At 44.8% G+C, this 72,089-nt stretch overlaps 1 protein-coding gene across 1 annotated transcript; it reads left to right on the top strand.

The window, feature by feature from the left end:
* Positions 1-4,533: 4,533 nt before the first annotated feature.
* Positions 4,534-36,405, top strand: LOC132379834 (interferon-induced protein with tetratricopeptide repeats 5-like). Its single transcript, XM_059948112.1, has 5 exons — positions 4,534-4,556; positions 11,193-11,322; positions 17,671-18,367; positions 35,409-35,535; positions 35,850-36,405. Exons 1-5 carry the CDS (start codon positions 4,534-4,536, stop codon positions 36,403-36,405), a joined length of 1,533 nt encoding a protein of 510 aa, XP_059804095.1.
* The last annotated feature ends 35,684 nt before the right edge of the window (positions 36,406-72,089 follow it).

Below are 72,089 nucleotides of genomic sequence, written 5' to 3' on the forward strand. Positions count from 1 at the left end.
TAAAAACAAGAGTGAAATTGTGCAGAAAATCAGGGATATGCCCCTCTCTGCAAAGACTGTCAAAGACAGAACCATAAAAATGGCAGAAGACATCACAAGACAGCAAATTAAAGACATCAATTCAGCTGTGGCCTACTCGATTGCCTGTGACGAGTCTAAAGACAAAGGTGATATTGAACAAATAGCGTTGTTCTGCCGGTATGTAAACTCTGCCGGGCCACAGGAAGAACTGATTGAGTTGATACCTCTAAAAGACCAAACACGGGGGGAGGACATCTGTGAGGCTGTCTTGAATTGTTTAAGAGCCAAAGGAATAAAGACCACCCATCTGGTGTCAGTAGCTACTGATGGGGCACCTGCTGCACAACAAAGTCCAGTGGCTGTCCAAAGGGGAGGTGCTGAAACGCTTTGTCGCATGTCTGGAAGATGTGAAAACTTTCCTGGGCAGCAAAGGGCTCAACTTTCCTGAGCTGGAACAGCCAGAGTGGCTGGAAAAGCTACACTTCATGGTAGACATGACAGCGCACCTTAACACGCTGAACACAGCTCTTCAACGGGGTAAGGACGTACAGCCCTGCACATGTTGGAGGATGTTTTGGCATTCGAGCGCAAGTTGACGTTGCTTGCCAGAGATTTACAGAAAGGCACATTGTCTCACTTCCCCAATTTGAGAGAGTTCAAACAAGGTCACGACATGATAAATTCGGAGTATTTACATTCTGCAATCATCGCAATGCAAACATCGTTTGGGAAACGCTTCTGTGAGTTCAGAGAGGAAAAAAACACATTATCCTTCCCGGTCACTCCCCTAAGCATCGATCCATCCCTACTAAATACGACTGCATTGTCAGGTGTGAGTCAACCTGAACAAGTATGATAACTATTTTAATTGCCTATTATTTTACGTATATTCATATGTTTTCATTGTTCAGTGAAATAGTCCTTTTATTTTTCAGGTTGACAGCTGGCTGACGTTATTTTTGGTTTGCTGCTGGCGGCAAATTTAAGTTTGGCGTTTTTCATAAATACAAGAAGGACTCAAATAGACGTTGAGTATTTTACTTAAAAGTAACCTTCAACCCAACGTCTTTTTTTCGGAGTTCAAAATGTTTTTGTTGCATGCAGAAATGTAATTTCATTTTCTCTACAGGAGTTCATCAATTTCATAAATGCAACACATTATAGTTTGTTTATACATAGCATAAAGGCAAAACAAAACGTTGTATGCAGTGTTATTTCATTTTAAATGTCAAGCGGGTTTTGCGGCTCCCAGTGTTTTCTTTTCTGTGGGAAACGGGTCCAAGTGGCTCTTTCAGTGGTAAAGGTTGCTGACTCCTGTCCTAGGTGGTGTGTGGCTGCCTGAGACTGTTGAGCTTTCCCCTGCCCAGGCTTAACCTTACCCTTTATGCTCCTGCACTTTTTAACTAAATGTCCCTTCTTGTTACAAGCATGGCAGACAGTAGCTTTGAATTTACAAACATTTGCATAGTGCATTCCTCCACACCAAAAACATTTCACCCGCTTTCCTGTCTACCAGTCTCCCTCCTGACTTGGAGAACTGCTGCCGACTGCGACCCCCCATATCCTTGGCATTATTAGCAGCCACCTCCATGCCTTGAGCAATCTCTAGGGCTGTCTTGAAAATCAACGGTGGGGTTTCCCCCAACAAGCAGCATTGTACGGCGGCATTATTAATGCCGCATACTAATCTGTCACGGAGTATGTCATCCAACATGGCTCCGAAATCGCAATGCTCTGACAGCTGCTGAAGCTCGGCCACAAAAGCACCCACAGACTGACTTGGCTTCCGGACATGACCGTGAAACTTGAACCGTTGAACTATCACCGAAGGCTTCGGATTGTGGTGGTTCCCCACGAGCTTGACCAGTTTGTCATATGGAACTTCTCCCAGTTTCTGCAGCGTAGCTAAGTTCCGTATCAGCTTGTGCATCCTTGCCCCACACACACTCAGGAGAATAGAGCGCTTCTTAGCCTCCTCAGTAATTCCATTAGCACAGAAAAAGTGGCCCAACCTTTCCTCATATTCCGGCCACCCCTCGATTTGCTTGTTGAACACACTGACTGTTCCAAACACAGCCATCCGAACACGAGGCTCCTTGCCCGTTCATAGTAAGACCCCACCAACACCAGATCCCGCCTCTTGCTACCACAGCTTCCGGATAAGTATTAACTTACCTTTAATAATACTCACATTACAACATACTCCTTTAACACTTCTGTTAAATTCTTACCTCATAGTCTGTGACAATGGCATCTGGTCCAAGACTTTTCCACTAGGTCCACGTTATATGAGCCTTTCAATATTCCGTTGTTTTCAATGTGATTCTCTCTTCATCCAAACTCCAGCAAGTACAGACCCAGCTCCATCAAAAACTTCTCATATTAACCCTTTCATTCCCTATACCCTTCTCATAAATGCCCTCGGAACACACTCCAATTCCATCTATTCTTAGACATGGGGTCCAAAACCACTCACAATACTCCAAGTACATTCTGACCGTTGCCCTAGAAAGACTCAGCATCACATCATTGCTTTTATATCCGAACTAGGAATCCCAAGCCACTTTGCATCTGATTTCTGAAGTTGCTCTCCATTTAGAAAATAGCCAGACTAAACGGGTCAACCAAGATTTGGAACAAACTCTGAGATGCCTGGCATCAGAAAAACCTGACGAGTGGTGAGACCATTTGATGTGGGCAGAGGTCACCCAAACTCCTTACAGCATTCAGGGCAGGGGATGTCACTGTTCGACTGCTGGTTTGGTTATACTCCGCCACCCTTTCTAGAATAAGTGCTGTCAGGATAATCAAGGACCCACCCAGCCAACACACTTTTTGTCCCTCTTCTCTCTGGGAGAAGGTTCAGGAGCATGAAGATTCATACGGACAGATTTGGGAACAGCTTCTTTCCAACTGTGATAAGACTGCTGAACAGATCCTGACCTGGATCTGGGCCGTACCTTCCAAATATCCGAACCTGACTTGTACTACCTTACTTTCCCTTTTCTGTTTTCTAATTATAACTTATAATTTAAATTGTTATTATATTTAATTCGATTTTTATTTCAGGGAGCGTGAAGCGCAGAATCAAATATCACTGTGATGATTGTACGCTCTAGTATCAGTTGTTTGGCGACAATAAACTAAAGTTAAGTAAGTAAAGTAAGAGGCCGAGGTTGGGGATCCTGGGGCCAAAGATCTCATCCAACACTGCAAGCAGAAATGGACCAGGGCAAGAGAGACTTGGCTGGTCTCTACCCGGAAGGTGGAATCCAAGGCAAACTGTAAGAGAAGACGGTCCTGCTTTGCAGTGTGGGCAAAATGTCTGGCTGTCCACGGAGGACTTGTTTCTCCAGTAGGAATCTAGAAATTTGGCACCCAAGTTCACTGCACCTTTCAAAGTCCCCAAGGAAGTAAACCTGCTGCTATACAGCTCCCTAAGACCATGAAGATCAAACCCACTTTCCACATCTCTAAATTAAAACCTGTCTACACCAGCCCCAGAGGGGTAGATTTAAAAGTTGCGGGGAGGGGAGAGAAAGCCACTGGGTGAGAGGTGAAACCTGGAAGGGGAGGGATGAAGTAAAGAGCTGGGAAGCTGATTGGTGAGATGAGGTAAAAGAGGGAATAAGGGTAAGGAAATGGAGAAGAAGGTGGGGTGGGGGGTTGTTGGGGGGCATTACCAGAAGTTTGAGAAATCGATGTTCACATCATCAGAATGGAGACTACCCAAACTCAATACAATGTGTCATTCCTCCATCCTAAGTGTGGCCTTATCATGACAGTGGAGGAGGCCATGGATGGACATACGGGAATTGGAATGGGAGGTGGCCGCTGGGAGAACCCACTTGTTCTGGCAGACATGTCACAACAGTGCAGATATGTTCCAAGTGCAGAGTGAGAGACACTGAAGCACGCTGATAGATCACAGACGTTAATGCAGTGTTAAAGGTAAAGAAAACAATAAACACTAGGCCAAACAGGGCCATTAGCTAAAAGAGCAAACATGAGGAAATCTGCAGATGCTGGAAATTCAAACAACACACACAAAATGCTGGTGGAACACAGCAGGCCAGGCAGCATCTATAGGGAGAAGCACTGTCGACGTTTCGGGCCAAGAACCTTCGTCAGGACTAACTGAAAGGAGAGATACTAAACATTAACTAAAACTCTGAAATGGAAAATGAAGCCTACACTGCGGCTGAAAAGAACAACTAAGAATTAAGTGATTCAGTTGACTCAACAGTCCAATTTCTCGGGCAAGGCAGAACGCAGGCAGGGAAGTGTTGCTGTGCCCTGGGTTCCAATCTTGGCAGACACTACAACGGAATCAATGGAGTTAAACTATCACAATGAAATAATAATTAGCTGGCACATGCATATTTAGGACCGCAATTGCCGAATCTGCTGCGCTGCTGAATCCATGGTTGTGACAGGGTTTCTCTAGGCACAGCCCCCGAGGCACCACAGAACTGTGTCTGCTGGAAGTCCCAAATGAGAGACTTGTCCAAGATGTCCTTCAGTGATGCTGTTAGGTAAGTGCCACGGTGTGCACTTGCAAAATTGGAGCAAAAGACTTCCATTTAGAGACAGAATCAGGAGCTTAGACAGAGGTAGTCGACCAAGCAACACGGTGAGACAAATCATTTTCAAGATTTGGATCCTTCAGTTGGAGTTAATCCAACATCTGCTTCAAGAATAAAACTAACACAGAATCTAAACTTATCAAAATAAACTTAAATAGAAAGCACCAGGATACTGCATTACAAAGAGCGAGACGCTTGAGAAAAACACAAGATACTCTAAAACCATTAATAACTGTTAAGCAACAATTAACCAATTCAGGTGCTCCCAAAAGCTCTGATGCCCTGCCGGAAGAAGTCACTATGGGATCCTCCTCCTAAGGGCTTGCATTTGGCCCTGGAAGACCTGAAAACAAGATTAAAGGAAGACTTGAGAGACCTGGGGAACGAGAGAGGCATCAGAATCCCAACAGACTGAGAGACCGGGGAATCTAAGGGGCCGGGGAACCCTAAAAGACAGATCAAGAAACCTTGGGAGGGAGGCTTGGGAGTCTGAGATGATGAGGACATTGAAAAGCCATTACACATTAAGCCTTGGAAAGGTTTGGAAAAAGAAAACCCTGGGAACATAGATTAAAGTGCTTGGGAAACCTTGAAACCTAGAGAAGGAACTTTTTCAAATCTTGTTCACAGTGTTTTATCATTCACAATTTTTTTCCCCTGGAGAATTAGGATATACTCTCAACTTCTCAGATCAAGACAGCATAGACAGGTTTCTTTCACCGCTAAGCTAGGTGGTTCTCTGTCAATCTGTTTAGTTTGTTGCATGAAAGTTCAATTATCCCAGTCTGTACCATGACTTTCATCAAGGGGTTAAAATACTCCTTGGTAAGGTTACTTTACTCGTGTAGTTGCACACTCCAGCCAGAAATCAGACTTCGGATGAGGGCTCTACCAGAATTTACACTATTGACTTGAATGATGATTTGTTGAATCAATTGATAAGCTTACTTGAAGCGCTCATTTGTTATGCAGACCTGAGTCACGGGACCACAAAGCTCGGAACCTGGGTTCCTGTGATTTGAAAAGCTTGGAATGCATACCAGAGAAACTCGATGTAGACTAGAGAAGCTCGGTATGCAGACTCGGAGCTCTCGGAACGTAGAGTCAGGACATGCACTGAGTATAAAGGCAGCCTCTCCTTAAGCCCACATGTCAAAATGTCACTGTTCAATCTTTGCTGGGTTCATTACTTGGCAAGATCCTTGTGTAATACTGGAGACAGAAACAAGAGATCAATACATAGGAATTCCAATGGAATATCGTGGCCATGAATCTCATGGCCAAGGTCAGCTGCTCTCTCCCCCTGCTGGGTTCATGTTTGCGCAGTCGAGACGTTGACACAACTGTGCAGACATGGCCCAAGTGCGGAGCGAGAGACACTGACTTTAATGCGAACAGTGTTAAAGGGAAAGAAAACAATTAACGCTAGGCCAAAACAGGGCTGTTTTCTAAAACTCTCAAATAGAAAACAAAGCCCACCTGCAGCTGAAAAGAACAAATAGGAATTGAACGAATACCCTGTGGTGAACTACATATATCTGTCTGGACACACCCCTCTGCTGACTGCTCCCGTGGCTCCTCCCACAGACCCCCGTATAAAGGCGATTGGAGGCACTGCTCCTCCCTCAGTCTCCAGGATGTTGTGTGATGGTCTCTTGCTGCTGACAGTGCTTTCTTCCAGCTAATAAAAGCCTATCTCGCCTCACGTCTCTGAGAGTTATTGATGGTGCATCATACCCCTAGCCTTCGGAGTCAGTTAACTCAATAGTCCAATTTCTCAGGCAAGGCGAAATGCAGGCAGTGAATTGTTGATGCGTCCTGAGTTCCAGTCTCGACAAATGCCACGACAGAACGAATGGAGTTAAATACTAACACAATGAAATAATAATTAGCTGACATGAGCATATTCATGAGCGCAATTACCGAATCTGCTGCGCTGCCAAATCTGTGCTTGTGGCAAGACAAAGCGTAGGTGCTCGATGAAGCTTTCTTCCAGCCCTTTGAGTTGCGGGTCAGTCGGAGAAGCAGATGTCGACGGATAGTGGAAGTGAGTTAGTGATGGCGGTTGGCAGGAAAGAGAAGTGGAGTGGAAAGAGTAAGAAAAGAAAACAGGCATGAGATGTCAAATTCTGAGGAGTCAGGGGACAATCAAAATAGGACAGCAAAACAACAGAAAGAAGATGAGATTAAAGCAATTATAAAACTGAGTGAAGACTTTTGGAGATTGGAACCTGATTCATTTGGCGAAGATAATCAACAAACTTATTGGCGAGGTCAAAATAGCAAAGGTTTCAAGAATTGGATCTCTATTAGTGATTTGTCGGGATAGTGCTCAGCAAGGCAAAGTGATAAGATTGAATAAAATAGATGGCAAAAAAGTACAATGCTCAATTCCCAACAATAGAAAGTGGACAAGAGGAGTTATTTCGGGGATACCAACGAAAGTTACTACGGATGAGATTAAACAGAACGTAAAAGGAGCAAAAATTATTGAGGCCAAACGTTTGAAAGTTAAAAGAAATGGGAAAAAGTGTGATAGTTTATTGATTATGATTAACTTTGATGAAGAGAAATTGTTGACTAAAGTTTATTTAGTGTATATGTTTTATGAGGTCAGAATATATATTCCACTGCCTGTAAGATGTTTTAAATGTCAGAAATTTGGGCATGTTGCATTGGTCTGCAGAGGGAAACAAAGATGTGGGAGATGCGCTGGAGAACATGAATATGGGAAATGTGAGGCGGGCGCTAGGCTGAAATGCTGCAATTGTGGTGAGGAACACAGTGCAGCTGATCGAGGGTGCATTAATAGCAAGAAGGCAGCTGAGAGACAACATGTAAAAGTAACTCAAGTTCCGCAGAGGCAGTGAAAGGACTGGCTGAAAAGGAGAGGACTACCAAGCAGACAAATGCAGGGAGTATAAAACCGGTGAATTGTGAGGGCTGTGAGATGATAAATAAGGATACACTTATAATGAGTAGAAAGGATTTCATACTGTTTATGGTAGATGCAATTAACTGTTCAGTGCAAACAAACAGAAGAACTGAAAAAGTTAAAATTATAGTCAAGTCTGCAGGAAAGTATCTTGGTATTACAGGGCTTAGGTGGGAAGTAGTCGAAGAAACGCTGAATGGAGGATCAAACAGTTCACAGGCGGGGAAGCGGGATATTAATGGCAGTGTTACAATGGAATGCAAGGTGTCTTATTGCTAATGGTCAAGAATTTAAGAAATGTGTATCAGAATTTAAGGAAAACTACAGATTTTATGTATACAAGAAACGTGGTTGAAACCCAGGGTAACTGTGCAGAACTCCAACAACAAATAGAAGTACTCAATAAGAACAGCCATGAGTTGGAAAAGAGATCGGATGAAACAGCACTGCATTTAAAAGAACAACACACACAAAATGATGGTGGAACACAGCAGGCCAGGCAGCATCTATAGGGAGAATCGCTGTTGACGTTTCGGGCCGAGACCCTTCGTCAGGACTAACTGAAAGGAAAGATAGTAAGAGATTTGAAAGTAGTGGGGGAAGAGGGAAATGCGACATGATAGGAGAAGACTGGAAGGGGTGGGATGGAGCTAAGAGCTGGAAAGGTGATTGGTGAAAGTGATACAGAGCTGGAGAAGGGAAAGGATCATGGGACGGGAGGCCTCAGGAGAAAGAAAGTGGGGGGGGAGCACCAGAGGGAGATGGAGAACAGGCAAACAACTAGATATGTCAGGGATGGGGTAAGAAGGGGAGGAATTCTCCTATCATTTCGCTTTTCCCCCTCCTCCCACTACTTTCAAATCTCTTACTATCTTTCCTTTCGGTTAGTCCTGATGAAGGGTCTCGGCCCAAAACGTCGGCAGCGCTTCTCCCTATAGATGCTGCCTGGCCTGCTGTGTTCCACCAGCACTTTGTGTGTGTTGTTGTTTGAATTTCCAGCATCTGCAGATTTCCTCGTGTTTGCATTTAAAAGAGACAGTTTCTGGAAAAAGATGCTTCTTGTCAAAGATTCAGTGACATGGAAAACAGACTAAAAATGGAGGAACTTTTTACAAAGGGAAAAGGAATTGTTGCAAAGTGAATTGTCTACTTTCAGGTTATAAAATGAAAACATGGAAACCAATGAAGAACGCCCAAGGTCTCAGTAAACAGCTACGGGCTTTGATTCAAGAAAGGGAAAACTTAGAACTAGCCGATAGACTTGAAAAGCAACAATTTTTAAACGTTAAGCAGGCAATAATTAATATCCTCAAACAAGAAGCTTTTAGTTTCACAAATTATGCAGGTGAAATCAACCTAATTGAGGCAATGCAATTACTTGAAAATTGTGTGACAAAAATTTGGGAAGAAAAGCGATCTGTGGCACTGCAGTCTAATGAGCGCACACAGTATTTGCAAGAGGAATTGCAATTACAGAGTAATGCAAATAGAGATCTACAGGTTGAACTAGCTTGTTTAAAGCAGAGTACTCCAGGACATACTTGGTTGAGAACAGAACACCACAAGTCTAGCAGGTGACGGTAATGCACCTTAAAGCTGGTTTGCCAACCGCCATAAAACAACACAAGAAGAAGAAACGGTCTCCTGATCTAGGTCTGGTCTCACCGATGTACAAGAGGCCACACTGGGAGCACCGAACACAGGAAACGACCTCAACAGACTCACCAGGTGGAGTGTCAGCTCACCTGCACTGACTGTTTCGGGCCCTGAATGGTAGTGAGTGAGGAGGTGTAGGGGCAGCTTTAGCACTTGTTCCATTTGCACGGATAAGTGCCAGGAGGGAGGTCAGTGGGGAGGGACGAATGGACAAGGGAGTCGCGTAGGGAGTGATCCCTGCAGAAAGAGGAAGGTGGGTGGAGGGAAAGATATGCTAGGTGGTGGGATCACGTTGGAGGTGGCAAATCTCTGGTGGGGTGGTGGGACGATGGGGTAAGAGCAGATGTGCTGCTTGACCTCACAAACAAGTCTCCGGATCCAGAAGGTTCTGCGTCAGCCCATACTGTAGTCCCTGGCCCCCAAAGGCAACAAAATTCAGCTGCACTGTGCCATTGTGCGTGCATGCAGTGGAATGTTATGAATAGAACTATTTGAGGACAAATATGATTTATTCCAGGTTAAAACAATTTTGTTTCATATCCTGGAAAACTATTGTGCTATGCAATGGAATTTCTAGGCACATGAACAATAGAGACAAGCCATTTTTTTTTTCAGAACTGCTGTCTGTCACACATAAGTTATGCTCATGATGTCACTGTAGGTCTTACTGCACTGTGTTGAGGTACTATGGACTGCCTCTGTCACTTCACTACATCGTCCTCTAGGGGTCACTACACTACCCTCTGGGGTGATGGGGTGTGTGCGGTTTAATGTAGAACAATCTCGTTCATCCATTCCAGATTTCAAATTAGAGACCTGAAAAGCTGTATCTAAGAAACCAGGCGCCCTTGCTGGCTCTGAGAACATCACTGCTACCAGTGTCTCTGTCTTCCTTCCACAGAACTCCGGGAAGGGGAAAAGCAGGGAAACACAAATAGTTAAAAGACTGTCTGAGATGCTGCCAGGTATGAAGAGTGGACAGATAGAAGATCAGCCAATCAGGTTGGGTCTGATGGGCCAAGTTATTTATTACTGTTGCTATCCCAGCATGCCTTTGTACGGTAATTGGATACTGAGAACTCTGCATCAGCCTGCATTGTTGTTTCAGTGGCATCATTTCTTGGAGAAAGCTGGTTTCCTTTCTAGGATAAGTTTGTATTCACCATCAGGAAATTGCTGTCAATCTGTTAGAGCAGGAAATCAGAACACAGGACACACTTCTCCATCGACTCAACATTAGAAGTCCATCTGAAGCTGTGAAAGAAATTCAAAGAATGTTATTTCAAATGAACATGAGTTACAGAACACTGTAAATTCTCCCATATTTATATTTTATTTCTTAACCAAGCACAGAAGCTTGATTACATAAGTATGCCGAATGCATTGCTGTAACTGTACCTGGAGCACAGTGTTGGTGTTGTGCATTCATAGGCACATCATTAAAGGCAGATCAGGCTGCTTGTGTCGAAGGAAAAGCAGAGTTATTATTTCAGGCCAGTAAGCTTTCATTAAAAGAAATTATTTCCTAATTGAACAGGTTACAGCCCAGTCACTTGTTTCAGCAACTTCAGGCAAATAAACATACCCGGTATTATTTACACATTTAGTATCTTCAACACTTTCTGTACCATTTTGGATGCTTAGCAGTACCAAGACTGGTGAGAGTCAGACATCAGACAATCTCAGCGCCACACAGACAAAAATAGGCCTTTGGCTCATCACTGAGTTGCTGCCACGTGATTGGCTGATCAGCGATTTACATTAACGAGCAGGTGTACAGGGGTACATAATAGAGTGTACAACTTGATGAATAAGGTAATAATGTACATATAAAATAAAAGTAACTTCCATTTCAGCTCAATATATGCACAAATTGAAATTTATTCATGTGTTGTTTAAAGTTTGGTGGACTCTCGGCTGTACTACAAATAATAATGTGAAGAAAAATTATCATGTATGAAGTGACAAATTTCATGAATTTTCTTCACTTGCAGCAACACACAAAGAGATTTGTTGAAAGAGAAGCTCGATCAGCTTCAGTGTCACTTCACGTGGGGCCCTCAGAAGGGAACCATTGACTTGAAAGATGAGATGTCCAGATTGCAAGATGCTAGAAATCTCATTGTGAAATATCAAGCCACGTGTCACAACCCAACTCACTTTAGTAAATTATCTGCAGGGAAGCAATAAACAAGCCATTCAGAACTTCAATGAATCTCTCGCTATCCTGCATTTTGCCAGAAAGGAAAGTTGTTTAATTAATGCAAGTATCACTTTGGAAAACCATCAGCTATTGAACCACAACTGGATTTTGCAGTTATAAGTATAAGAAAAGGAGAGTATTCCAAAGCGAAGGAGATCTACAGTAAGTTTCTGAAATTAGATAATATTCATCCAGTAATTTTTTCCTACTAACTGTTAATAAAGCACAAATTTGTAAATACACTTTCTTTACAATATACGTTAGTACGATCTGTTATTTCTTGCTGATGGTGAAGTGCACGGGGACAGTATTTACACTCAGATTGGGATGCAGGTGTTCGAGACATCCTGGCTCTCCCAGTCTGGTGGGACCCAAGTCCTGGATGTGCGGAGTTCGAGAGAGGTGGTTTTCTCACCGCTGAATATATTGGCTTGTCAGTGAAAGGCTAACCAGCCGTGTATCTGGAGATGTCTGCTCAAACAGGGTTTCATTTTTTCAAGACACAGTGCAGAACGGGTCCTTCCAGGAAATGATCCACACTGCCCAGCAAACACTTATTTCACACAGGCCAAATCACAGAGCAATTTAAAATGACCAATTAACCCATGAACTGTGCGTCTTTGGACAGTGGGAGAAAACTGGAGCACCATGAGGAAACTCGGAGAGAATATACAAACATTCCTTACAGGTGGTGCCAGAATTGAATCCGAACTCCAAACGGCCCAAACTGTAATAGTGTCACACACACTGTGTCACTACCATAGCAACCATTTATGAATGTCTGATTTTGAAATAGAAACTTTGTTATTATGATTCCTGGTCCCTGTGCTTCATTGAAGATTACTCACTCCAGTATTCAGAAACAAAAGCGGGTTTCAGGGATTTAAGTCTAAAGAAACCTGTTGCATGGGAGGACTGAGGAGAACCCAAGTGCAGGACACCGGCACGTCGACTGAATTGGGGATGCTGGTGGAGGCGTGAATGTAGAACAGCAAACTAGAGGAATCTTGACAAATAGACCGGATTTACAGGGACTATCTTGAAACTGGAGCTGAACTTAGAACTAACGGTTCTACTCGGACAAGGGAACAGAGTATCACACGAGAATAGACCAACAAACTGGCAACACGTGATACTGATGCCACCGTACTTATTTCACAGTCTCTGATGAAAACTAGGTGTACTGTAATTAAGTAAACCAGCAGCAAATGGAAATCTAATCACTGAAATTAGGGCATAATCAGGGAGAAAGGAGCATTGAAGGGGAACCGCCAACCGGAACCATGACAAAACCAACTCTGAAAATCATGAAGTCTTCTTATGAGATTCCTTCACTGCAGATGACATGAAGGTCAGTGGTGTTAAGGAGAGCGCAGAAGCGAAAGGCGCTTACTGACCATTCAGGATACAAGAGGATACATGTGTATTTGTTTGAGAGAATGTATAGTGTTTGTAAGTGTGCTTATGTTCTTTAAGATTAAGTTTGAAATTTTGATGTAACTCACTTTCATACAACAGGCATCGTAATTTCAGTGGCACAGAAGTGGAAGATTGCAGAGTACATGCCATGTGAATTTAAATATGTACCATTTAATTTTTATCCATCCCGCATATTCTGATTCATATGGGAATTAGTTTGGAGATTTTTGAGGGAGAGGTTACACCCAGGTTGGGATGGCACATATTGAAATCAGACAATGACAGGTTGAGAATCCTGATGACATGAGTCAGACCTTGACCCTGGTTACTATCATTCACAAGTCTTTCATCAAGGGGAATAACAGAGCATTTTGTATGCACTAACCTCACTTCAAATTGCTTGTAAAAATTCAGAATTTTCTCGCACAAGCTTGAGAAATGATTGAGGTTCACCAGGTCACCCAAAAGATATATAGGTGTGGTAAAAGTGAAATGGCTGAGGAATCAGTGGGACAGAATAGCCCAGGGAGAGCGAGATGGTACACAGACAACTCGTGGGAATAACAGTAACGAGGAGAGATATTGATACTTTAAGGTTGAAGTGAGGCAGTGACAGTGGGGAGGTGAGAGTAACTGGGGAATGATAATGCCCGTGGTTCAGAGAGCTGATGAGCCTGCCATGGATTATGCAGAGCGTAAATATCAAGCATATGAGGAACACTCCGGTTGGAAAATCCAAGAATGGCTGATCCAGCCAACATGAAAATGCAGAATGAAGGCCTGAACTCAACCCACCAGGAAATTTTAGTTTTGGGGACAGTTGAGGGATCAAACTATTCCTCCAGGGAAATCGATCAGAGGAGGAGGAAGAGAGGTCATAAAGTGGCTGTAGAGGATGTTGCTACTATGAAGACACAGTGGACATGCTTTCTGTGCCAGTAAATAGGGCACCTGGCAAGGGAGTCCCCAAATAGACATAGATTGGTAATGGTGATGGCACAGTATGTTACAGCTAAGGTCTACCAGGGCATAGTTAGATAACATATCTAACAAAACAGAGAATCTTGTGAAAATCACCCATCGAAACAGGCAGGAATGACAAAAGCGCTTTCTTTGTCTGACCAAATTATTAAGTTGGTGAAGTCAGCATCGAGGACAGACAAATAGCTGGTGGTAGCAACCATTGTTAATACTGGTCACTGACAGATGCACACAAGCGATTTCCTTATAGGCTAGCAATGTGATATACCTGCGCACACAGGGTTACCCTTGAATTTCTGATCCAGCTTTGGTAGTCACTGGAGAGATGATTTACATTACGAGTGTGGAGGTGAATGAATGAGGGCAGGGAGAAGGGAGCCTCACCTACTTGAGATTGAGGGATCGCAGTGATGCGAGCACAGATAACTGGATCCATTAAATTGAATGTGATCTGTTTCGGAAATTTAGACAACTGGAAAAGGCAACTGTGACCATTTGGCATACAGATTTTGGATCTGATCCTAGGTTTGTGATCTGGGAACTTTAGCTTGATCCTGGGATCAGAGACCACTGGAGTGGGATGATCCCACAGTATGTGAGCACTCAGTTCGATATCCCAGGATGTGATAATAATTTGAATCAAATCCTGTGATGCTCAGACTTTTGAGAATAGGGAGCTGATTGGGAGTGAGGAAAGCAAGAATTACATGAAGGAGTTTGACCTCCGAACAGATGACATGATTTCTGAGTTCTCCAATGGAGAATTGACTTTTCCCAGTCATTTGCAGTCAGTGAACAGTGACTGATATAATAAAGTTTACAGCTGTTGCTGAGGGGTTTCATAAACTGAGCCGATAAGACCGTAAGACCATAAAACAAAGGAACAGAATTAGACCATCTGACCCATCGAGTCTGCTCCATCATTGACTTATGATTGAACCTTTTTCCCCTCCTCAGTCCCACTCCCCGACCTTATCCCTGTAACCCTTGATGCCAGGGTAAGATGAGAGTAAACTGGCGGGGGACAATGACTGATAGTAAATATGCAGAAGTGAAAAAAGATAGTGAAACCCCCTGGTTTCCTTGGCTGCATAAGTCTAGGAAAGACAGTCTCCGGTCCTGCCCAACACCTGAGATCGAGACAGCTTCTCCCATCCCAAACACCAGTTTGTGTGGATGGTGTGTAAATTGCTACGCTGTTACAAATTAGTGCCATGAAATTATAGGCAGTACACTGCATATGATTAACCGAATTATGCTTATGAATCTTAACTAAAGGGATTGGAATGAATAACAAAAAGAAAAGGGCCCATTCTAATTAAACAGGCAAATGTGCACAAGGTGCAACTCTTCCTGAACTTCTCTGTCACTCACACACTGGGCCTTCGGTCAGTGTGAAATCACACAGCACTTACCGAGCGTCACTCACAATCCATCTCGAACGAGTTGGTCTACCACTGGATCATTTGCTATGACCGGTTCTCCCCAGCATCTTCTCTCTCCATCTCCCACCGAACACCAGCCCAAAACCAACCTTATTGTCCTTCACCAAGAAAACCTCCCACTAATTGGATGGCACACATTCCACAACATCACTTATCTTCATCAATAACCCAAACAGACTGAAAGCAGAACAAACTGCTCTTACAGAAATGATAAATGAAATACCTACAGTAAAGATGTCCACCAGGGCACTACAATTGTGACCAGAATTGCAGATTGCTTATATTTAGAAAAAAGGAGAATTATAATTAATTCAAAAAGAATGTTCAGAACAACCCATTACACTGGCATTTTGCTAACACATGGGTTATTTCTATGCCTAAGCCATGCTTATGCAGAAAATGCTTCCAAATTATTTTTCATTGCCTCAGTGTTATCAACAGACTTTGAATTTGAGTTTCTAGTGATAATCAGGAAGCAATGGATAGTATAAAGGGTTGTCAGGTCGAACATCAGAGGCAACAACGGAGACTCAGCAGAAGAGGAACCGCACAAACTGAGAAAGAGCACAAATTGCTTTCCATCCAACGAACATCATGAGGTAAAGGACGTTTCCTTGCAGTTTATCTTTATGTACAGATTATTATAGAGGAGGTGGTTTACAAAAATTAGTGGATCGAAGTGCAATAACTTTGAAATACCCAGAGTGGACACACAGGCTAACATGATAGTTGAATGACAAGACTGTAGGTTGATCCCTACGTTACTCTTCTGGGGTGTGAACACTGCAGGGAACTGCAGTGTTTTACTATTAATTTTTGTTATTTACATCCAATAAAGCGGCTGTAAACACAAGATTTGCAGCTGATTCCTGACTTCTGAAGAGCCTTCTGTTCTGACTGATCTCCAGATCCAAGAGCAAGTTCAAGTGATCATAAATAATCCTCACTCACGGCAGGAGAGGCAAGAGGAGTAGGAGAGTAGGAGTCTGATCAAGTCAGTTTATCTGCACTTGTCTTCCTCAAACAGGGGGCTTCGGTGGAATACGACTCAGAACAATGACATTATTTGAAAAGCTTAGCAGTCAGCGCAATCACTTTACCACAGATTGATTTCCACGGTAATTTGTAAGGAATGTGGACATTCTCTCTGTGACTGTGTGTGTTTCCTCTGGGTACTCGACTGTCATCCTATATTCCAATGATATACGGGTTAGGGTTAGTGAGTATTTGGTGTCAGAAATGAGCTGACACACTTGCCGACTGTCCTGCACAATTTTTTTGATCCGATATGATGCCAAACGATGCATTTCACTGTATGTTTTAATGTATGTGTGACAAAGACAGCTAATTTTTAATCTTCAGTCTTTAAAAGTAGGAGGTGATTCAACTCTGCCATACACAATATCTATGTAGATTTGAGCACGTTGGAGCCTATGGGCTGCATTCAGTACTGAGGTAATACACCAGAGGAACATGTTACTCTAAACTGTCATAATTTCCAGCCCCTAGCGGCTTTCAGGACAGAATGGAGGAGCTGCATCCACAGTGCGGCAAATTCATCTCCTTTGGGAGGAAGCAGGAAGCAGAGTTGATCTCAGAGTAGGGTTAAAGGTAGGGCGCAACATGTTCTATGTTCAATGCTGGTCTATGTTCTTTCAGAAATGTGCAGCATGATCGGGGACGTTGCTCATGCAATTGTTCTGTGATCTTGTCTGGTAACTCGTAAATTGCCAGACTTCAGTGGGCTTCACTAAACAGCTTTATCTCACTAATGTTATTGAAGTTCTCAATCTTCTAGACATTGAGTCTGAGTACTGGTGGCTGTCTGGGGAAAAGCACCACTTCTCTGTACCGAGATCTGGAGCTACGCTCAGGCTGCTGGCAAAAAAACGAAAGTCTGCAATAGTGGGAGAGCTCAACGTCTGGTAATAAAACCAAGTCCACCGTCAGTGTAACAAAGCAACAGATCAGCTGCCTTGGCTGTTCAGGAGACACATTTCCATCTTCATCACATGAATCAATTCTTCTTATTGGGTTACTGATCTGAAACATTTTCCTTCCTCAGGTGCAGACTGAAGGCTGAGCATTTCCAGGTTTTCAATACCATAATTATATAAAAAAAATCTTTAAACGGCAGCTTTCATACAGCTGGTAAATCTACGTTTTATGTGATTGCAGGTCAGACCTGCATCAAGTGATCTGAGATGGAATTCACGATTACATTTTTTCTCTCGTGCAGCAACACACCGGGAGATTTATTGAAAGAGAAGCTCAATCAGCTGCAGTGTCACATCACATGGAGGCCACAGAAGGAAATTATTGACTTGGAAGTTGTGGTGTTCAGATTGAAAGATTCTCTGTCATTAGGTGTAAAATTTAAAGCTGCATTCTACAACCAACTTTCTTTTTCTAAACTGTCTGCAGGGTCATTTTGAAGAAGCCATTCAAAATTTAAAGGAAGCGGATAAGATTCTGAGGGAGGACTACAAAGATAGATTTAAAAGAATAAGCATCATCACCTATGGAAACTTTGCCTGGGTGCATTACCACATGGGACAACTGACCGAGGCCCAGTCCTATCTCGACAAGCTGGAGATGATCTGTAAACTGCTCAGTGATGGCCCTCGCTATACAGCAATGATACCCGAGGTGTACGGGGAGAAGGGATGGTCATTGATGAGCTCTGCTGCTGAATACTATGAGGAGGCAAAGGAATGCTTTTCAAAGGCTCTGGAGCAAGACCCTGACAACACTGAGTGGATAATGGGATATGCAACTGCACTGTCTCGGCTGGAAGCATTTTCTGGAACCCCAGAGAGTCGTGATCAGAGTCAGTCAGTGAAGTATTTCAGACGAGTACTGGAGCTTGATCCAGATGATACTGTGGCCATGGTGCTGTTGGCTCTAAAACTGCAGAGGTTAGGGCAAAATGAGGAAGCAAATGAATTAGTTGAACAAGCATTGCTAAAGACCTCTGATCTTCCATATGTGCTTTGCTATGCTGCAAAATATTATAGACCAAGGGGATATGTGGAGAAAGCAATCGAGCCCTTGAAACCAGCATTAGAATTAACTCCACAGCCTTGTTTCTTACACCACCAACTTGGATTGTACAACAGAAGTAAGCTGAAATACCTTCATAGCAGATATCCTCACAATCCTGAATTTCAGCAGATTGCTGAGTTGATCAGTAATCAACTTCGAAAGTATCAAGTGCAAGTGCAAGTATCACTTCGAAAATGTTTTTCAGTACTCTCAAAGGTCAGCTATTAAACCACAACTGGACTTTGCATTCATCTGCATAACAAGTGGGGAATATTCCACAGCAGAGGAGATTTATCATAGACTGGTGGAGTTAGTGGACATTCAAGGTCGTGGTACATATAGGTACCAACAGCATAGGTAGAAAAAGCGAGGGAGTTAGGAAAGGTGCTGAGAAGTGGGATCACAAAGATAGTAATCTCAGGATGACTGGCTGTGCCAGGGTGTAGCAATAGAGTGAAGTGGAGGATAAATGCGTGGCTGAGGGATTGAGGCAGGGGGCAGTGATTCAGATTTCTTGATCACTGGGATCTCTTTTAGGGTAAGCGTAACCTTGAATCCAAGGGGATCAATATCCTGGCAGAGAGGTTTGCAAAGGTCCTTAGGAAGATTTTATCTTGAACCACTGGGAGTGGGAACCAAACTGAAGAGATGGAGAAAGAGGCGGTTAGCTCACAAATAGAGAAAGCTTGGAAACAGTGTGAGAGAGAGGAGAGTCAGGTGACAGGGAAGGGATACGCTCAGACTGATGCTTTGAGATGTGTCTATTTTAATGCAAGGAGTATCATGAACAAAGCCGATGAGCTTAGAGTGCAGATCAGTACTTGGAGCTGTGATGTTGTGGCCATTACAGAGACTTGGATGCCTCTGGGGCAGGGGATGGTTATTTCGAGTGCCAGGCTTTAGATCTTTCAGAAGGGACTGGGAGGGAGGCAAAAGGGGTGGAGGTATGGCATTGCTGATCAGAGATAGTGTCATGGCTGCAGAAAAGGAAGAAGTCATGGAGGGATTGTCTACCGAGTCTCTGTGGGTGGATGTTAGAAACAGGAAGGGGTCAATCACTCTACTGGGTGTTTTTAAAGACCACTGAATATTAATAGGTACATCGAGGGCCAGATAAGGAGACAGGTTTTGGAACGGTGCAATAATAACGGTGTTGTCATGATCGAAGATTTTAATTTCTCCAGTATTGATTGGCATCTCCCTGGAGCAAGGGGTTTAGCTGGAGTGGAGTTTGTTAGGTGTGTTCAGGAAGGTTTCTTGACACTATATGCATGTAAGCCAACAACAGGAGAGGCTGTACTTGGTCTGGTATTGGGAACTGAATCTGGTCAGGTGTCAGGTCTCTCGGTGGGAGATTATTTAGGAGATAGTGATCACAATTCTATCTCCTTTACCATAGTATTGGATATGAGCAGACAAGTTAGGGAAGCGTTTAATTGGAGTAAGGGGAAATATGAAGCTATCAGACAGGAACTTGGAAGCATAGATTGGAAACAGATGTACTGTGGATACTTGCGTGGAGTTCTGCAGTGGTACATTCCAATGAGACAGGGAAAGGATGGTCTGGTACAGGAACCATGTTATACAAAGGCTGTTGAAAATCTCATGAAGAAGAAAAGAAAAGCAGGATTAAGGAAAACCCCAAGGCATTCTACAAGTATGTGAAGAGCAAGAGGATAAGATGTGAGAGAATAAGAGCATTCAAGTGTGACAGTGGAAAATGTGGAACTGGAGGAGAAAGCAGAGGTAATTAATGAATACTTTGCTTCAGCATTCACTATGGAAAAGGAACTTGGTGATTGTAGGGATGACTTACAGTGAACTGAAAAGCTTGAGCATATAACCGTTAAGAAAAAGGATGTGATGAAGCTTTTGGAAAGCATCAAGTTGGGTAAGTCACCGGGACCGGATGAGATACACCCCAGGCCACTGTGGGAGGCGAGGGAGGTGTTTGCTGAGCCTGTGGCAATGATCTTTGCATCAACAATGGGGACGGGAGATGTTTCAGGAGATTGAAGGGTTGTGGATGTTCTTCCCTTATTCAAGAGAGAGACATTGCTGTGTGGATCCAGAACTGGCTTGTACACAGAAGGCAAAGAGTGATGGTAGATAGGTCATATTCTGCATGGAGGTCAGTGATCACTGATGTGCCTCAGGGATCTGTTCTGACACCCCTTCTCTTTGTGATTTTTATAAATGACCTGGATGAGGAAGTAGAGGGATGAGTCAGTAAAGTTACTGATGACACAAAAGTTGGGGGTGTTGTCACAAACAGGTTACAGAGGGACATCGATAGGTTGCAAAACAGGACTGAGAAGTGTGAGGTGGTTCATTTTGGTAGGTCAATTATGATGGCAGAATATAGCATTAATGGTAAGACTCTTTCATTGTGAAGGATCAGAGGGAACTTAGTGTCACAGTCTGGACCGTTGACTACTCATTTTCTTTTAATTCCCTTTTCCCCATGTTCTATTGGGCTCCTTGATTAAGGCACCTGATTCTCATCTGAACCTGCAGCTTAAAAACTCCTGTTCACATCTGCTCAGGGCTGGACTGTCACCTCAGCCAGTGTGGCAATGCATGTTCTGGGCTGCCAGGAATAGTGGATTCTAAGTTGCATCGGTGCCTGGGGTTGCTTCGGGAATTCTGTCTCTTCGTGTCCAGCTAAGTGATCGCTGGCCGTTTGCCACTTCATTTGCTACTCCAAGTCAAGATAAGAAGGGTCTGTCATTGTTTTGTTTTGTCGTTTTGTCTCCAGCTGAGTATTGACAGCCATTTGCCTCTTCAGATACTACTTTGTGTCCAGATAAGACTTGCCTGCTGTTTGTCTACGCTATTGTATATCGAGATAAGGATTGCCAGACATTTACCTTTCCAGTTAATGCTCCATGGCAAGAGGAGAGTTGCCTGCTGCCTGTCTCCAGTTTGAAGTCCAACTCCACCAATACCCGGGGTCATTGCCTACTACTCCTCCTCTGCCTGCCTACTGCTCCCCATCCACCCTCGCTGTTTGCCTGTGTTTACTCTCTCTCTTGAATGCTGAGTGCTCTATATTCTAAGTTCTGTTCCCACGCCGGTTGCCTGTGTTAATTTCCCCCCGTGTTCGTTGGAGCAGGGCATGCTGCTCTCTGTTCGTTCCCGGCCACACTCATCCCCTGGTCCACACCCCTGCTCTGCCTAAGTCCCAGCACTAAACGTCAGAGTCTTTCTGTCATGACCCGGCTTCGACCCACGGTCCAGCTTCGCTCACTCCTCACCTCCCCTCAGCCTAATCCTCGCTCTCTGGACTTCCTTGCAACTAATAATAAAAACACTTCTGTTTATGCTACCTACGTGTCGGTGTCCTGCACTTGGGTTCACCTCCTTCACTGAGGGTCTGAGTCCATAGGACACTCAAAGCTGCTGTGCAGGTTGACTGCATTTGTTAACAAGGCAGATGGTGTATTGGCCTTCAGCAACTGTGGGATTGAGTTTAAAAGCTGAGAGGTAATGTTACAACTGTATAGGACCCTGGTCAGACCCCACTTGGAGTATTGTATTCAGTTCCGATCATCTCACTCTAGGAATGATATGGAAACTATAGAAGGGGTGCAGAGGAGATTTACAAGGATATTGCCTAGATTGGGGAGCATGGCTTATGAGAATAGGTTGAGTGAAATCAGCCTCTTCTGCTCCGAGTGACAGAAGAGGAGAGGTGGCCTGATAGAGGTGTGTAAGATGATGTGAGGCACTGATCATGTGGATAGACAGAGGCTTTTTCCCAGAGCTGAAATGGCTAACAGGAGAGGGCACAGTTGCAAGGTGTTTGGAAGTAGGTACAGAGGAGATGTCAGGGGTAAGTTTTTTACACAGAGAGTGGTTAGTGCGTGGAATGGGCTGCTGGCAATGATGGTGGAGGCGGATACAATAGGGTCTTTTAAGAGACTCCTGGATCGGTACATGGAGCTTAGAAAAATAGAGGGCTATGGGTAACAGTAGGTAATTTCTAAAGTAAGGAAACATATGGCACAGCACTGTGGGCCAAAGGGCCTGTATTATACTGTAGAATTCTGACATTTCTGTGTGCCAATGGACTCATAATAGAACAAGAAGATGGAAGGGTATAGTGCAAGGATCATGCCTTTGACCTGACCAACGGTGTTGGTATAGTGATAGCCAAAAGACATTCCTGTGATGTGCATGGGCTTGGCTGCTGATCAGGTGATAATCCTGTAAACAGACTGTTGAAATCAGATATGGTTATAGATTAAATAAGGTATTGTCCTATAAAATTTTCAGGGGTGGGGAAGAATGAGAAGGGAGATGCAGAAAAGAGAAAAGAGAGCATATGACCACCAGCTCGGGATCAATCATCTGAAATCTCAAACAGAGAAGGTGTCGTTGCCAATTAACTGGACACTTGTTCCTCAGTCACCACGGTAGCATAGTGGTTAGCACAGCTGGGGCATCAGAGTTCAGAGTTTCATTCTGATGCTGTGTATCAGCAGTTTTTCCATTCCTCCTCGTGAATACGTGAGTTTCCTCTGGATGCTCCGCTTTTCCTTCCACATTCCAAAGCCAAACCTGTCAGCAGGCTGATTTGTCATTATAAACTGTCCTGATATCACACTAGGGTTGTATAGGTGTGTTGTTGGGTGGTGAGTCTCATTGGGCCAGTAGGGGCTGTTCCATGCTGTCTGTCTAAATAAAATATAATTAAACTTCATTGACTTGTGCACAAGGAGAAGAGTGTGTCTCCTGTCACCACACTGTTCTGAAGTCTGAACAGAGGAATGTGATTTTCATACAGAATTGTCTAGCAGGTACAGATGTTGACCATTCCCGGTTGCAAAACATTTAAATTCTGATTCTGACTCCCATTCATGCAGGAATGACAACAGCGCTTTCTTGGTCTGACCAGATTATTAAGTTGGTGAAGTCAGCATCCAGGTCAGACAAATAGCTGGTGGTAGCATCCATTGTCAATACTGGTCACCCAATGATGTACACAAGCGGTTTCTTTGTATACTAGCAATGTGATATGCCTGTGGACATGGGGTTACCAGTGAATAACTGATCCAGCTTTGTCAGTGGCTGGAGAGATGATTTACATTACGAGTGTAGAGGTGAATGAATGAGGGCAGAGAGAAGGGAGCCTCACTTAGTTGAGATTGAGGGATCGCAGTGATGCGAGCACGGATAACTGGATCCGTTAAATTGAATGTGATCTGTTTCCAGACTTTCAGACAACTGGAAAAGGCAACTGGTTTCCTTGGCTGCGTAAGTCTAGGGGAGACACTCTCCAGTCCTGCCCAGCTCGTGAGATTGAGACTGCTTCTCCCACCCCAAACCCCAGTGGGGCTGCTGTTTAATTTGCTACCCTGTTACAAATTGGTGCCAAGAAATTATAGACAGTACACTGTATATGATTAATGGAATTATGATTATGTATCTTAACTAAAGGGTTAGGAAAGAATAACAAAAAGAAAGCACATTTTAATGAAACAGTCAAATGTGCACAAGTTGGAACTCATCTTGAACTTCTCTGCTGACACTTGCTGGGCCTTCAGTCAGTCTGAAACCATCCTTCAAACGTCACTCGCAATCTGTCTCATACAAACGAGTCCAAGACTGGATTGTACACGATGACCGGATCTCCCCAGCATCTTCTCTCTCCATCTCCCACCGAACACAAGCCCAAAACCAACCTTATTGTCCCTCACCAAGAAAACCTCCCTTTAATTGGATGGCACACATTCCACAACATCACTTATCTTCATCAATAACCCAAACAGACTGAAAGCAGAACAAACTGCTCTTATAGAACTGATAAATGAAATACCTACAGTAAAGGTGTCAACCAGGGCACTACAATTGTGACCAGAATTGCAGATTGCTGATAATTAAATAACCGTAAAAATTATGATCTCCTCCCCCCACCACAAAAACTCATGTCCTCATGACTTTGAGGTGAGGTGACATACCTCACTACAGGGGATAGTTTCAACCCTCTGTTTCCCTGTGTTAGAGTGAGTTTTTGTTTTAGGATACATACCTTTAACAATTGACTTTGGCTATCAGTCTTCACAACTGAAACTGTATTGTCCATTTAATTTGGAGTGCAGCTCTGAGCAATGTGTTCCTAAAAGCTGTGAATCCCAGTCCCAGCAATGCTGATTAAAATTCATTTCAGTCTCTGTGGTGTGGATGTGAATCAGAGGGTGTGAAGGTTGTGTGTAGTTTCAAAGAAAGCATTGTCCATATGTTGAAAATATGGAGTTGTCTGCTGACGTTTGACACATAAAATATCGAGTCCCTCATTGGGCCAGCAGACCTTTCCACCGAAGACATCTCTACATGACGCCTGCTGTACCTTGTTTTGTCTAATAAAGAAACTGTTTTGTATCTACCACTGTTTTCCTTGGTGATTTCATTCACACAACAACACCCTGGTGCTACATAGATCAGCCTATCTGGGGGACTCCTGACTCTTTGAACCTCCTTATCTCATCATCTACATCTTCAGTTTCAGACACTCCTTGAGATACTTCTCAGGCAGAACCACCTGGGGACACTGAGGCCAGTCCGGAGGCGATGTGACCCGGTGTAGGATCCCACATGGACACTGGACATTACCATCACTGGGAAGAGGTGCGCCATTGGCATCCCCGCCTGAGGGTGACCTCTCGCTCCAAAGGGTTCCTGACACTCACTGTCATCCTGTTCACCTGTACAACTGAGGGCTTCCGCAATTTGGGCCTCACCAGTACCCCAGCAGGGAAGCCTGGCTCCGCGTCGAGGTTTCCTGGAGCATCCACCATACCTCAGCCTCAGGCATTCCAGGAAATTTGGGCTTTCCCATCACTCTCGCTGCATTCCCAGGTGAACCACGCAGTCCCTCATTCATGCTCATCATCCAGCCCAGTGCGGCCACACACTTCCTCAGAAGCAGCTCGGAACACGGGCGAATAGACAACGTTTTCAGAAAGCTTTCTCCAACTTTCTCCTTGCAGGCTCCCACTAGCTTCCTCACAATAGGAATACAGCCGGCCCTCCTCATCTGTGAGGGATTGGTTCCGGGAACCCTCGTAGATACCAAAATTCGCAGATGCTCAAGTGCCTTATTCAACCTGTCATAATAAGGTTCAGTTTAGGACCCGGCGGAACCCCAGACCTTACTTAACCTGTCTCAGTGCCGTGGACATTTGGGCCTCGCGGCAGAGTTCTGAATCCGCAGTGTTTCTGTTCACGAAAATATCACGATCACCATTGAAAGTAAAGTGGAAATCATAAAGCGGTCGGACAGAGGTGAAACGCCATCCGTCATTGGAAAAGCGTTAGGCTACATCGGTCAACGATCAGAACAATTTTAAAGGATGAAGTGAGAAAGGCTCCGCCCCGATGAAAGCTACAATTATTACTAAGCAACACAATGGTTTAATTATTGGGTTTTGGGGTTTGGGGTTTTTGATCGTCCACATCAACTTGGCACGGTGGAGAGTGCACTCGGGAGCGGTCTGTCACTGGATCAACTCGGAAACTTCCGTTCCCGAGCCCGGCGCTGAAACATACGTTCTTAAGTGTTTTATATGCATGGAAAGGTAAAATATATACTAAGACAAACAGTTGACTAACTGACGCTAAAAAATACCCATGTACCTGTACCGACTTACTTAGTAAGAGAACTTCCGATTTTTTACCATCCCAATCCACGGTAACCTACGCGCATCCACTCGTGTAATTTAAATAATCTCTAGATTACTTATAATACCTAATAATGTAAATGCTACGTAAAATAGGTGTTATACTGCATTGTTTAGGGAATAATGACAAGAGAAAAAGTCTGTACGTGCTCAAACAACAAATGCTGGACGAGCACTTCCAGGTTTTCGCGATTCGCGGTTGGTTGAATCGGCACATGCGGAATTTGCGGATAAGGAGGGCCGACTGTATTCGTCCCCACAAGCATTGAAGCTTCATCCTTCTCGATCGGTCCGGACAAACCAACATTAATGGATCAGGGACCTCAGCTACTCCCATATCTGCCTCTGAAAACTCCAGCTTCAATGACAAGTGACCATCATATGGATAGACCCCAGATCTCTGGCGTCAATGGTCAATGTGTCAAATACCGGAACAGCAGATTAACCTGAGAGCCGGTGTCAAGTATGACTCCAGTATAAATACCTTCAATCTGTAGCGATACACTGAAGCTATGCCCCACTAAGCCTTCAGTAATAGGGTGTTTTGTTTTAGGGTGTTCCTTGATGTATTACTGGGAATGTGTTCCCCCCCAAAATGCCAGGCCATTCCCTCACTGGCTCTCTTCTTTTAGGTACCCATGGGGGTGCTCACTCTTTGAGGGTTTTCCGATCCTTCACACTCCTTCCCAACGCGTCTCTATTCACCACAGTTATAATAGACAATACCGGTCACTTCTACCTAGTCTCTCCCCTCAGGGCGTCTGACTCTGTTGTCTTTATTGTATGGAGTGGCTGCACCTGCTGATAACAACCGGGCATCTCGGTTCTAAACTCTGCCACGACCTCCTTTACCACTCCCCAGGGTGGATTATCAGTTTTTCCCTCAGCCCAGAGGACCAAGGACTGTACTCTGCTGACAGAGGCCGACCACACCATCATCATAGTCTCCTCCTCCTTATCTCTCTGATTAGCTCGATGAATGGGGGAGGTGCCACTTACAAGACGTTTGGAGACCCCAAACGATGAGGTCTGTTGCCTGGGTGACTTTCAATAGACAATAGGTACAGAAGTAGACCATTCGGCCCTTCGAGACTGCACCACCGTTCTGAGATCATGGCTGATCATCTACTATCAATACCCGGTTCCTTCCTTGTCCCCATATCCCTTGATTTCCCTATCCATAAGATACCTGTCTAGCTCCTTCTTGAAAGCGTCCAGAGAATTGGCCTCCACTGCCTTCTGAGGCAGTGCATTCCAGACCCCCACAACTCTTAGGAAGAAGTTTTTCCTTAACTCTGTCCTAATTGACCTACCCCTTATTCTTAAACCATGCCCTCTGGTACTGGACTCTCCCAGCATGTGGAACATTTCTGCCTCTATCTTGTCCAATCCCTTAATAATCTTATATGTTGCGATCAGATCCCCTCTCAATCTCCTTAATTCCAGCGTGCACAAGCCCAGTCTCTCTAACCTCTCTGTGTAAGACAGTCCGGATATCCCAGGAATTAACCTTGTGAATCTACGCTGCACTTCCTCTACAGCCAGGATGTCCTTCCTTAACCCTGGAGACCAAAACTGTACACAATACTCCAGGTGTGGTCTCACCAGGGCCCTGTACAAATGCAAAAGGATTTCCTTGCTCTTGTACTCAATTCCCTTTGTAATAAAGGCCAACATTCCATTAGCCTTCTTCATTGCCTGCTGCACTTGCTCATTCACCTTCAGTGACTGATGAACAAAGACTCCTAGATCTCTTTGTATTTCTCCCTTACCTAACTCTACACCATTCAGATAATGATCTGCCTTCCTGTTCTTACTCCCAAAGTGGATAACCTCACATTTATTCACATTAAATGTCCTCTGCCAAGTATCTGCCCACTCACCCAGCCTATCCAAGTCACCCTGAATTCTCCTAACATCCTCATCACATGTCACACTGCCACCCAGCTTAGTATCATCAGCAAACTTGCTGATATTATTCTCAATGCCTTCATCTAAATCATTGACGTTAATCGTAAACAGCTGTGGTCCCAATACCGAGTCTTGTGGCACCCCACTAGTCACCACCTGTCAATCCGAGAAAAACCCATTCACCGCTACCCTTTGTTTTCTATCTGCCAACCAGTTTTCTATCCATGTCAATATCTTTCTCCCAATGCCATGAGCTCTGATTTTACCCACCAATCTCCTATGTGGGATCTTATCAAATGCCTTCTGAAAATCGATGTACACTACATCCACTGGATCTCCCTTGTCTAACTTCCCGGTTACATCCTCGAAAAACTCCAATAGATTAGTCAAGCATGATTTACCCTTGGTAAATCCATGCTGGCTCAGCCCAATCCTATCACTGCTATCTAGATATGCAACTATTTCATCTTTAATAATGGACTTTAGCATCTTCCCCACTACTGATGTTAGGCTGACAGGATGATAGTTCTCTGCTTTCTCCCTTCCTCCTTTCTTAAAAAGTGGGATAACATTAGCTATTCTCCAATCCTCAGGAACTGACCCTGAATCTAAGGAACATTGAAAAATGATTACCAATGCATCCGCAATTTCCAGAGCCACCTCCTTTAGTACCCTAGGATGCAGACCATCTGGACCTGGGGATTTGTCAGCCTTCAGTCCCATCAGTCTACTCATCACCGTTTCCTTCCTAATGTCAAACTGTTTCATTTCCTCAGTTACCCTGTCCTTGGCCCATCCATAAATCTGGGAGATTGCTTGTGTCTTCCCTAGTGAAGACAGATCTAAAGAACTTATTAAATTCTTCTTCCATTTCTCTGTTTCCCATAACAATTTCACCCTATTCATTCTTCAAGGGCCCAACATTGTTCTTAACTATCTTCTTTCTCTTCACATACCTAAAAAAGCTTTTGCTATCCTCCTTTATACTCCTGGCTAGCTCGCATTCGTACCTCATTTTTCTCCCCCGTATTGCCCTTTTAGTTAAGTTCTGTTGTTTCTTAAAAATTTCCCAATCATCTGTCTTCCCACTCACCTTAGCTCCATCATACTGTTTTTTTTAATGCTATGTAATCTCTGACTTCCTTTGTCAACCACTGTGGCCCCTTTCTCCCCTTTGAATCCTTCCTTCTCCGGGGGATGAACTGATTTTGCACCTTGTGCATTATTCCCAAGAATACCTGCCATTGCTGTTCCACGGTCTTTTCTGCTAGGATATCCGTCCATTTAACTTTGGCCAGCTCCTCCCTCATGGCTCCATAGTCTCCTTTGTTCAACTGCAACACTGACACCTCCGATCTGCCTTTATCCTTCTCAAATTGCAGATAAAAAACTTATCATATTATGGTCTCTACCTCCTAATGGCTCCTTTACTTCAAGATCACTTATCAAACATTACACAACACTAAATCCAGAATAGCCTTGTCCCTGGTTGGCTCTTGTACAAGCTGTTCCAAGAATGCATCCTGTAGGCACTCTACAAACTCCCTATCCTGGGGTGCAGCACCAACCTGATTCTCCCAATTCACCTGAATGTTGAAATCCCCCATAACTACTGCAACATACCTTTGCCACATGCCAAAGTTAACTCCCTATTCAACTTGCACCCAATATCCATGCTACAGTTTGGGGGCCTGTAGATAACACCCATTAGGGTCTTTTTGCCCTTACTGTTCCTCAGTTCTATCCACACAGACTACTTCTCCTGATTCTATGTCCCTCCTTGCAAAGGACTGAATCTCATTCCTCACCAACAGGGCCACCCCACCCCCTCCGCCTACATTTCTGTCCCTACAATAATCTGTATACTCTTGTACATTCATTTCCCAGGTCTGATCTCCCTGCAACCATGTCTCCGTTATCCCTACAACATCATAGTTACCCATTCGCACCTGAGCTTCAAGCTCATCTGCCTTATTTCTGACACTTCGTGCATTCAGATACAGAATTTTTAGACCATTTCTCCTCTCTCTGTTTAAATCGCTCGGGCTATACACCCCTTGAATTTTGATGTCCTTCCTAAGTTTACTTATTCATTCTGCACATTTAACTCCATATTCCATCAGACCATCCCTCTGTACATATGTCCTCCTTATCACTTGTTCCGCCTCACCTTTCTCTACTATACACTTAATATTCCGGAACCGTGTAGTCCCCACCTGTCCTTTATTCTTCATCTCGCTATCCTCTCTCACATTCTGGATCCCTGCCCTCTGCAAATTTAGTTTAAACCCCCCACCCGAGCAGCACTAGCAAACTTTCCTGCAAGAATGTTAGTACCGGTCCAGTTCAGGTGTAAACCATCCCGTTGGAACTGATCCCACCTTCCCTGGAACAAAGTCCAATTATCTAAAAACCTGAAGCCCTCCCTCCTGCACCATCCTCTCAGCCACGTATTAATCTGTATAATCCTTCTGTCCCTTGCCTCACTTGCATGTGGCACAGGTAGCAATCCTGAGATTGTTACCCTGGAGGTCCTGCCCTTTCATCACCTGGTCGATTCTGAAATATTTCACCTCAGCTGTTTGAATGTACTCCACCCCTGCTACCTAGGCCGCAAGCAACTCAGCTGCCTCTCGCTGGAAAATGTAGGCAGAACATTTCCCTCCTTCTTCTGAAACGTGTTCTGAAACCCCGTCATGAGCTCCATTGGGCTTCCCGTTACCCAAAACACTTTTTCTAGAGCCAGCAGAGATAGCAAAGGGGTTATGTGTCTTTGCGGATCTCACTACGTCAGCAGCCAAACCCTTCAAACCTTCAAACAATCGCTGTCTTTTTGTGGGATCGGAGCACTGTCACTCATCCAGCATCTGAAAGGACTGGTTTGCCCAAGTCTCACACTCCTCTTTGCCCTGGGGGTGGGCTTCACTCCTCATAGCGTTCTCAGCTTTCGAAAGCTAGGACCCTCAGCCTGTGCACTGGGGAATTTGTTCGCCAGAGGGGTAAGGGTGATAGTAATACTGAATTCTCACTCCTCGCTGGGGGCTCATTAGACATTTCAAATCAAACCACTCCTTCCCCTCGCTCCGCAGGAAGGGGAGCAAACTGTCTTTGAAGTTCCCGGCCCCAGCTATGGGAGACTCAGCTTGTGATTTGGCACAATCGCCTACATTCCCTTCATCCCGGAAAGAATTTTCATAAATGGCCTGGATGAAGAAGTGGAGGGGTGGGTTAGTAAATTTGCTGATGACACAAAGGTTGAGAGTGTTGTATGGAGTGGTGTCAGAGATTTCAGCAGGATATCGACAGGTTGCAAAACTGGGCTAAGAAGTGTCAGATGGAGTTCAACTCAGATAAGTGTGGGATGGTTCTTCTTGGTAGGTCAAATATGATGGCAGAATATAGTAAGAATGGTAAGAATCTTGGCAGTGTAAAGGATCGGTGGGATCTTGGGGTCCAAGTTTTAAGGACACTCAAAGCCGCTGCACAGGTTGACTGTGCGGTTAAGAAAGGATAGGTGTGTTGGCCGTCATCAACCATGGGATTGAGTTTAAGAGCTGAGAGTTAATGTTACAGCTGTATACAACCCTGGTCAGACCCCACTTGGAGTACTGTGCTGATTTCTGGTCACCTGACTACAGGAAGAATGTGGAAAGAATAGAAAGGGTGCAGAGATTTACAAAGATGTTGCCTGGATTGGGGAGCATGCCTTAGAGAATAGGTTGAGTGAACATGGACTTTTCTCCTTGCAGAGGTGTAGAATGAGAGGTGACCTGATAAAGGGGTATAAGATGAAGAAAGACATTGATCATGTGAATAGTCAGAGGCCTTTTCTGAGGGCAGAAATGGCTAACGTGACAGGGCACAGTTTTGATGTGCTTCAGAGTAGGTACAGAGGAGATGTCAGCGGTAATTTTTTTCCACAGAGAGTGGGGAGTGTCTGGAATAGGCTCCAGGCAACGGTGATGGAGGCAGATATGATATAGTCTTTTAAGAGGGTCCTCGGTAGATACATGGAGCTCAGCAAAGTAGAGGTCTAAGGGTAACCCCAGGCAGTTTTCAGGAAAGGACATGTTCAGCACAGCATTGTGGGCTGAAGGGCCTGTATTGTGCTTTAGGTTTTCTATGTTTCTATGTTAAAGTGTTAGTAAGATTAACAGAAAGAAAAGGGCCCATTATAATGAAACAGGCAAATGTGCAGAAGGTGCAGCTCATCCTGAACTTCTCTGTTACTCACACGCTGGGCCTTCAGTCAGCGCAAAATCACACACCAACTTCAGAGCGTCGCTCATAATCCATCTCAAATGAATGGGTCTACCACTGGAACGTATGCTATGACCGGTTCTCCCCATCATCTTCTCTCTCCATCTCCCACCGAACACCAGCCCAAGACCTACCTTATTGTACCTCACCAAGAAAATCTCCCACTAATTGGATGGCAGACATTCCACAACATCACTTATCTTCATAAATAACCCAAACAGACAAAAAGCAGAACAAACTACTCTTACAGAACTGATAAATGAAATACCGACAGTAAAGATGTCAACCAAGGCACTACAATTGTGAACAGAATTGCAGATTGCTAATAATTAGATAAAGTGAAAATTATAATTATTTGAAAACAAATGCTCAGAACAAGCCATTACAGTGGCATTTTGCTGACCTGTAGATTATTTTGATGACTAAGCAATGCAAGAAATGCTTCCAAATTGCTTTTAATTGCCTCAGTGTTATCAATAGACTTTGAATTTGAGTTTCTAGTGATAATCAGGAAGTAATGGATAGTATAAAGGGTTGTCAGGTCGAACATCAGATGCAACAACGGAGACTCAGCAGAAGAGGAACCACACAAACTGAGAAAGAGCACAAATTGCTTTCCATCCAACGAACATCATGAGGTAAAGGACGTTTCCTTGCAGTTTATCTTTAAATACAGATTATTATAGAGGAGGTAGTTTACCGAAGTTAGTGGATCAGTGCAATAACTTAGAAAAACCCAGAGTGGACACACACAGGCTAACACGGTAGTTGAATGACAAGACTTTGGGGGATCCCTACGTTACTCTGCTGGGGTGTGAACCGTGCAGGGAACTGCAGTGCTTTACTATTATTTTTTTGTCGTTAACATGCAATAAAAATGCCATAACCACAAGATTTGCATTTGTTCCTGACTTCTGAAGAGCCTTCTGTTCTATCTGATCTCCAGATCCAAGAGCAAGTTCAAGGGATCATAAATAATCCTCACTCACGGCAGGAGAGGCAAGAGGAGTAGGAGAGTAGGAGTCTGATGAAGTCGGTTTATCTGCACTTGTCTTCCTCAAACAGGGGTCTTCGGTGGAATACGACTGAGAACAAAGACATTATTTGAAAAACTTAGCAGTCAGCGTAATCACTTTACCACGGATTGATTTCCACGGTAATTTGTAAGGAATGTGGACATTCTCTGTGTGACTGTGTGCGTTTCCTCTGGGTACTCGACTGTCATCCTGTATTACAAAGATGTACGGGTTGGGGTTAGTGAGTATTTGGTGTCAGAAACGTGCTGACACACTTGCCGACTGTCCTGCACAATTCTTTTTCATCTGATGTGATGCAAAATGATGCATTTCACTGTATGTTTTGATGTACATGTGACAAAGAAAGTTAACCATATAACCATATAACAATCACAGCACAGAAACAGGCCATCTTGGCCCTCCTAGTCCGTGCCGAACCCTTAATTTCACCTAGTCCCACCTACCCGCACTCAGCCCATAACCCTGCACTCCTTTCCTGTCCATATACCTATCCAATTTTACCTTAAATGACACAACTCAACTGGCCTCTACTACTTCTACAGGAAGCTCATTCCACACAGCTATCACTCTTTGAGTAAAGAAATACCCCCTCGTGTTTCCCTTAAACTTCTGCCCCCTAACTCTCAAATCATGTCCTCTAGTTTGAATCTCCCCTACTCTCAATGGAAACAGCCTGTTCATGTCAACTCTATCTATCCCTCTCAAAATTTTAAATACCTCGATCAAATCCCCCCTCAACCTTCTACGCTCCAATGAATAGAGACCTAACTTGTTCAACCTTTCTCTGTAACTTAATTGCTGAAACCCAGGTAACATCCTAGTAAATCGTCTCTGCACTCTCTCTAATTTATTGATATCTTTCCTATAATTCGGTGACCAGAACTGCACACAATATTCCAAATTTGGCCTTACCAATGCCTTGTACAACTTTAGCATTACATCCCAACTTCTGTACTCAATGCTTTGATTTATAAAGGCCAGCGTTCCAAAAGCCCTCTTCACCACCCTATCTACATGAGACTCCACTTTCAGGGAACTATGCACAGTTATTCCTAGATCTCTCTGTTCCTCTGCATTCCTCAATGCCCTACCATTTACTCTGTATGTTCTATTTGGATTATTCCTGCCAAAATGTAGAACCTCACACTTCTCAGCATTAAACTCCATCTGCCAACATTCAACCCATTCTTCTAACCGGCATAAATCTCCCTGCAAGCTTTGAAAATCCACCTCATTATCCACAACACCTCCTACCTTAGTATCATCGGCATACTTACTAATCCAATTTACCACCCCATCATCCAGATCATTTGTGTATATTACAAACAACATTGGGCCCAAAACAGATCCCTGAGGCACCCCGCTAGTCACCGGCCTCCATCCCGATAAACAATTATCCACCACTACTCTCTGGCATCTCCCATCTAGCCACTGTTGAATCCATTTTATTACTCCAGCATTAATACCTAACGACTGAACCTTTTTAACCAACCTTCCATGTGGAACTTTGTCAAAGGCTTTGCTGAAGTCCATATAGACTACATCCACTGCCTTACCCTCATCAACATTCCTCGTAACTTCTTCAAAAAATTCAAAAAGGTTTGTCAAACATGACCTTCCACACACAAATCCATGCTGGCTACTTCTAATCAGATCCCGTCTATCCAGATAATTATAAATACTATCTCTAAGAATACTTTCCATTAATTTACCCACCACTGATGTCAAACTGACAGGTCTATAATTGCTAGGCTTCCTTCTAGAACCCTTTTTAACCTTTAATCTTCAAAATTTTTAGAAGTAGCAGTTGACTCAACTCTGCCATACACTACAACCATGTAGATTTGAGCACGTTGGAGCCTACGGGGTGCATTCAGTACTGAGGTAATACACCAGAGGAACATGCTACTCTAAACTGTCATAATTTCCAGCCCCTAGCGGCTTTCAGGACAGAATGGAGGAGCTGCATCCACGGTGCGGCAAATTCATCTCCTTTGGGAGGAAGCAGGAAGCAGAGTTGATCTCAGAGTAGGGTTAAAGGTCGGCACAACATGTTCTCTGTTCGATGCTGGTCTATGTTCTTTCAGAAATGTGCAGCAGGATCAGGGGACGTTGCTCATGCAATTGTTCTGTGAACTGGTCTGGTAACTCGTAAATTGCCAGACTTCAGTGGGCTTCACTAAACAGCTTTATCTCACTAATGTTATTGAAGTTCTCAATCTTCTAGACATTGAGTCTGAGTACTGGTGGCTGTCTGGGGAAAAACACCACTTCTCTGTACCGAGATCTGGAGCTATGCTCAGGCTGCTGGCAAAGAAACGAAAGTCTGCAATAGTGGGAGAGCTCAACGTCCGGTAATAAAACCAAGTCCACCATCAGTGTAACAAAGCAACAGATCAGCTGCCTTGGCTGTTCAGGAGACACATTTCCATCTTCATCACCTGAATCAATTCTTCATATGGAGTTACTGATCTGAAACATTCTCCTTCCTCAGGTGCAGACTGACAGGCTGACCATTTCCAGGTTTTCAATGCCATAATTGTAAAAAAAAGTCTTTTAAAGGCAGCTTTGATACAGTTAGTAAATCTGCTTTTTATAGGATTGCAGGTCAGACCTGCACCAAGTGATCTGAGATGGAATTCATGATTACGTTTTTTCTCTCTTGCAGCAACACACCGGGAGATTTATTGAAAGAGAAGCTCGATCAGCTGCAGTGTCACTTCACATGGAGGCCACAGAAGGAAACTATTGACTTTGAAGATATGTTGGTCAGATTGGAAGATTCTCTGACATCAAGTTTAAAACCTACTACTGCCTTCTACAACCAACTTGCATTTGCATACTGTCTGCAGGGTCATTTTGAAGAAGCCATTGAAAAATTAAAGAAAGCTGAAAAGATTCTGAGGGAGGAGTACCAAAATGAATTTGAAAGAAGAAGCATCATCACCTATGGAAACTTTGCCTGGGTGCATTACCACATGGGACAACTGACCAAGGTCCAGTCCTATCTCGACAAGCTGGAGATGATCTGTAAACCGCTCAGTGATGGCCCTCGCTATACAGCAATGATACCCGAGGTGTACGGGGAGAAGGGATGGTCATTGTTAACTTTTGGTTCTGAATTCTATAAGGAGGCAAAGGAATGCTTTGCAAAGGCTCTGGAGCAAGATCCTGACAACACTGAGTGGACAACAGGATATTCGACTGCATCTGAAAACATCTGAAAGCCCAGAGAGTCGTGATCAGAGTCAGTCAGTGAAGTATTTCCGACGAGTACTGGAGCTTGATCCAGATGATGCTGTGGCCATGGTGCTGTTGGCTCTAAAACTGCAGAGGTTAGGGGAAAATGAGGAAGCAAATGAATTAGTTAAACAAACATTGTAGAAGTTGTCTGATCTTCCATATGTGCTTTGCAATGCTGCAAAATATTATAGACAAAGGGGATATTTGGAGAAAGCAATCAAGCTCTTGAAACAAGTATTCAAATTAACTCCACACTCTTGCTTCTTAAAACACCAACCTGGACTGTGCTACAGAAGTAAGCTGAAATGCCCTCATAGCAGATATCCTTGCAATCCTGAATTTCAGCAGATTGCTGAGTTGATCAGTCTATGCAAGTATCATTTTGAAAAGGCTTTTGAGCACCGTCGAAGGTCAGCTGTTCCACCATAACTGGACTTTGCATTAATCTGCATAACAAGTGTGGAGAATTCCAGAGCAGAGGACACTTACCGTAGATTGGTGGAGTTAGTGGACATTCGACCAGAGAATATGCAGAGCATTTGCCTGGAAGCTGGGTTATTGAACTGTACCAGAAAAGATCCGAAAAAAATGCTGTTTGCCTCTTCCTGAAAAGAGAGAATATTAAAAGTAACTCAAGAGAACGGGAAAAATGTTGCATGAATTTGGAGAAGTGGGCAGATAGGAATCTTACATAGGAAAAGGATCGGATAGATAGGAAACACATGACAGCAAGGCTCTTGGTATCAAAGAATTTCTGTACCAGAAGGATGGGATCAAGGATAAAGTGACTGAATACTTTCAGAAGGCCTTGAAGTTTGATCCTGCCAATGAAGAATATGTGAGTGTTCTTTCTCAATTAACATCTGAGCACCACTGGGATGTTTAAAAGATGCATTTCCATCTGATCTGAGGATCGGTTTGATGGGGTGTTGCTTAACTCGTTATATCCTCTTAGCACCTTCTCTTACTCATTAGTGTTCAATTTGCTAAAATGGTCTTTTTGTAACTAGACCCAATTACTGTGTTTCCTTTAAATTTATTAATTCCTCAAGTACCCAGAGCAAACTGAATTTAATTGTGCTTCTCTGGACACTGGCAAGATGGGATTTGGGATACTGCAGCAAGTGGAGTTAAATGAAAAATCAAAAATTGTTCCACATTGGTCGTATGACCTTTTAATCATTGAATGTATTTTATTTTCAAATATATGGAGTTTGATTTTACCTTAAGGATCTTTTAAAATATTCTGTAAGGATGTGTTTGGTGAATAAAGCTTCAAAGCAGAAGTTGTTCTTGTCTTGACAAAATCAAATGAAAATGAGCAACAAATCCTTAACAGCATGACTCCAACCTGCTGAGTGTGGTGTTGGAGTGGCTTGGAAGGGGAATGACTGGGAAGTGAAAGTGGAGGGGCTTTGGGGAGCACTAATGAAATTTCAAGAAGATAATGTTTTTAACAACAAAAATGGATTCGAACTTTCAGTCATAGTAATTAACAACCAAGACAATGTATCTGCAAAACTCCAAACAAGCTTGCGTGTGCATGACTGAGCAGATGCATCAACGTCAGCGAATTAGACTTGCGGAAAGAATTCTAAAAGAAGACACATTTATAGAGCAGGTGTCCAAGTAGAAGGGAATAGAATAGGAGGACTTAGGCTCAACAGGGCTTCAGCGATAATGGGTCGAGGTGAGGTAGTTCCTTGTGAAGAATAGGAATAGGAAGTATGACTGCAAGGCCAAGTACTCTGTACTTGGTGTTAGATATGGGATGTCCAGGAGAGTCCCAGCCTCCCAGACGTCCACATCTGCACCAGGTGCATCAAGCCGCAGCTCCTTAGGGACCAGATTAGGGAATTGGAGATGCAGCTCGATGACCTTCATCTGGTCAGGGAAAGTGAGGAGGTGATAGATAGGAGCTGTAGCCATGTAGTCACTCTAGGGCCTCGGGACAGATGTGATTAACGGTCAGGAAGGCGAAGGGCAAGAGTCAGATTCTAGAGAGTACCCCTGTGGCTGTCCCCCTTAACAATAAGCATTCCTGCTTGAGTACTGTTGAGGGGGGAGGTGACCTACCTCGCAGAAGCAACGGTGGCCGTGCTTCTGGCACAGAGTCGGGCCCTTTGGCTCAGAAGGGTAGGGAAAGGAAAGGAAAGGAATAGCAGCAGAGATAGGGGACTCTATAGTTTGCTGGGCAGACAGGCGATTCTGTGGACATAGGAAATAAACACGGATGGTAGTTACCCTACCAGGTGCCAGGGTCCGGGATATTTCTGATAGCATCGACAATATCCTGAAGTGGGAAGCTGAACAGCCAGAGGTAATGGTACATATAGGTACAAACAGCATAGGTAGGAAAAGTGAGGAGGTGCTGAGAAAAGACTGCAGGGAGTTAGGAAAGATGCTGAGAAGCTGAATCACAAATATAGTAATCTCAGGATTACTGCCTGTGCCACACGGCATTGAGTATAGGAATAGAGTGAGGTGGAGGATAAGTGCGTGGCTGAGGGATTGGAGGAGGGAGAAGGGATTCAGAATTCTGGATCATTGGGATCTCTTTTAGGGCAGCTGTGACCTGTACAATAAGGATGCATTGCATTTGAATCCGAGGGAGGATTACTAAGGCTATTGGGGAGATTTTAAACTAGAACTGCTGAGTGTGGAAACCAAATTGAAGAGACGGAGGAAGAGGCAGTTGGCTCACAAATAGAGAAAGCTTGGATACAGTGTGAGAGCGAGGATAGGCAGGTGACAGAGGAGGGATACTCTCAGACTGATAGTGTGAGCTGTTTCTATTTTAATGCAAGGAGTATCATGAAGAAAGCGGATCAGCTCTTGGAGCTATGATGTTGTGGCCATTACAGAGACTTGGATGGCTCTGGGTCAGGAATGGTTATTTCAAGTGCCAGGCTTTAGATCTTTCAGAACAGACAGGGAGGGAGGCAAAAGAGGTGGGGGTTAGCACTGCTGATAAGAGATAGTTTCATGGCTGCAGAAAAGGAAGAAGTCATGGAGGGATTGTCTACTGAGTCTCTGTGGGTGGAATGTAGAAACAGGAAGGAATCAAAAGCTCTACTGGGTGTTTTTTATATAACATCCAACAGTAACCAGGATATCGAGGAGCAGATATGCACAGATTCTGGAATGGTGCAATAATAATGGGGTAGTCATGATGGGAGATTTTAATTTCCCCAATATCAATTGGCACCTCCCTGGAGTAAGGGGTTTAGCTGGGGTGGCGTTTGTTAACCCTGAGATTACTATCTTTGTGATAGTTCTCAGGAAGATTTCTTGACACAATATGTAGATAAGCCTACAAGAGGAGAGGCTGTACTTGATCTGGTATTGGGAACTGAATCTTGTCAGGTGTCAGGTCTCCCAGTGGGAGAGCATTTTGGAGATAGTGATCACAATTCTATGTCCTTTACCATAGTATTGGAGAGGGATAGGAGCAGAAAAGTTAGGAAAACGCTTAATTGGAGTAAGGGGAAATATGAAGCTATCAGGTAGGAACTCGGAAGCATAAATCGGAAACAAATGTTCTCAGGGAAATATACAGGGGATATTTGCATGGAGTTCTGCAGTGGTACATTCCACTGAGACAGGGAAAGGATGTTAGGGTGCAGGAACCATGGTGTACAAAGGCTGTTGAAAATCTAGTCAAGAAGAAAAGAAAAGCAGGATTAAGGAAAACCCCAAGGCATTCTACAAGTATGTGATGAGCAAGAGGATAAGATGGGAGAGAATAAGACCAATCAAGTCTGACAGTTGAAAAGTGTCTGGAACTGGAGGAAGAAGCAGAGGTACTTAATGAATACTTTGCTTCAGTATTGACTATAGAAAAGGAGCTTGGCGATTGTAGGGATGACTTACAGTGGACTAAAAGCATGAGCATATAAACATTAAGAAAGAGTATGTGCTGGAGCTTTTGGAAAGCATCAAGTTGGGTAAGTCACCGGGACCGGATGAGATATACCCCAGGCCACTGTGGGAGGCGAGGGAGGTGTTTGCTGAGCCTTTTGCAATGATCTTTGCATCATCAATGGGGATAGGAGAGGTTCCAAAGGATTGAAGAGTTGCAGATGTTGTTCCGCTATTCAAGAGAAAGAGAGTAAAGATAGCCCAGGAAATTATAGACCAGTGAGTCTTACTTCTGTGGTTAGTAAGTTGATGGAGAAGATCCTGAGAGGCAGGATTTATGAATAGTCTGATTAGGAATAGTCAGCATGGCTTTGTCAAAGGCAGCTTGTGCCTTACGAACCTGTCTGAATATTTTGAGGATGTGACTGAACACATTGATGAAAGAAGAGCAGTAGATGTAGTTATATGGGTTTCAGCAAGGCATTTGACAAGGCACCCCATGTAAGGCTTATTGAGAAAGTAAGGAGGCATGGGACCAAGGGGAAATTGCTATGTGGATCCAGAACTGGCTTGCACACAGAAGGCAATGAGTGATTGGAGATTGGTCATATTCTGCATGGAGGTCGGTGACTAGTGGTGTGCCACATGGATCTGTTCTGAGACCCCTTCTTTTTGTGTTTTTATAAATGATCTGGATGTGGAAGTGGAGGGATCAGTTAGAAAATTTAATGATGACACGAGAGTTGAGGGTGTTGTGGATAGTGTAGAGGGCTGTGAGAGGTTACAACGGGACATGGATAGGAAGCAACACTGGGCTGAGAAGTGTGAGGTGATTCATTTTGTTAGGTCAACTATGATGGAAGATTATAGTATTAATGGTAAGACTCTTGGTATTATAGAGGATCAGAGGGATCTTAGGGTCTGAGTTCATAGTACGCTCGAAGCTTCTGTGCAGGTTGACTGTGTTGTTAAGAAGACATATGGTGTATTGGCCTTCATCAACAGTGGGATTGAATGTAAGAGTTGAGAGGTAATGTTACGGCTGCATAGGACACTGGTCAGACCCCACTTGGAGTACCTTGCTCAGTTCTGGTCACCTCATTACAGGAAAGATGAGGAAACTATAGAAGTGGGACAGTGGAGATTTACAAGGGTGTTGCCTTGATAGGGGAGCATGGCTTATGAGAATGAGTTGAGTGAACTTGGCCTTTCTCCTCGGAGCGACAGAGGAGGAGAGGTGATCTGATAGATGTGTATAAGATGATGAGAGGCACTGATCATGTGGATAGTCAGAGGCTTTTTCCCAGGGCTGACATGGCTAACGTGAGAGGGCCCAGTTGTAAGGTGTTTGGAAGTAGATACAGAGGAGATGTCAGGGTTAAGTTCTTTACACAGAGAGTGGTTAGTGTGTGGAATGGTCTGTGGGCAACAATGGTGGAGACTCCTGGATAGGTACATGGAGCTTAGAGATGGGAGATGCAGATGGGATTTACAAAGATGTTGCCTGGATGGCAGAGCATGCCTTATGAGAAGAGGTTGAGTGATCTCGGCCTTTCCTCCATGGACATGGGTAGGATGACAGTTGACCTGATACAGAGGGATAAGATGATGTGAGACATTGATTGTGTGAATAGTCAGAGGCTATTTACAAGGGCTTTTTTAGGAGTTGAGAGTAGATACAGAGGAGACGTCAGGGGTAAATTTTTTACACAGTGTCGTTAATGCATGGAATGGGCTGTGGGCGATGATGATAGGGCAGATATTATAGGGTCTTTTAAGAGACTCCTGGATCAGTACATGGAGCTTAAAAAAATAGAGGACAATGGGCAACCCTAGGTAATTTCTAAAGTAAGGAAATACATGGGGCACAGCATTGTGGGCCGAATGGCCTGTATTGTGCTGTAGGTTTTCTATGTTTCTGTGTGCCAATTGACTCATAATGGAACCAGAAGATGGAAGGGTATCATGCAAGAATCATGCCTTTGACTTGACCAACGATGTTGGTATAGTAATAGCCAAAAGACATTCCTGTGATGTGCATGGGCTTGGCTGCTGATAAGGAAATAACCTTGTAAGTAGGCGATGGAAATCAGATATGATTATAGATTAAATGAGCTGCTGTCCTATAAAATTTTCAGGGGTGGGGAAGAATGAGAAGGAAGATGCGGAAAAGAGAAAAGAGAGCGTATGACCAACAGCTCGGGATCAATCATCGGAAATTTCAAAGGGAGAAGGTGTCGTCGCCAATTAACTGGACACTTGTTCCTCAGTCACCACGGTAGCATAGTGGTTAGCACAGCTGGGGCATCGGAGTTCAGAGTTTCATTCCGATGTCATGTATAAGCAGTTTTTCCATTCCTCCTCGTGAATACGTGAGTTTCCTCCGGATATTCCGCTTTTCTTCCCTCATTCCAAAGTCAAACCTGTTAGCAGGCTGATTTGTCATTGTAAACTGTCCTGATATCACACTAGGGTTATATAGGTGTGTTGTTGGGTGGTGAGTCTCATTGGGCCAGTAGGGGCTGTTCCATGCTGTATGTTTAAATAAAACATAATTATACTTCATTTACTTGTGCACAAGGAGAAGAGTGTGTCTCCTGTCACCACACTGTTCTGAAGTCTGAACAGAGGAATGTCATTTTTATACAGAATTGACTAGCAGGTACAGATGTTGACCATTCCCGGTGGTGAAACGTTTTAATTCTAATTGTCATTCTCATTCGGACATCTCAGTCCATGTTCTCCACTTGAGGCCACCCTCAGGATGGAGGAGCAACACCTTACTTTACATCTGGGCAGCCTCCAATCTGATGGCATGAATATCAATTTCTCCTACTGGGGTGAAAAAATTCCTGCCCACTTCTATTATCCACCCTGGCCTCTTACCTCTTCTCACCTCTCTATCACTTCCCCTTGGGTCCCTTTCTCCTCCCCTTTCTCCTCTGGTCCACTCTCCTATCCGTTTAGTTTCCTTTCTCTCCAGCCCTTTATTTTTTCTACCTTCCTGGATTCACTGACCACCTTCTATCTGTCCCCCCTTCCCTACCCCCCACCTTTTTAAAATCTGGCATCTTCTCCCTTTCTTTTCGAGACATGAAGAAGGCTGCATCACCCGTGTATCACTGGTCTTCTCATGGGTGACTGGTCACCACACTCTTTGAGAAAATCAAATTACTCTCGGTGCCACTGAGCCGTCAGAGGAATCCAGGTATCCAAAGGAGGCAGTGAATAGAAGCCACACACGTTTGGAAATAAGGTTTTGTTTCTAAAACAAAAACAACACGTACAAAATATTTCCATGAGCAGGAACAATTCAAAATTCCAATGGTTTGTTTAGGTTGCAAAATTTAGATGCCAAACCAAATCGAATTCCTTCTTAATTAAAATCAGTGAGGTTCCATTATTACTCCAATCTCTCTAACTCATTGGATCTAGTGTTATTCCCTCTTTACAAACTTACAGACTAAAATTTCCTTTTTACTTATCCCTAGTTAGCTAGAAAACCAAATAATATTCCTGCCTCAAGTATTATAGTTAACTCCAGTTTCAGTTCCAGGCAGTATATCTACAAGTTTTAAGTCAAATTCAAAAATTAAATATACGCAGTTTAACTCCTTTCATGACATCACAACTTTCAAACAAAGTCAATCTCATTCAGTAACTTATCATAGTCTTTGCAAAAATAATCAGTTCTTGCAGAAAATCAAATTTTCTGCAAGGGTACTGTATTTTGTCCATAAGAGACTCAGGGGGCAGGGCCTCATATCATTGAAGCAAACCAATTTTTTAAGGAGACATTATGAGCTATTGCAAGCACTCATTGTAACTGTGAGTCTCTCCACACATAACACACCAGTCACTGCAGCTCTTCAGCAAACCTTCAGAATCCTCATCATAGAAGGCTGGAAATTTTGTGGGACAGTGTGATTTCCAAATCCTGGTGCCATCTCAGTCAGTGGAAATAAAAAGGAAGAAGTTCAAAGTGATGAAAAGAATAATGGACAATTGCCTAAAATTTGCATAACACATTATTCAAATTCAACTGGACACTGTACACAAACCAAATAGACTCACAGCTGAAGTGTCGCCTCACCTGGAAGGACTGTTTGGGGCCCTGAATGGTAGTGATGGAGGAAGTGCAGGGGCAGGGGAACAACCAGCACTTGTACGGCTTGCAAGGATAAAGTCCAGAAGTGAGATCAGTAGGAAGGGATGAATGAACAAGGAGTTGTGTAGGGTGTGATCCCTGTGGAAAGCAGAAAGTGGGGGTGAGGGAAAAATTTGCTGGTGGGATCCCATAGGAGACGGCGGAAATTCCGTAGAATTATGTGCCAGATGTGGAGGGTGGTCAAATGGTAGGTGAGGGCAAGAGGAACCCTATCTCTGGTAGGGTGTCGGGAGGACAGGGTCAAAGCAGAGATGCGTGAAATGGAAGAGATGTGGTTGAGGACATCATTGACGGTGGAGGAAGGGAAGACCCTTTATTTGAAAAAGGGAGACATCTCCTTCATTCTAGAATGAAAAGCCTCAACCTGAGAGCAGATGTGGCTGAGACTGAGGAATCGAGAGAAGGAATGGCGTTTTACAACTAATCGGGTGGGAAGCATTTTAGTCCAGGCAGCATGAGAGTCCATGATTTTATCATAGACATTAGCAGATAAGCTGTCTCCAGAGATAGAGACGGTGAGATTGAGAAAGGCGAAGGAGGTATCAGATATATAATAGATATCAGTAGATTATCTATCTCAAATTTGGATGGTTTGACCCTACATTGTGACTGCATGATCCAACTTCTAACTAGAAAAAAATTGATGCAATCAAAGGATAACACATAGGAGTTTAATTAGGCCATTTGGCCCATTGAACCTGCATCACTATTCGATCATGGCTGATTCATTATCACTCTCAACCCCATTTTCCTGTCTTCTGCCCATAACATTAGATACCTTTATTAATTAAGTACCTCTCAACCTCTGCTTTGTATATACACAATGACTTGGTCTCCATGGCCATCTGTGATGCAGCCTGTCAGAGGCACTCTTTGATCCCATGCCTCCTTACTTACTCAATAAGCCTTGCAAGGGGTACCTCATCAAATGCCTTGCTGAAATAGGTATATACTACATCTACTGCACTACCTCCATCAATGTGTTTATTCACATCCTCAGAATATTCAATCAGGTATGTAAGACATGACCTGCCTTTGACAAAGCCATGCTGACTATTCCTCATCATATTTTGACTCTCCAAATGTTCATAAATTGTACCTCCCAGGATCTTTTCCAACAACTTACCAAATACTGAAGTATGTCTCACTGATCTATAGATTCCTGGGCTATCTCTACACCCTTTCTGAGGCAGCTACACTGACACACATGTTTTGGTCTTGTTCTATATTGGAACGATTTTGGAAGTCAGTTTGTTCTACAGTTTCTAAAGCACTTGAAATTAATTTACAACCTAACAAATTAACTGTGCTCTTTGGAATAATACCTCAAAATATCTGTGGTATCTCTTTGACCAACATGTTATTGAGTTTGTTACATTGATAGCTAGGAGGGCCGTTCTGTTGAAGTGGAAGGATACGTCGGCTCCCACTCTGTCACAATGGTTCTCTCAAGTGATGTTATGTCTTAGTTTGGAGAAAATTAAAAGTCAAACCTTCAAACCTATGTTTTATTTTGAGAAAAGATGGGGTTCATTTGCTCGTTATTACCATTTGATTTAATTGATAGATAGTCTCCACAATCTAATTGTAAATTTTGGTATAATTTCTTTTGCTGGCGGTTTGAAGTTTATCGTTAGAAGCTTTTTGTATGACGCATGGCTCTGGGGTTGAACACCTAACGGGTCTTTCTTGTTTCTCACCTTCTTTTTGCTTTAGTAGGATTTTTTTTATTTTCTTCTCTTTTTTCTGTATCACCATATTTTTCTCTTTTGAGACATTGTAAGTGTTACTTACTTTGATATACCCTTGTATTTTGGATAATAATAATAATAAAAAGATTTGAAAAGAAAAGAAAGAAGCTAGTGGGAGCCTGCAAGGAGAAAGTTGGAGAAAGCTTTCTGAAAACGTTGTCCATTCGCCCGTGTTCGGAGCTGCTTCTGAGGAAGTGTGTGGCCGCACTGGGCTGGATGATGAGCATGAATGAGGGACTGCGTGGTTCACCTGGGGATGCAGCGAGAGTGATGGGAAAGCCCAAATTTCCCGGAATGGCTGAGGCTGAGGTAAGGTGGATGCTCCAGAAAACCACGAAGCGGAGCCAGGCTTCCCTGCTGGGGTACTGGTGAGGCCCAAATTGCAGAAGCCCTCAGTTGTACAGGTGAACAGGATGACAGTGAGTGTCAGGAACACTTCGGAATGAGAGGTCACTCTCAGGCAGGGGATGCCAATGGTGCACCTCTTCCCAGTGATGGTAATGTCCAGTGTCCCTGTGAGACAAGCCGGGAAGAAAATCTTACTGGAATGAGGAAAGTTCAACTTTGGGGATTCCCCGGTACCTGGAGGTTGGAAGCAGAGGTTGATAGAAAAAATGTTGAAGCTGGAAGATGACTTTTTCCTGACGAGTTTGATGTCAGTTGTTCCAGGAGCTCCCACCACAGCATTCGGGGGACATTTATATGTCCACTGGGATTCTTCCATTTTGAAAGATAGTCCAGGACACAGCTGGAGCCATTGGCACTTTCCAGTGAGTCATGGAGAAAACAGTGGGAGACGTGAAATTGCTTGAGGTATTGGTGTATCTGGATGAACTCATAGTGTTTGGGTTCACCTTGGAGGAACATGAAGTGAGGCAACTGAAGGTGCTGGGCCGATTGAAAGCTGACGTGTCAAAGCTTTCCCTGGATAAGTGCCTGCTTTGAAAGACCTCTGCCTTAATCTATATGGTGCCAAATTCAAGGTAAGGATGGACAGCAACCCATTAACTTATATTATGACCTTGATGAAATTGGATGCCACAGGCCATCGGTGGTTGTCGGTGTTGTCTGCCTATGATTTCAGTCTGAAGTACCGTCTGGGAAGCAGAAACACTGATGTCGAAGCGTTGTCCCAATGTGTGCATGACAGGCTGGACAGGGACGGAGAGTGGGAGCGCTTTCCTGCCATTGGAGTGAAAGCCATGTGCCAGTTTTCCATCACGGGAAGGTGCAGGAAAGGCAAGGACAGAATCGAGATGTAGATCATTTGGGAGGTTCTGACGGTGCCATTCCACAAGCTTACTGCAACCTGACTGCTCTGAAGACAAAGCAGTTGCCAGAATTGAGCCCCAGGAAGTGGCAGCTGGTCAGCGAGATGACCCGTGTATTGGTACTGTTTGTTCAGCGACTGCGAAAGGAGACAGGACCCAAACAGAAAAGATGAAACACTCTGTGGTGTCTCTACTACTGAGAGAATGGCCCAGACTGGAGTTGAGGAACCAGATCCTACACCGGGTCACATCGCCTCCGGACCGGCCTCAGCGTTCCCAGGTGGTTCTGCCTGAGAAATATCCAAAGGAGCGTCTGAAACTGAAGATGTAGATGATGAGATAAGGAGGCCTCAAAGAGTCAGGAGTCCCCCAGATAGGCTGGTCTATGTAGCACCAGGGTGTGGTTGCGTGAATAAAATCACTGGAGAAAAATACTGGTAGATACAAAACAGTTTCTTTATTAAACAAAACAAGATAGAGCAGCCGAGATATAGAGATGCCTTCGGTGGAAAGGTCTGCTGGTTATGTGTCAAACATCAAGAGACAACTCCATATTTCAACGTATGGACAATGCTTTCTTTGAAACTATACACAAACTTCACACCTCCTGATTCACATCCATATCATAGACTTCGATATGAATTTCAATCAGCATTGTCTGGACTGGGTCGCACAGCTTTTAGGAACCCATTGTTCAGAGCTGCACTACAAATTAAATGCACAATACAGTTTCAGACGTGAAGACTGACAGCCAAAATCAATTGTTGAAGTTATAAAGCCTAAACCCAAAACTCACTCCAACACAGGGAAACAGAGGGTTGAGACTATCCCCCAGTGAGATATGTCACTGTTACTTACAGCTGAATTGGAGGTTCTGACATCATGAAATTCCTTTGAAAATGGTGTTACTAATGACGAGATGACAAATCATTTCAAGGACATGAGGACATGAGTTTTTGTGGTGGGGGAGAGTGTAATGCCCTGTTTCACATCTACAAATAAGGAGATGCGTTATACAGCTCTCGTTACATGCACATTCAGGGTGTTTCACTTCTCCCTATCTTCTATCAGTTATTCGTCCCTTGCTAGTTTACTCTCATCTTTCATATTACACCAGCATCAAGGGTTATAGGGATAAGGTTGGGGAGTGGGACTGAGGAGGGGAAAAATGATCAATCATAAGTCAATGACGGAGCAGACTCGAAGGGTCAGATGGTCTAATTCTGTTCCTTTGTTTTATGGTCTTATGGTGTTATTGGGTCAGCTCAAGAAACCCCTCAACAACAGCTGTAAACTTTATTATATCAGTCATTGTTCACTGACTGCAACTGAATGGGAAAAGTCAATTCCCCACTGGAGAACTCAGAAATCATGTCATCTGCTCGGAGGACAAACTCCTTCATGTAATTCTTGCTTTCCTCACTCCCAATCAGCTCCCTATTCTTAAAAGTCTGAGCACCACAGAAATTGATTCAAATTATTATCACATCCTGGGATATTGAACTGAGTGCTCACATACTGTGGGATCATCCCACTCCAGTGGTCTCTGATCCCAGGATCAAGCTAAAGTTCCCAGGTCACAAACCTGGGATCACATCCAAAATCTGTATGCCAAATGGTCACAGTTGTCTTTTCCGGTTGTCTGAAAGTCTGGAAACAGAGCGCATTAAATTTGATGGATCCAGTTATCCGTGCTCGCATCACTGCGATCCCTCAATCTCAAGTAAGTGAGGCTCCCTTCTCTCTGCCCTCATTCATTCACTTCTACACTCATAATGTAAATCATCTCTCCAGCCACTAGCAAGGCTGGATCAGTTATTCACTGGTAACCCCGTGTCCACAGGCATATCACATTGCTAGTATACAAAGAAACCTGTTGTGTACATCCGTGGGTGACCAGTATTAGCAATGGATGCTATCACCAGGTATTTGTCTGACCTGGATGCTGACTTCACCAACTTAATAATCTGGTCAGATGGAGAAAGCGCTGCTGTCATTCCTGCCTGTATTGGTGGGAGACTTACACACTTTTCTCTATTTTGTCAGACACATTGTCCAACTATGCCCTGTAACATACTGTGCCATCACCTTTACTAATCTATGTTGATTTGGGAACTCCCTTGCAAAGTGTCCTAATTGCTGGCGCAGAAAGCATGTCCACTGTGTCTTCATAGCAGCTCCATCCACTACAGCCACTTTATGGCTTCTCTTCCTCCTCCTCTGATCTAAATCTCAGGAGGAATAAGTCGATCCAACAACTGACCCCAAAAGTAAAACTTCCTGGTGGGTTGAGCTCAGGCCTTCATTCTGCACTTTCATGTGGACTGGATCAGCCATCCCTGGATTTTCCAAATGGAGTGTTCCTCATATGCTTGATATTTACGCTCTGCATAATCTGCAGGCTGCAGGCTCATCAGCTCTCTGAACCACGGGCATTATCATTCCCCAGTTGCTCTCACCTCCTCCCTGTCACTGCCTCACTTCAACATTAAAGCATCAATATCTCTCCTCATTACTGTTACTCCCACGAGTTGTCCGTGTACCATCCAGCTCTCCCTGGGCTATTCTGTCCCACAGATTCCTTGGGCATTTCACTTTTACCACATCTATAAATATGTTTTTTTTGGGTGACCTGGTTACCTTCAATCATTTCTCAAGCTTGTGCGAGAATATTCTGAATTTCTGCAAGCAATTTGAAGTGAAGTCAGTGCATACAAAATGCTCTGTTATTCCCCTTGATGAAAGACTTGTGAATGATAGTAACCAGGGTGAAGGTCTGGCTTGTGTCATCAGGATTCTCAACCTGTCATTGTCTGACTTCAATATGTGCCATCCCAACATGGTGTAACCTCTCCCTCAAAAATCTCCAAACTAATTCCCATATGAATCAGAGTATGCGGGATGGATAAAAATTAAACAGTACATACTTAAATTCCCATGGTATGTTCTCTGCAATCTTCCACTTCTGTGTCACTGAACTTACGATGCCTGTTGTACAAAAAAAAGAGTGTTACATCAAAGATATACAAAAATAGGTCAAATATGCTGATAGAATATAGTATTAATGATAAGACTCTTGGCAGTGTGGAGGATCAGAGGGATCTTGGAGTCTGAGTCCATAGGACACTCAAAGCTGCTGCACAGATTGACTGTGTGGTTAAGAAAGCATACGGTGTATTAGCTTTCATCAACCGTGGGATTGCGTTTAAGAGCCGAGAGGGAATGCTATAGATGTATAGGACCCTGGTCAGACCCCACTTGCAGTACTGTGCTCAGTTCTGGTCACCTCACTACAGGAAGAATGTGGAAACTATAGAAAGGGTGCAGAGCAGATCTACAAAGATGTTGTCTGGAATAGAGATCATGCCTTATGAGAATAGGTTGAGTGTACTCGGCCCTTTGTCCTTGGGGAGGTGTAGGTTGAGATGTGACCTGATAGAGGGGTATAAGATGATGTGAGGCATTGATCGTGTGAATACTCAGAGTGTTTTTCCTAGGACAGTAATGGCTAACATGAAAGGGGATTGTTTTAAAGTGCTTGGGAGTACGTACAGAGGAGATGTCAGGGGTAAATTTGTAGAATTTGTAGATGTCAGGGATAAGTGTGTAGAACGGGCTGCTGGCAACAGTGATGGAGACAGATACGAGGCAAAATAGAGGACAATGGGAAACCCTATATAGTTTTCTGGTAAGGACATGTTCAGCACAGCATTGTGGGCTGAAGGGCCTGTATTGTGCTGTAGGTTTTCTATGTTTCTATGTTAAAGTGTTAGTGAGAAAACCAGAAAGAAAAGGGCCCATTCTTATGAAACAGGCAAATGTTCTGAAGGTGCAGCTCATCCTGAACTTCTCTGTCACTCACACGCTGGGCCTTTGGTCAGCGTGAAATCACACACCACCTTCCGAGCGTCGCTCACAATCCATCTCGAACGAACGGGTCTACCACTGGATCATACGCTATGACTGGTTCTCTCCAGTGTCTTCTTTCCCCATCTCCCACCGAACACAAGCCCAAAACCAACATTATTGTCCCTCACCAAGAAAACCTCCCACTAATTGGATGGCAGACATTCCACAACATCACTTATCTTCATCAATAACCCAAACAGACTGAAAGCAGAACAAACTGCTCTTACAGAACTGATAAATGAAATACCTACAGTAAAGATGTCAACCAGGGGACCACAATTGTGACCAGAATTGCAGATTGCTTATAGTTAGAAAAAGGTAAAATTATAATTAATTGAAAACAAATGCTCAGAACAACCCATTACACTGGCATTTTGCTGACACGTAGATTATTTCTATGGCTAAGCAATGCTGAAGCAGAAAATGCTTCCAAATTGCTTTTAGTTCCCTCAGTGTTACCAATTGACTTTGAATTTGAGTTTCTAGTGATAATCAGGAAATAATGGATAGTATAAAGGGTTGTCAGGTCGAACATCAGACGCAACAATGGAGACACAGCAGAAGAAGAATCGCACAAACTGAGAAAGAGCACAAATTGCTTTCCATCCAACGAACATCATGAGCTAAAGGACGTTTCCTTGCAGTTTATCTTTATGTACAGATTATTATAGAGGAGGTGGTTCACCAAAGTTAGTGGATCACCGTGCAATAACTTTGAAAAACCCAGAGTGGACACACTGGCTAACACGATAGTTGAATGATGGGACTTTAGGGTGATCCCTACGTTACTCTGCTGGGGTGGAAACAGTGCAGGGAATTGCAGTGCTTTACTGTTATTTTTGTAATTAACATGTAATAAAAAGGCAGTAAACACGAGATTTGCATCTGATTCCTGACTTCTGAAGAGACTTCTGTTCTGTCTGATCACCAGATCCAAGAGCAAGTTGAAGGGATCATAAATAATCCTTTCTCACGGCAGGAGAGGCAAGAGGAGTAGGAGAGTAGGAGTCTGATCAAGTCGGTTTATCTGCACTTGTCTTCCTCAAACAGGGGTCTTCGGTGGAATACGACTGAGAACAAAGACATTATTTGAAAAACTTAGCAGTCAGCGTAATCACTTTACCACGGATTGATTTCCATGGTAATTTGTAAGGAATGTGGACATTCTCTCTGTGACTATGTGCGTTTCCTCTGGGTACTCGACTGTCATCCTATATTCCAATATACGGCTTAGGGGTTACTGAGTATTTAGTGTCAGAAAAGTGCTGACACACTTGCTGACACACTGGGTTCACAGGAATCAGCTGCCAGTTGTGTGGTTACAGCTATTTTATGAGATGTTCCTCCTACATTCCAAAGATGTACGAGTTAGGGTTAGTGAGCATGTCACTGTATGTTTTGATGCACGTGTGACAAAGAAAGCAAATCATTAATCTTCAAAGTTTTTAGCAGTAGGAGTTGACTCAATTCTGCCATAAACTACAACTGCGTAGATTTGAGCACGTTGGCGCCTACGGGCTGCATTCAGTACTGAGGTAATACACCAGAGGAACATGCTACTCTAAACTGTCATAATTTCCAGCCCCTAGCGGCTTTCAGGACAGAATGGAGGAGCTGCATCCACGGTGCGGCAAATTCATCTCCTTTGGGAGGAAGCAGGAAGCAGAGTTGATCTCAGAGTAGGGTTAAAGGTTGGCACAACATGTTCTATGTTCGATGCTGGTCTATGTTCTTTCAGAGATGTGCAGCATGATCGGGGACGTTGCTCATGCAATTGTTCTGTGAACTGGTCTGGTAACTCGTAAATTGCCAGACTTCAGTGGGCTTCACAAAACAGCTTTATCTCACTAATGTTATTGAAGTTCTCAATCTTCTAGACATTGAGTCTGAGTACTGGTGGCTGTCTGGGGAAAAGCACCACTTCTCTGTACCGAGATCTGGAGCTACGCTCAGGCTGCTGGCAAAAAAACGAAAGTCTGCAATAGTGGGAGAGCTCAACGTCTGGTAATAAAACCAAGTCCACCATCAGTGTAACAAAGCAACAGATCAGCTGCTTTGGCTGTTCAGGAGACACATTTCCATCTTCATCACATGAATTAATTCTTCATATTGGGTTACTGATCTGAAACATTCTCCTTCCTCAGATGCAGACTGACAGGCTGAGCATGTCCAGGTTTTCAATGCCATAATTATAAAATAAATCTTTTTGTACGGCATCTTTGATACAGTAGGTTAATCTGTTTTTTTCGGGTTTGCAAGTCAGACCTGCACCAAGTGATCTGAGATGGAATTCATGATTATGTTTTTTCTCTCTTGCAGCAACACACCGGGAGATTTATTGAAAGAGAAGCTCGATCAGCTGCAGTGTCACTTCACGTGGAGGCCACAGAAGGAAACTATTGACTTGGACAATCTGATGGTCTTATTGCAACATTCTCTGATATTTAGGGTAAAAAATAAAGCTCAATTTTACAACCAACTTGCTTTTGTAAACTGTCTACAGGTTCATTTTGAAGAAGCCATTGAAAACTTAAAGGAAGCTGAAAAGATTCTGAGGGAGAACAACAAAGATGAATTTGAAAGAAGAAGCATCATCACCTATGGAAACTTTGCCTGGGTGCATTACCACATGGGACAACTGACCAAGGCCCAGTCCTATCTCGACAAGTTGGAGATGATCTGTAAACCGCTCAGTGATGGCCCTCGCTATACAGCAATGATACCCCAGGTGTACGGGGAGAAGGGATGGTCATTGTTGAGTTCTGCTGCTGAATACTATGAGGAGGCAAAGGAATGCTTTGCAAAGGCTCTGGAGCAAAATCCTCACAACATTGAGTATATAGTTGGACATGTGTCTGCTCAGGTTGTGTTGCCTTTATGGCAGTTATTTAGTTTATAATATTTTCGCTTAGTAATTCATTTGTTAGTATGTTCTAGTTAGAATTAGAATTGTTTAAAGTATATTCATTGCCTGTAAAATATATCGGCATGCGATGACATCACATCCGGTTTCGCCGCGTCTTGTGGGAAAATACCGGTTTGGAATCGACACGAGGGCGGGGGCTCGCACGAGGCAGACCCGAGCAAGGAGTTGTTTGCAAGCATTAGAAATCACAGTGAGAGCAACGCTGTAAGTTGATAGATAATCGATATGTTGAATTAAAATGTTAACGCCGATCCTGTTAAAAGTAACGACGGTCGATAATGTTTATGTTTTCGTTAGTTAAAGAGTTGCGGATAGTTTGCATTGAAGTGTATTTAAAGCGATCCATGGCATAGGCTGTACGCTGCACCTTAATGTAATGTAATTATAGTTTACTTTTACAAGTATTTACAATGTAAATGTGATATCAAGAAGGGAACAAATACTGTATCAATCTTGTATTGTTTTATCAACAGTTTTCACCATATGTTAATGTGAAGAGTGAACAGTAAATGGTTAATCTTACTGCGACCTTGTCTTATTGACTACGGTTTATCTCGGCGTTTAATTCGGCGTTTCATTACACCGGAGCGAGAACGCTACAGTGAAAAAGTGGCATTATCAGGTGTTTCAAGTGCTGCAATGTCATCTCATTCCAGTATCAAGTCGATGCCACCCAGCGACAAGGGCAGTAGGGCATCATCAAGTAAGGCCACCCAGGCAAGAGCTAAAGCAGATGCCGCCCATGTGCGGGTGGACTACGCCAAGCGAGTAGCAAAATTGAAAATGGAACAGGCTGCCAAAGAAGCCAAAATCCAGAAGGAAAAGGCTGCCAGAGAAATGGAAGCGGCCACCCAAGAAGCTGAAATCCGGAAGGAAGCGGCTGCCAGAGAAGCCGAAATCCAGTTGGAAATAACAAGGATATCGGCAGAGTTGGAAGTGCTGCAGCTAGAAGGAGAAGAAGAAGCTGCCAAGGTGGAAGCAGAGTACATAGAAGAAGCTGAAGGAATGCACGATCTGGCCGACGTAAGATCTACTTCAGAAAGGACCAGATTGGAACGCACAAGCGACTATGTCCGATCTCAAATAGACATTAAGGCTCGCCCTTCCTCTCCATATGTATTCGATAACATCCCATGTCATGAGGAACCTCAGGGAGGCCCGATTGCATCACATCCATACGAGGAAGACAATTTACCCTCGCAACTCCGCGATGAAGTCAAGAATGAAAGAGCTGACGACAATTATTTCTTGACACCAAACTTACAAGATTTGGGGAGAAGAGATGCAGAGGTTGAATTCAGGACAGCAAATTCCATAATAAATGTATGCCCTCAGTCATATATGCGCCAACGTATCTCCCCAGCCTGCATGCCACTTACAGTTGATCCCATAATGCAGTATTTAGCACGACGGGATCTCGTCACTTCGGGACTGTACCAGTTTGACGATAAACCTGAAAATTACCGTGCATGGTACTCCACATTCTCCAACGCTATCGACGGAGTCCAGCTCAGAGCAACCGAAGAGTTGGATCTTATGGCGAAATGGCTGGGGAAAGAATCATGCGAACAGGTGAGACGCATACGTTCAGTGTACATCAACAAACCTGAGCTAGCCTTAAGCAAAGCATGGGAGAGACTTTGGGAGGGCTATGGGGCCCCCGAAATTATTGAAGCGGCACTATATCGACGTCCAGAAAACTTTCCTAAGGTGTCAGCCAAAGATCACATTAAGTTAAGAGAACTCAGAGATTTACTCATGGAGATCCAAGGCACCAAAGAAGATGGCTACTCAGCTGGGCTAGTATACCTAGATACTCCATCCGGGATTAGACAAATCGTGGACAAACTTCCATTTGGGCTGCAGGACAGGTGGCTATCTGTTGCCTCAGAGTACAAAGAAGACCACAATGGTCGATTTCCTCCCTTTAAGCACCTCGCTAGGTTTGTGTGCAAGGAGGCGAAGAAGCGAAATGACCCTAGCCTTATGGGTCCAGGAAGCAGTACGATTTACACCAAGCCAGGTAGATCCTCTTCGAATACTTTCAACATCAATAAACCCGTCTCAGTGCTCAAGACTGAAGCCTTTACAACTAGCAATGACCCTAGCAAGTATTGTCCATTGCATAACAAACCTCACCCCCTCAAAGGATGCAGAACGTTTAGGGAAAAACCCCTTGAAGAGAGGATGGCCCTTCTCAAGGAGAAAAGAATATGTTTTAAGTGCTGTTCCTCAACCTCGCCAGAGAGTATACGATCGCCGTGTCCGGAATGTGATAGCACTAATCACGATCAGGCCATGCATCCCGGCCTGTCACTGCAAACCGACAACGCTCCTTCACCCCCACAACAGGACAGCGGGGAGGGAGAGGCTCACTCCAGGACAACAGTTGTCAGCTCGAGCTGTACAGAAGTTTGCGGTCAAGCTCAGTCAAGCCGTTCTTTTTCAAAGATCTGCCTCACTAAGGTGTACCCTAAAGGAGCCAAAGACAAGGCCATCAAAGCCTATGTAATTCTGGATGATCAGAGCAGTCGCTCACTAGTCAGTCCAGAGTTCTTTAAATTGTTCAACACTGAGAGTGAGCAGTTCCCATACTACCTTAGAACTTGCTCAGGCAACGCAGAAACTCAAGGAAGGAAGGTACAAGGCGTCCAGATCGAGTCCCTGGATGGTAAAGTCATCATCTGTCTCCTCCGCTCTTCGAGTGCAACAAAATCATGAATAACCGCACTGAGATCCCAACGCCAAGTGCGGTGCTACACCAGCCACATCTCCACCACATCGCAAAACACATCCCAGAACTGGACCCAAAAGCCGAAATACTCCTGCTATTAGGGAGAGACGTTCTCCGGGTGCACAAGGTTAGGCAGCAGGTCAATGGACCACACGACGCCCCCTTTGCGCAATGCCTGGATCTTGGCCGGGTGGTGATAGGAGAGGTGTGTCTCGGCAATGTACACAAACCGACGGTTAACACACTCAAGACCAATGTGCTAGAGAGTGGCAGCCATTCAATTTTCCAACCCCGCACAAGTGTCCCGTGTATTAAGGAAGCATACAAGGCTTTAACAAACGTAAAGTAACTGACGAGACGCTGGGTCAGTCAGTCTTCGTTCAAACTGAGCATGATAATAAACTTGCTCAATCAGCTCAAGATGCCATTTTCTTAAAAACAAAGGATACCAAGGTCTTCAGAGATGAAGCAAATAATGGGGTCGCCCCACTGCCTTTCAGAGAACCATGCCAGTGCTTGCCAAATAACAAAGAGCAGGCGGTCAAGCGGTTCACGTCTTTACAAAAAACCCTGAAAAGGAAACCTGAGATGCAGCAACGCACCCGATTGACCCACGAGGCGCTGTGTACCCTAATGGCAGAGGTCACAGCCATTATAAACGCACGACCACTCCTACCTGTGTCTTCTGACCCAGAAAACCCCTTCATACTCTCGCCATCAATGCTCCTTACGCAGAAGGCAGGAGCTCCCCCTCCACCAGGAGACTTCTCAGACAAGGATTTGTACACAAAGCAATGGAGACAAGTCCAAGCTCTGGCAAATCAGTTCTGGTCTCGCTGGAGACAGGAATATCTACCTTTGTTGCAACAGAGACGAAAGTGGACAGAACCCCGCAGGAATCTTCAAGTTGGAGACTTAGTCCTGCTCAGGGACAAGCAAATCACCCGCAACAGCTGGCCAATGGCCAGAATCACTATTACATTCCCTAGTGGGGATGGACATGTCAGGAAGATTGAGTTGAAGACTGCCGACCAAGGTGATGTGAAAATTTACCAAAGGCCTGTTACAGAAGTCATTCTACTTCTACCTAAGGACTGATTTAGAGACTAAGTTTTGTATTCTGTTCATTGTGACCTTACGAAGGTCAAGCGGGGAGTGTGTTGCCTTTATGGCAGTTATTTAGTTTATAATATTTTCGCTTAGTAATTCATTTGTTAGTATTTTTTAGTTAGAATTAGAATTGTTTAAAGTATATTCATTGCCTGTAAAATATATCAGCATGCGATGACGTCACATCCGGTTTCGGCACGTCTTGTGGGAAAATACCAGTTTGGAATCAACATGAGGGCGGGGGCTCGCACGAGGCAGACCCGAGCAAGGAGTTGTTTGCAAGCATTAGAAATCACAGTGAGAGCAACGCTGTAAGTTGATAGATAACCGATATGTTGAATTAAAATGTTAACGCCGATCCTGTTAAAAGTAACGACGGTCGATAATGTTTATGTTTTCGTTAGTTAAAGAGTTGCGGATAGTTTGCATTGAAGTGTATTTAAAGCGGTCCATGGCGTAGGCTGTATGCTGCACCTTAATGTAATGTAGTTATAGTTTACTTTTACAAGTATTTACAATGTAAATGTGATATCAAGAAGGGAACAAATACTGTATCAATCTTGTATTGTTTTATCAACAGTTTTCACCATATGTTAATGTGAAGAGTTATCAGTAAAGGGTTAATCTTACTGCGACCTTGTCTCATTGACTACGGTTTATCTCGGCGTTTAATTCGGCGTTTCATTACACCCGAGCGAGAACGCTACAGTGAAAAAGTGGCATTATCAGGTGTTTCACAGGTTCTTCTGGAATCTCTGGAATCCCAGAGAGTCGAGATGCATTTTAGTTAGTGTCGCATTTCCGACGAGTACTGGAGCTTGATCCAGATGATGCTGTGGCCATGGTGCTGTTGGCTCTAAAACTGCAGAGGTTAGGGCAAAATGTGGAAGCAAATGAACTAATTGAAAAAGCATTGCACAGGACCTCTGATCTTCTATATGTGCTTCGCTATGCTGCAAAATATTATAGACAAAGGGGATATCTGGAGAAAGTAATTGAGCTCTTGAAGCAAGCATTCAAATTAACTCCACTCTCTTGTTTCTTACACCACCAACTTGGATTGTACTACAGAAGTAAGCTGAAATACCTTCACAGCAGATAACCTCGCAACCAGAATTTCAGCAGAAAGCTGAGTTGATCAGTCAACGCAAGCATCACCTTGAAAAGTCTTCTGAGCACCGTTGAAGGTCAGCTGTTCCACCACAACTGGACTTTGCATTCATCTGCATAACAAGTGTGGAGAATTCCAGAGCAGAGGAGACTTACCGTAGATTGGTGGAGTTAGCGGACATTCGACCAGAGAATATGCAGAGCATTTGTCTGGAAGCTGGGTTATTGAACTGTACCAGAAAAGATCTGAAAAAAATGCTGTTTGCCTCTTCCTGAAAAGAGAGAATATTAAAAGTAACTCAAGAGAACGGGAAAAATGTCGCATTAATTTGGAGAAGTGGGCAGATAGGAATCTTAGTATAAATGCACATGATAGCAAGGCTGTTGGTATTAAAGCAATTCTGTATCATCTGAATGGGATCAAGGATAAAGCGACTGAATACTTTGAGAAAGCCTTGAAGTTTGATCCTGGCAATGAGGAATATGTGAGTGCTCTTTCTCAATTACCATCTGAGCACCACTGGGATGTTTAAAAGCTGCATTTCCATCTGATCTGAGGATCGGTTTGGTGTGGTGTTGCTTTACTATTTATATCCTCTTAGCAGCTTCTCTTACTCATTAGTGTTCAATTTGCAAAATGAACCCTTTGTAGCTGGACCCAATTATTGTCTTTCTTTTAAAAATATTAATTCTCCAAGTACCCGGAACAAACTGAATTCAGTTGTGCTTCTCTGGACTCTGGAAAGATGGGATTTGGGATACTGCAGCAAGTGGAGTTAATTTTTTCACATTGATTGTTTGACCTTTTAATCATTTATTTTATTTTTCAAATATATGGAGTTTGATTTTATCTTAAGGATCTTTGTAAAATATCCTGTAAGGATGTATTTTGTAATTAAAGCTTCAAAGCAGAAGTTGGTCTTGTCTTGACAAAATCAGACAAAGATGAGCAACAAATCCTTAACAGCATGATTCCAACCTGCTGAGTGTGGTGTTGCAGTGGCTTGGAAGGGAATGACTGGGAAGTGACAGTGGAGGGGCTTTGGGGATCACTATTGAAATTTCAAAATGATAATGTTTTTAACAACAATAAAGGATTAGAATTTTCATTCATAATAATTAAAGACCAAGACAATGTATCTGCAAAACTCCAAACAAACTTGAGTGTGCATGACTGAGCAGATGCATCAACGTCAGCAAGTTGGACCTGCAGGAAGAATTTTAAATGAAGACAGATTTATAGAGCGGATGCTGAATAGAAGGGACTAGAGTAGGAGATCTTTGATTCAACAGGGCTTCAGCGATAAGAGGTCGAGGTGAGGTAAATTACTTGTGAAGAATAGGAATAGGAAGTATGATTGTGAGGCCAGTGTTCTGTACTTGGTGTTGGATGTGGGATGTCTGGGAGGCTTTGATGATGATAGAGCTGTAAATGTAGTCCATATGGATTTCAGCAAGACACTTGACAAGGCAGGCCATGTAAGGCTTATTGAGAAAGTAAGAGGCTTGGGATCCAAGGGGACATTGCTGTATGGATCCAAAAATGGCTTGCACAGAAATAGGAAAGAATGGTTGTAGATGGGTCATATTCTGCATGGAAGTCGGTGACTAGTGGGGTGCCTCAGAGGTCTGTTGTGAGACCCCTTCACTTTGTGTTTTTATAAATGACCTGGAGGAGGAATTGGAGGGATAGGTTAGTAAATTTACTGATGACACAAAAGTTGGGGATGCTGTGGATAGTGTGTTGGGCTTTCAGAGTTTACAGTGGGACATCAATCGGATCATGCCTTTGACCTGACCAACAGTGTTGGTATAGTGATAGCCAAAAGACATTCCTGTGATGTGCATGGGCTTGGCTGCTGATAAGGTGATAACCCTGTAAGTAGACTATGGAAATAAGATATGGATATAGGTTAAGGGAGCTATTGTCCCACAAAATTTGCAGGGGTGGGGAAGAATGAGAAGGGAGATACAGAAAGGAGAAAAGAGAGCATATGACCATCAGCTCAGGATCAATCATCTGAAATTTCAAAGAGAGAAGGTGTCGTCGCCAATTAACTGGACACTTGTTCCTCAGTCCCCATGGTAGCATAGTGGTTAGCACAGCTGGGGCATCGGAGTTCAGAGTTTCATTCTGATGTCGTGTATAAACAGTTTTTCCATTCCTCCTCGTGAATACGTGAGTTTCCTCCGGATGCTCCGCTTTTCCTCCCTCATTCCAAAGTCAAACCTGTTAGCAGGCGGATTTGTCATTGTAAACTGTCCTGATATCACACTAGGGTTATATAGGTGTGTTGTTAGGTGGTGAGTCTCATTGGGCCAGTAGGGGCTGTTCCATGCTGTCCGTCTAAATAAAATATAATTAAACTTCATTTACTTGTGCACAAGGAGAAGAGTGTGTCTCCTGTCACCACACTGTTCTGAAGTCTGAACAGAGGAATGTCATTTTTATACAGAATTGACTAGCAGGTACAGATGTTGACCATTCCCGGTGGTGAAACGTTTTAATTCTAATTGTCATTCTCATTCTGACATCTCAGTCCATGTTCTCCTCTTGAGGCCACCCTCAGGATGTAGGAGCAACACATTACATTCTGTCTGGGCAGCCTCCAAACTGATTGCATGCATATCAATTTCTCCTTCTGGAGTGAAAAAATTCCCACCCCCTTCCCTCTTCTTCTATTACCCACTCTGACCTCTCACCTCTTATCACGTCTCCATCACTTCCCCCTGGGTCCCTTCCTCCTCCACTTTCTCCTCTGGTCCACTCTCCTATCCGATTGGGTTCATTCCTCTCCACCCCTTGATTTTTCCTACCTTCCTGGATTCAGTGACCACCTTCTAACTGTTCTCCATTCCCTACCCCCACTGTTTTCAAATATGGCATCTTCCCCCTCTCCTTTCCAGTCATGAAGAAGGGTGCATCACCTGTGTGGCACTGGTCTTCTCATGGGTGACTGGTCACCACACTCTTTGAGAAAATCAAATTACTCTCGGTGCCACTGAGCTGTCAGAGGAATCCAGGTGTCCAAAGGAGGCAGTGAATAGAAGCCACACACGTTTGGAAATAAAGCTTTGTTTCTGAGACAAAAACAACACGTACAAAATATTTGGATGAGCAAGAACAATTCAGAATTCCAATGTTTTTTTTAGATTGCTAATGTTACGAATGTGCCGAATGGAACGTAAGGGGCTGGCCACTGGGAGATCCCACTTGTTCTGTTAGACAGAGTGTGGGTGCTCAGCGAAACAGTCTCCCGATCTATGTCGGGACTCACCGATGTACAGGAGGCCGCACTGGGAGCACCAAACACAGTAAGCAACTTCAACAGACTCTCAGGTGAAGTGTCGGCTCACTTGGAAGGACTGTTTAGCGTCTTGAATGGTAGTGAGTGAGGAGGTGTAGGGGCAGGTGTAATACTTGTTCAGCTTATAAGGATGAGTTCCAGAAGGGAGATCAGTGGGGAGGGACGAATAGACAAGGGAGTAGCGTAGGGAAAATCCCTGTGGAATACAGAAGAAAGATACAGGGAAAGATCTGCTAGTGTTACGAATGTGCCACTCTGAGGGGCCAAAGGGTACAAAGTTGCCCCCTCCTTTTTGAGAATCGCAATATCACTATTAATTCGGGTCTGGGACCCAGGAAATGAGAGAGAATCCACACGGTTTGGAATGTGTCCTGGCCTCAGCGAAACAAAAACCCCTGATAATGGCTATTTTCTCTTGAAGACGGAATTGTGTATTGAGTACTGTACTATTCATTCAAGCCCCTCAGGGGATGACCAAAGTGGGCTGGTTGAGGGATTGCATCATCCCAACCTGATTGACATCTGAGACCCCGTGAGTAAGGATAAAAGAGGGTCTGGGGCACAACCCCTTTAGACGCACCAGGAGAAATGCTAGAAATCCAGTGACAGCGATTAATAGCGACAGCCGGTGGGGGGCTCCTGTGCATCCTTCTCTTGCCTGGGATTGGCAGGCTCATCACGGAAGAACGGTTTAGCTAAAGGAGAGGCCACAAGTGAATGGCCACACCAACGAGACTCTGATGGATCAAAATCATAAAAGGAAAGCCGGCAAGTTTTTCTCCCAAATCTCTCTCTCCAACCATTGCAAACCCAGCAGTCCCCAAAGGCTGCAGCCTGCATGAACTGAGTGAACTTTATATTTCCTTCGGACAATACATTATCCCCTAGACAACGATAGAGCTTATTTCTTATTGATGATTATTATACCCGCACTTTTAGATTTAGTATTGACGACGTATATTATCTGTATATTTGCATTGATATTATTTTTGTGTATTTTTACTAATACTGTTAAAAATAGTACCATCAAACTTCAACGGACCTCTCTACCTTTGCTGGTAAGTGACCCAGTTACGGGGTTCGTAACACTAATCTTAGATGCCAAACCAACCAAAATTCTTTTTTAATTAAAATCAATGAGATTCCATTATTACTCAAATCTCTATAATTTATTAGATCTACTGTTATTCCCCAATTACAAATTTACAGACTAAACTTTCCTTTTTTACATATCCCTGGTTAGTTAGAAGAACAGATATAATTCCTTTTCTTAAGTATTATAGTGAACTCCAGTTTCAGTTCCAGGCAGTATATCTACAAGTTTTAGTTCAAATTCAGAAATTATATATACACAGTTTAACTCCTTTCATGACATCACAGCTTTCAAACAAAGTAAATCTCATTCAGTAACTCATCGTAGTCTTTGCAAAAATAATCAGTTCTTGCAGAAAATCAAATTTGGATTCGTTGAATGAAAATAAACTTATACACACAAAATGCTGGTGGAACACAGCAGGGGATGCAGCATCAATAGGGAGAAGCACTGTCGATGTTTCGGGCCGAGACCCTTCATCAGGACTAACTGAAAGGAAAGATAGTAAGAGATTTAGAAGTAGGAGGGGGAGGGGAAATGTGAAATGATAGGAGAAGACGGGAGGGGGTGGTGTGAAGCTTAGAGTTGGAAAGGTGATTGGCAAAAGGGATACAGTGCTGAAGAAGGGAACGGATCATTGGATGGGAGGTTGAGGGAGAAAGAAAGGGGGAGGGGAGCACCAGAGGGAGGTGGAGAACAGGCAGAGTGATGGGCAGTGAGAGAACAAAAAGGGGAGGGGGAAAATAAATAAATCAGGAATGGGGTAAGAAGGGGAGGAGGGGCATTAACGAAAGTTAGAGAAGTCAATGTTCATGCCATCAGGTTGGAGGCTAACCAGACAGCATATAAGGTGTTGTTCCTCCAGCCTGAGTGTGGCTTCATCTTGACAGCAGATGAGGCCATGGATAGACAGATCAGAATGGAAGTGGGATATGAATTAAAACGTGTGGCCATTGGACAGAATGTAAGTGTTCAGCAAAACAGTCTCCCAAACTGCATTGGGACTCACCAATATATAAAAGGCCACACCGGGAGCACCGGACGCAGTATACCACACCAGCCGACTCACAGGTGAAGTGTCGCCTCACCTGGAAGGACTGTCTGGGGCCCTGCATGATGGTGAGGGAGGAAGTGTAAGGGCAGGTGTAGCACTTGTTCCACTAACAAGGATCAGTGCGAGGAGGGAGATTGGTGGGAAGGGATGGGGGGGATAAATGGACAAGAGAGTCTCGTAGTGAGCGATCAATGCGGAAAGCAGAAAGGTGGGGGAGGGAAAGATGTGCTTGGTAGTGGGATCCCGTTGGAGGTGGCGGAAGTTACAGAGAATTATTCGTTGGAGCCAGAGGCTGGAAGGATGGCCTGCTGGGTTCCACCAGCATTCTTTGTGTGTTGCTTGAATTTCCAGCTCTGCAGATATCCTCGTATAATCTTACACATCCAACCCTTCTCTCTGACATGTTCATTCATTTCACTTTGATTCTCCTGTGGCGACCCACTTCCTAGCGCACTCAAACCGACTCACAAATAGCCAGCGCGCCGGCCTAAAGGCCAGTCCCAAAAGGGCGCCAGGTCTGCTTCACCAACAAAAGGGAAAAGTCTGCGGGGGATTGTGAGTATGTGCCCCTATAGCATCCGGGCCCGGGGAGGGCGGGATCAGGGAGGCTTTAAAGCAATGCTGTGAAGTTCGAATAAAATCTTTCTTTAACTGCAGTTTACCGACTCCGTGTCATTATTTCAGCGCTACGTGTAGCACACCACTACGATTTTTGGACCGGAGATGAACGATGCCACATCTGTTCATGCGGTTTCGTTGAAACTGCCAAGCTTCTGGATGCTGCGACCTCACCTATGGTTCCAGCAAGCAGAAGCCCAATTCCACGTTCGGCAGGTAACCTCAGAGGACACATGTTACTACTACGTGGTGAGGTCCCTCGACCAGGATACAACGGCCCAGGTTGAGGAGTTCGTACAGTCTCCCCCAGCAGATGGCAAGTACATGGAATTCAAAGCCTTGCTCATAAGGACTTTCGGACTCTCATGGCGTGAGTGGGCTGCCCGTTTACTGCACCTGGGTGGCTTGATAGACAGACCTCCATCGACTTTAATGAAGGAGATGTTGTCTCTGGCCGGCGGACACAAACCCTGCCTCATGTTTGAGCAGGCATTCCTAGAGCAGCTGCTCGAGGACATACGCCTGCTGCTGTCCGACGCGGATTTCAGTGACCCCCGGAAGGTGGCGGCCCGGGCGGACTTGCTGTGGAATGCCAAGAAGGAGAGTGGGGCATCCGTCGCACAGATCACCAGGCCACGCTCCCAGCAGCAAACCAGACCAGGCCCGGCCACAGAGCCCACTAACCCCAGAGGCAGGGGTGAGGAGACCAATGAACAATGGTCCTTCTACCACCAGCGGTGGGGCACAGAAGCCCGCTGCTGTAGCCCACCCTGCAAGTTCCCGGGAAACGCCAGGGCCAGCCGCCACTGATGGCTACGGCGGCTGGCTATCGGGATAGCCTCCTGTACGTGTGGGACAAGAGGTTGGGATGCCGATTTTTGGTCGACACCAGTGCTGAGATCAGCGTCTTACCTCCGACGAGTTACGACACCCGCAACAGGGCACCGGGTCCCCCCCGAGGGCCGTGAACGGCAGCACGATAAGGACCTACGGCACCCGTCAGGTGCAGCTACAGTTCGGCTCCAGCAGGTTCACATGGGACTTCACACTGGCCGCCGTTGCCCAACCGCTTCTGGGTGCGGTTTTTTTGCGAGCTCACAGCCTGTTGGTCGACCTGCCGAGGCAGAGACTGGTCCACGCCGAGACCTTTCAAATGTTCTCCCTGGGTGAAGCCCAGTTGCCAGCCCCACACCTCGACTCCATCACGCTGTCTGACAACGACTTCACCAGAGTCCTGGTGGATTTCCCATCGGTTCTGGCACTGCAGTTCACGGCAGCTACGCCCCGACATGGCGTACAGCACCACATCCCGACCCAGGGACCACTCCTCCACACCCGCGCTCGGCGGCTTCCCCCGGACAAGCTCCGACTGGCGAAGGAGGAGTTCCAGAGGATGGAGGAATTGGGGATCATCCGGCGGTCTGACAGCCCATGGGCCTCCCCCCTGCATATGGTGCCCAAAGCGACAGGGGGCTGGAGACCATGCGGCGACTACCGCAGGCTGAACGAGGCTACAACACCGGACCGTTACCCTGTGCCGCACATACAGGATTTTGCAGCAAAACTGCACAGCGCACGGATCTTCTCCAAGGTAGACCTTGTCCGGGGATACCATCAAATCCCGATGCATCCGGACGATGTCCCCAAAACGTCTCTCATCACCCCGTTCGGCCTTTTCGAGTTCCTCCGCATGCCGTTCGGCCTGAAGAATGCCGCACAGACGTTCCAGCTGTTAATGGACGCGGTGGGACGCAACCTGCACTTCGCATTCATCTGTTTGGACGACATCCTCATAGCCAGCAGCAGTCGTCAGGAGCATCTGTCCCACCTCCGTCAACTCTACACCCAAACGAGTGAGTATGGTCTAACAATCAACCCAGCCAAATGCCAGTTTGGGCTCGACACCATTGACTTCCTGGGCTACAGGATTACTAAAGACGGGGCGACCCCTCTGCCCGCTAAGGTAGACGCGGTCCACCATTTCCCCTGACTCACCACAATCAAAGGCCTTCAGGAATTCGTAGGTATGGTCAATTTCTACCACCACTTCCTCCCTTCAGCTGCCCGAATCATGTGCCCCCTGTTCGCCCTGCTGTCGGGTCTGGGCAAGGACATTACCTGGGACGAGGAGTCCGCCGCCGTTTTCATTAAAACGAAAGAATCCTTGGCAAACGCCGTGATGCTAGTGCACCCCAGAATGGAATGGATGGCCCTCACAGTGGATGCCTCTAACACAGCAGTCGGTGGGGTACTGGAGCAACTCATTGTGGGTCGCTGGCAACCCCTGTCGTTTTTCAGCAAACACCTGCGGCCACCCGAGCTCAAATACAGTGCTTTCGACCGGGAACTGTTGGCGCTATACCTGGCAATCCGACATTTCAGGTACTTCTTAGAAGGTCGGCCCTTCACCCGCATTCACGGACCACAAGCTGCTTACCTTTACGTTCACGAAGGTGTCCGATCCCTGGTTGTCCTGCCAGCAGCGCCATCTGTCCTACATATCTGAATACACGACGGATGTCCGGCATGTCTCGGGTAAGGACAATGTTGTGGCGGACGCGCTCTCTCGCCCTAACATTCATGCCCATTCCCAAGGGGTAGACTTTGAGGCACTGGCAGAGGCGCAGCAGGCAGATGAGGAGATCCCGAGTTACAGAACCACAGTCTCCGGTTTGCAGCTCCAGGACCTCCCCGTAGGCCCAGGTGAGAGGACCCTACTCTGTGACGTCACCACCGGCCAGCCCCATTCCGTCGTCCCAGCACCTTGGCGGCGACACATTTTCGACTCCATTCATAGCTTAGCGCACCCCTCCATCAGGACGACCGTCCGGATGGTCTCCAGCAGGTTTGTTTGGCACGGACTCCGCAAGCAGGTCAGTGAATGGGCCAGAACTTGCATGCACTGCCAGACAGCCAAGGTGCAGCGGCACACCAAAGTCCCACCGCAGCAGTTCCATCCCGCCCACCGGCGTTTTGACCACATTCATGTGGATATCCTGGGCCCCCTGCCAGTGTCGCGAGGAGCGCGGCACCTCCTGACTATCGTGGACCGGTTCACAAGATGGCCAGAGGCGATCCCGCTCACCGACACCACCTCCGAATCTCGCGCCCGGGCACTGATCACCACCTGGGTATCCTGCTTTGGTGTACCAGCCCACAATACCTCCAACAGAGGCGCCCAGTTCACCTCCAGCCTGTGGTCAGCTATGGCCAGCCTTTTGGGGACCCAGCTGCACCACACCACTGCCTACCACCCACAGTCGAACGGCCTGGTGGAGCGTTTCCACCGTCACCTAAAGTCGGTTCTCATGGCCCGCCTGCGAGGAGCTAACTGGGTGGACGAGCTTCCCTGGGTCCTACTCGGCATCCGCACGGTGCCCAAAGACGATCTGCACACCTTGTCGGCTGAGTTGGTGTACTGCGCACCCCTGGTCGTCCCCGGGGAGTTCATACCAGCCCCAAGGGGGCAAGAGGAAGAACCCGCAGCAGTCCTGGGCAGACTACACGAGAGGCTCGGTGACCTGGCCCCCATACCCACTTCGCAGCATGGGCAGAACCCGACCTGCGTACCCAAAGACCTGCAGAACTGTAAGTTTGTGTTTGTATGAAGGGGCAGGCATCAGCCACCGCTGCAACGGCCCTACGAGGGGCCGTTTACGGTGCTCAGGAACAATGGGTCCACATTCGTGCTGGATGTTGGGGGGAGAGAGAGGAGGTTTTCACGGTGGACCGGCTCAAACCGGCCAATGTGGACCTGGCGCAACCGGTCAAGTTTCCGGCACCGCAGCGCAGAGGTCGACCTCCCGAACAGGGTCCGGCCCAGACTGTGGACATTGGGGGGTGTATCGTCAGTTCTGGGGGGGGGAGGTTATATGGCGACCCACTTCCTAGCGCACTCGAACCGGCTCACAAATAGCCAGCGCGCCGGCACAAAGGCCAGACCCAAAAGGGCGCCAGATCTGCTTCACCAACAAAGGGAAAAGTCTGTGGGAGATTGTGATTACATGCCCCCTACAGCATCTGTGCCCGGGGAGGGCGGGATCAGGGAGGCTTTAAAGCAAGGCTGTGAAGTTCGAATAAAATCTTTCTTTAACTGCAGTTTACTGACTCCGTGTCGTTATTTTAGTGCTGCGTGTAGCACACCGCTACACTCCTTCCAAAAGTTATGCTGGAGACAATTTATGACAAACAATTAAATGATCAGTTGAAGGAAACTGGGGCACACAACCACACTGCTGCAATGCCAGCCCTTAACACTCCTTGCAGGTAGTTAGGAGCTATGGGGATGTGGTAGATTGACACAGACCCAAGGGGACCAGGCTCAGTCAATGAGCTGAAGTGGTAGACTTGTCTGAAGAACCACACAACATCATGCCCACAGCACTAAAGTTGACAAGGGTTCTGTATTTTGTCCATATTGACATCTTGTCCATCAGAGACTCAGGTGCAGGGCCTTGTATCATTGGACCAAACCAATATTGATAAAGAGACATGATCAGCAATTGAAAGCACTCAGTGTAACTGTGAGTCTGTCCAATTCTGTGGGACAGTGCAATTTCCAAACACTGGAGCCATCTCAGTCAGGGAAGATAAAAAGTAAGAAGTTCAGAGCAACTAAGTATATAATGAAAAGAATCATGAACAATTGCCTAAAATTTGAATAAAACATTATTCAAATTCCACTGGACACTGTATATGACCCCAATAGACTCACAGGTGAAGTGTTGCCTCACCTCGAAGGACTGTTAGGGGCCCTGAAAGGTAGTTTGAGAGACGATGTTGGGGCAGGTGTAGCACTTGTTCCGCTTGCCAGGATAAAGGCCAGAAGCGAGATCAGTGGGGACGGATGAATGAACAAGGAGTCGTATAGTGTCCGTTCCCTGTGGAAAGCAGAAAGTGGTGGTGAGGGAAAAAATTGCCTCCATACACAGTATCCACACAAACCATGGTTTCAGCTGGAATGAGCCACATCAATCTCACGGGTTTGGTGGGACTTGAGAGTGTCTTCACTAAACTTACGCAGCCAAGGAAACCAGGGTGATTCAATGCGGGGACGCATCCAGGATCGAGATCGTTTGATGCTTTGTAATTGCCCTGAGCATTGATCCGGTGGGTTGTGTGTTTAAGTCTGGGTAAAACTATTGTCCGTAAAGTGATTACGATACGTGGTTATGGCGGCTGCAGGGACTGAGCGGAGGTTCGATAAACTTACGGGCAACGATTCTGTTTGATTTCAGAGTAGCACTGACATAATGGCAGTTGAACTGTCTGGTCCTTTTGGGGTTCCGGGGGAAGGCGGGGGGCGTGAGCTGTCCATACTTTCCCGGATGAGGGGAGTGTAGGTGAGCGTGTCGAATCACAAGCTGAGTATCCCGTAGCTGGGGGCGGGAGTTCAAAAACAGGTTGTAGTAGTTCAGGATCGGAAAACCCTCAAAGACTGAGCACCCCAATGGGTAACTAAGAAAAGAGAGCCAGTGAGGGAGTGGCCTGGCGTTTCGGGGGGAAACACATCTCCAGCAATGCATCAAGAAACATCCTAAAACAAAAGACCCCATTCCTGAAGGCCTCATGGGGCACAGCTTCAGTGTATCGCTACAGATTGAGGGTATTTATACTGGAGTCATACGTGACTCTGGCTCTCAGGCTACTCTGCTGTTCCGTTCAATTCACAACCGGTATTTGACACTTTTATCACAGACGCCACTCAGTGCACCAGAGATCTGGGGTCTATCCATACGATGGTCACTTGTCATTGAAGCTGGAGTTTTCAGAGGCAGATATGGGAGTAGCTGAGGTCCCTGATACATTAATGTTGGTTTGTCTGGGCCCGGTCGAGAAGGATGAAACTTCAGTGCTTGTGGTGATGAATACTCCTATTGTGAGGAAGCTAGTGGGAGCCTGCAAGGGGAAAGTTGGAGAAAGCTTTCTGAAAACGTTGTCCATTCGCCCGTGTTCCGAGCTGCTTCTGAGGAAGTGTGTGGCCGCACTGGGCTGGATGATGAGCATGAACGAGGGACTGCGTGGTAATGTCCAGTGATGGTAATGTCCAGTGTCCACGTGAGACAAGCCGGGGAGAAATTCTTTCCGGAAAGAGGAAGGTTGACTGCTGAGTCATTCAACTTTGGGGATTCCCCCGTACCTGGAGGTTGGAAGAAGAGGTTGACAGAGAAAATATTGAAGATGGAAGATGTCTTTTTCCTGACGAGTTTGATGTCAGTTGTTCCAAGAGCTCCTGCCACAGAATCCGTGTGACAGAGGACACCCCGTTCTGAGAAAGGTCACGGCGAACGGCTCCTGCAGAGGTGAAGGACGTTTGGCAGCATCTGCTGAAGTTGAAGGAAGCTGGGGTCATCACTGTGTCCAGAAACCCTTACACATCTCCAATAGTGGTGACCAGAAAAATGAATGGGTAGGTGCAGATGTGTGTAGACTATCGGACTCTGAACAGGTGTACAGTCCACAACCGGTATACAGACCTGAGAATCAAGGACGAGCAGGCCTGTCTGAATGGTGTGAGGTGTTTCAGTGTGCTGGACTTGAGGAGTGGGTATTACCAGATCCCCATGAGTGAGGCTGACAAAGAGAAGGCAGCATTTATATGTCCACTGGGATTCTTCCATTTTGAAAGATGCCCCAGGACATAGCTGGAGCCTCTGGCACCATCCGGTGTGTCACGGAGAAAACCGTGGGGAATATGAAATTGCTTGAGGTATTGGTGTATCTGGATGACCTCATAGTGTTTGGGTTCACCT

The sequence above is a fragment of the Hypanus sabinus genome, chromosome 22 (genome assembly GCF_030144855.1).
Source record: "Hypanus sabinus isolate sHypSab1 chromosome 22, sHypSab1.hap1, whole genome shotgun sequence".
In the NCBI taxonomy this organism is placed as follows: domain Eukaryota; kingdom Metazoa; phylum Chordata; class Chondrichthyes; order Myliobatiformes; family Dasyatidae; genus Hypanus; species Hypanus sabinus.

Coding starts and splice junctions, on each gene's coding strand:
- LOC132379834 (XM_059948112.1), top strand. CDS start 4,534: ATGTCCTTCAGTGATGCTGTTAG. Junction 11,323..17,670: donor AAGATGCTAGAAATCTCATT/GTGAAATATCAA, acceptor AACTGTCTGCAG/GGTCATTTTGAAGAAGCCAT. Junction 18,368..35,408: donor ACTTGGATTGTACAACAGAA/GTAAGCTGAAAT, acceptor TCAATCTTCTAG/ACATTGAGTCTGAGTACTGG.